This window comes from Ceratotherium simum, chromosome 13 (assembly GCF_057802395.1).
Source record: "Ceratotherium simum simum isolate JZ-2026a chromosome 13, ASM5780239v1, whole genome shotgun sequence".
Lineage (NCBI taxonomy): Eukaryota > Metazoa > Chordata > Mammalia > Perissodactyla > Rhinocerotidae > Ceratotherium > Ceratotherium simum.
The window spans coordinates 61,144,206-61,216,294 of record NC_141912.1 but is presented as its reverse complement, the minus strand read 5'-3'; the positions used below and the strand labels follow the sequence as shown (position 1 = coordinate 61,216,294).

The 72,089-nt window shown below is 35.4% G+C and overlaps 1 long non-coding RNA gene across 1 annotated transcript; it reads left to right on the top strand.

Moving 5' to 3' along the window:
* The first annotated feature begins 16,650 nt into the window (after window positions 1-16,650).
* Window positions 16,651-50,567, top strand: LOC147915742 (uncharacterized). The gene is made up of 3 exons (XR_015553905.1): window positions 16,651-16,806; window positions 28,356-28,419; window positions 50,255-50,567. It is a non-coding gene; the product is annotated as an uncharacterized LOC147915742 (long non-coding RNA).
* The last annotated feature ends 21,522 nt before the right edge of the window (window positions 50,568-72,089 follow it).

Genomic DNA, 72,089 nt, shown 5'->3' with positions numbered 1-72,089 from the left:
AAGGAGCTGCCAGATGCCATCATCACTTGGACAGTGCCCTATAAACAGCTCTCAATTGACCAACAAAGAGCTGTTTGGTTTGTGGATGGCAGTTCTAAGGTAAATGGACAACAAGCTGTTGGGAAGGCTGCCACTCTGATCAAAGAAGGTAAAAACAAATCAGCTTGGTGGGCTGAATTGCATGCTTCTTGACATGATATTTTGGTTTTTGCCAACTCATGGGAAGTGGCCAATGGCCTGGCCATATGGTCAGGCAGAGGGCAATGGAAACTTGGCCTGTTAAAGAGATCCACATGGAGCACAGGCCTATAGAAATCACTACGGGAATTTGAAGGATGTATTAAGGTAGGACACATCAATGTCCATCATCAGAAGGACCCCCTTCCAGTATTGCAGGGTGATTGGAATGATACAAATTATAGTTACCATATAAGTAGTTCCCAAAGTTATGTGCCAAAAATGTGAGAGTTTTATAGTAATATTCCATTTCTGAATTTACTCTCAATGTTGAAGAAAGATAAAATTATCATGTTTAAACATTAATTTTCTTCCAAATTTATGTTATACCTCTACATTAATTTGACTTATTTTAGTTGGGTGACAATAGAACTTGAATCATTATTAAAGTTTCCTTTATTTAAAAAAAAATATGTTGTTGGAATAGAGATGCATTTTATTTTAGAAGTGCCATAATCACAATTAAGTTATATACATAGCTGAGGTTTTATCACCATTTATTTATTCAACAAATTCTCTTTAAGGGATAGTTATGCATCAGTTATTTTGCTAAGATATAGGGAGATAGCAAACAATAAAGCAGGCAAATTCCCTGTTCTTGTAGAATTTTGCTTCCAGTAAAAAAGAAAAGATAATGAATAACATAAATTCTGATGTTGGTTAGAGCTGTGAAGGAAATAACTAGAAGGAGAAGATAAAAATAGAGAGCAATTGAAAGAGGCCATGATTGAAAAAGATGACTGATTTATTTGTGGGCAATTGACTATAGAGATATAAAAATAGAGACAGGGAGACTAGTCAGAGGGCTAATAAAATAATTCAGATATGACTCTCAAGGCAACTTCTGTAAGAAAGTGAGGTTTAGGAAAACTAAGCAATTTCATATTACGTGCCAGGCACTGGTGATTTTTCATTACATAACACAAAAGTTCCTATTCTCATAGGGCTTACATTCTACTGGGAGAGAGAGACAATAAAAAAATAAGCAAATTAAGATGTAAATTTGGATGAAGAAAGTGACAAAGAAAAATATAAAGGAAGAAAATTGTGCCAGAGGTTGGAGAAAGGTCATGATTGGAATGGTGTGGTCAAGGAAGTCCACATTCATAGTATTTGAGTAAAGACATAAGGCGATGAGGTGATGAGTCCTGCAGATATCTAAAAGGAGGGCATTGCACATGGAGGAAACAGTCAGTGCAGGGACCTGGAGGCAGAAGTAGACCTTGGATTTGAGAAGCAGTGAGCAACGTGGGAGCCTAGAGAAGAGTGAAGCGAGAGTAACGGATGTAGTCAGAAAAGCCAGAAGAGATAGACTGGTTGTTTTAAATTCTCGGGTTTTACACTTAGAGACAGAGTGTGCAACGGGAGAGGTTTGAGTAGAGGAGTCAGTTGTGTCTGTTATAATAGGACCATTGTAGCTACTGATTTGTGGCTAAACTATAGAGGAAAGAGCAAGAACAGGAGGCTTTGGCAATAATGTTGTCACAGGACAGAGTTGTCTTGGATCACAGTGGTGTCCATGGAAATAATAATAAGTGCTTTGATTCTGGAATTTAAAAGAATAAATAAAGTTGACCATATTTCCTGACTAACTAGGTATAGGCATTAAGATAAATTTTTGTTTTAATTCCACAGTTTTTGAGTACCTACAATATGTTAAGCATTTTTCTATGTCTTGCAGATGCATCAGTGAATAAAAGAGACAAAATTTCTGCCCTGCTGGAGCTTATATTCTAGAAGAAGAGGATCAATTTTGACTCAAGAGATGTTTTTCCTGAGCAACAGAATAGGGGGAAGCTCCACTAAGCAAAACTGGGGAGATTGGAGGCAGAGACCATTAGGAGGGGAAGCTTGGGGTTTTGTTTTCAGAGGTGCTGATTCTGAGATGCTGTGAGATGTGGAGGAGACAGTTCAGTATAAAAGCTAGAAGCCTGAGTTCAGGAGAGGAGACTGACAGAAGATTTACATTTGTGGTTCATTAGCCATAGGTGACAAGTGAGGCTTTGAGACAGGATAAAAATACCAAAGAAGTGGGTATTGATAGAGAAAAGAGGATAGTTGACTGAGCCATGGGAAACTCCAATGTCAAAGGTCTGAGAAATGAGGATACCCCAGTAAAGAAAGGAAAGAAAGACCAGTGGCAGCAGAAAGAACAGGAGAGTGTTGGTTCCTAGTAGCCGAGGGAAGAAAGTTTTTCAAGCAGATGAAAGTCATCAAGTGTATCAAATGCATCTACGAAATTAGGTAAGATGAAGACCGAATATGGAGTGAATGGGTTTCAGAGAAAATAGGAAGAGAGGAATTATAGATAGTGGGAATGAACCCTTCCTTCAAATAGTTTTGTGGTCAAATATATGAAGTTAATTGAAGGGGAAGTAGAGGTAAGACAGTCCTTGGCTTATCTTTATTTTATACCTTTTTTTAAAGAAGAAATGTCAGCATATTTTCATGGAAATGATCCAGTGAAAAGGGAAAACATGATGATGCACAAGAAAGACGAGAGAATTGCTGTCAATAACATATTGTCTGTTGTCAGTTTTACTTGACTGTTTCTCATAGCCATCCTCTCTCTCCCTAAGAATACTGTTTTAATTAACGGCCTTGTCATTTCTTACATGGATTGCTAAGAAAGGCTCTTAAATGGTTTGATTGATTCCTAGCTTTGCCCTCCTATGCACTCTCTATAGTGCTGCCCTGTTCTTTGTGAAATGTACGTCAGTTCAGGTTTCTTCCTGGTTTATAGTCCTTCACCACCTCCCTAAATAATTTATTGCCTTCAGGAGAATGTTCTCAGCTTGTCTGCAGAGGCTCTTCACACTGTCCAGTGCACATTTCTCCCCTTTCAGGTCTTGCTACCCAATCCCACCACACTCCACCTCATCCTCACCATCAATATCTCCTGTCTTACAGTCAACAAATCATTAGCAATTACCTGTGTTTTTTCCCTTCCTCAATGTATTTTATCATGCTATTTCTTTCAACCAAAATATTATTTCTCTCACTTTTTTGGTTATGCTAACTCAGCTTCAGTTTTTCAGGATAGCTAAAGAACAGGCAGCTTTCTCAGTCCTTTAGTATTAGTTTCGCTCTTCTGTGCGGTTATAGTACCGAGTGCAAATTTCTGTTATAACGTATATTGCAATATAATGAAACTTCTCCTTGAAGTTTGGCATCCCTTAATACATTATGCATTCCTTGATGAAAATGGCTATGTCTTCCATCTAGTTAATATCAGCATCTGGCACATATAAGAGCTTAATAATTGTTTGACGAATGGATGAATGAGAAGAGCTAAAAACGACTAAAGAAATCATTCCAGAATGAATGGTAACCTCTGGCTACTCTGAAACTTCAGTGATATAAGACAGAACAGGAGAGCTGGGACTCTGAGACAGAATTCAAGGTTAGTTAGAATACAACATTTTTGACCAAACTCTGTGCATAACATCATATCAAAATATGATGGTGGCACTTGTAGATTAATGAAAAGAAATACAATTTTATCATGATAACATTCTTGAAGTTTAATATATTTAAAATATAAAACAACACATATGTATATACAGACATACATATATAATTTTCAGCATTCCGTTTGTATCTGTTTTCCTAAAGAGTTATGGTCGATAGAAGAAAAAGACAATAGAAATATCAGAACTGTAATATGTACCTTAAAATGTAATTACACAGTAGAAAGCACCATACCTCAGATTACCAATGTTGTGGTAGTAAAGTGGGATAAAGTATGATTTTTTATTTAAAATGAGAAAAAGTTTTTCAGACAGATGAATAATTTGGTGTCACTCAGAACCGTTATTTTTTCAGCAAAATGTTGATTTCTGTTTATGCAGCTTATTTTCTGTTTCTTTTTAATTTTTCCCTAATGCCAGTGTTTTAGGTTGCAGACTAAAAGGTTTAAAATTTATAAAAGAAAATAAATCACTTGTTCACTGTAAGCATCATTAAACCATGAAATATTCATTATCAGAGTTCTGGTTCACTGGGAGCTGATAGCCCTTAATATTCATGGGCCTTCTTAGAATTACACCAAGGTTTAGCATAGGTGATAAGAGATTGTTGGGTTTTTTTATACTGTTATTATTGTTATATGTAATACATATATAATAGCCGTTATTATTTTTTTTAACTTTAGGAGACATTGTTTACTTCAGTGGCATCAAGCTCACATAGAAATTTCTGATGGTGTAGGGAGCTGCATGTCATAACTTTAGAGCACTGTTAACTTGTTTCTTGATCCTCTCATTGTTGTTGAAGGTGGTCTCATGTCTCAACACATCATGTAACTACCTATCTTGCCCAGAATGAACTGGTTTCAAAGGAATAATAACCAAATTTTAGAAAATAAGTTAGGTGGAACTAGACTGGTGCACTGCCTCCCAGGGAAAAGAGGGCTGAAATGACGAGAAAAAGAAATGAAAAACAGAGAAAACTAGAATGTGGGATGAAAGGTGTAAATTTAAAAAAAATAAACAGCATTTGAGGATGGATTTTTTTTTCAGAATGACCCAGGCCCAGGTGTTCTGTGACTCTCTTATGTAATGGGTTATATCTCAGGTGTGAAGATCCATACAGCTTGAAATGGCTTGGGTGAGGTTAAAAGAGCTTTCAACTTTTTAAGAGCAAATTTGTAATAAAGATGGATTTTTAAACAAATATTTAAACAATACATTTCTTTGTAAAATACACAAAATTTTAAGGGATATAAGAAGAGAAATTTACACATTAGTATTTTGATATTTAATGCAGTCGAACTATTGTATTAATTCAGATGAGAAATAAAAATACAAAAGCAAAAGTATTCAACTCTTGACTTTTAAAATATTAAAATAATTAAAAGACTATAATCAATACTCTCTAATATTAAGTAAAAGTTATCTTTTTCAATATAATTCTATCTCTTCAGAAGAATATATCAGAAACAAATATCTATTTTCCAATTTGGTGTATGGCATTGACCGAGGGCAACTGCTCATCCAATGTTGTAGCCCCATCTTTGATCTGAAACAACTGGGAGAAATTAGCACGTGGAAATCCGTGAGTATGTGGGAGATCAAACAAGAGCTGTATTAGTAGTGATCTGCCCCTCTTCCCTGGTTAGAAGATATGTCAAGGTAATCCCTCAGTCCACAGCTCACAATAGACAGAAATAGGGAAAGAGATTTGTGTAGGATCCTTGAACGCCCCCCAGTTATCCCTGGATGATGAGTGCAGCACTGGACTTAACACCCCTTGTCCTCGATAGCATCAGTAAGCATCATTATCAGTTAATTCTGCACATCCGTGAGAGCTACTCAGAAGTAATATGCCACAAATTTATCTTTCTCCTTCAGAAGGATTAATCTCCTTGAAATAAAACCTGCTGTGACCCATGGCAAAAGATGTTTTCTATAGTAAAATAACCCAAAACCATAGCTCTTATGCAGTTGCAACCACTCGGGAAAAGGCCAGTGCCCTTTGCTCATCTGTCAGAGGAAAAATAAAAATGTTAAAATTACTTGTATCAACAAAAAGAGTGCATTTGATTTACTGCCTGTAATATGTGTGGCTGAGAGGTTGGGCACAGTCTCACTTATGCTGTGCTTGAGATGTTTCCCAAGTAGTGCTTCTGAACGGAAAGTCAGGCAGGAAGGCTGCTGAAGGAGGAAGGAACAGTCATCAGAGTTCTTATGTACATCCACTGTGCCTATCCGTGTAAGGTGAAGATAGTAATCAGAGAGCAAACTAGTGTGTAAATCTCCTTGCTATTTGCTCATCTGTTTATCTCTCTATCTATCACATCTCTCTCTATCTATCTGTCTGTCTATCTATCTATCTATCTATCTCCCACCTATCTATCATCATCTATCTCCAGCTCTCTTTTCTCCCATCCACAGGTCTCTTCTTTTCCACTTTTCTCTTTACATTTCCTCTATACTGCAACGTTGTTAAGAGCACAGACTCTGACCAGATGGTCTAGGATTGAACCTAAGCTCCTACCTTAAAGGATGTGTTTCCTTGTGTAGATTACATAACTTCACTGCCCTCGGTGCTCTCTTCTTTAAGTTAGTATTTGTTAAGAGGTTTAAGTAAACGTATTAGGTGCTTAGAGTTTGGTAAGTGTTATAGAAGTGTTTGGTATTCTTACTAAACTCCATTACTCATTGACACATAACAGATTATTAACTTCTCTTGTTCTTTTGTAGCAGAATTACCACAATAAAATTCAACCTTTATATATGGAGTAAATAATATTAGGATTATCATTAATTTTTGAGGACTACAATATGCAAGTAAGTTGATATATCACTAATGACCTATTTAATGATGTTAATTCTAGACGTGGATGAATTTGTTTTCATAAATGACTTTAAACATTCATTACAAAATTTAGAAAAGTACTTTTTAAGTGCCATTAGTAGGCTTTAGGAGCTGTGCGGGATCCACAGTCCTTTTCTTTCTACCCAGTTCAGTCTGTGGATTCCCAAACCTTGATTTTGCTCTGGGGAGTTAATCACCTTTATTCATCCAGTACAAGATTAGGAAGGCTAAGAAGAAGGCATACTAAAGAGAAAGGACAAATATGGAAGTAGATAGAATACCAGGTTATGTTCTAAATTGTAGCTATCAGTGATTGAATGTGATTAGCTCTATCTTTGTCATTCTTTGGTTACCACCTTATGTAACACATTCGGGTTTTTTTTCCCTACCCACAGTTGTTTTGCTTATATATCTTGTCTTTCATGAAACATGACAGTATCCCAGATGTGTTGCAAACATATAAATAAGCGATAATGATAATGATTATAATAAAATGAACTTTCTAAAGGATAAATACAGTAAAGGGATAACTTATTATGCTACTACCTCAAAATTTACTTTTACAAATTCTATTGGCTAAGTCTAAGATAGGAGCTGTTAGAGAAATTTTGGTCTTCATCTAAGATTTTATTATTGTTATAGTTCTTGTTAAAAACAAATCAAATGACTTTAAATGTCTTTTACTGAGTGAAATAAACAATTGTTTTAATTTATTCTGAAATGTATGGCTTCTTGCAAGCAGTAACCATATATTAATAACATTTCTATATTTCACGTGTTACAGTTACTCTATCTACTCTACATGGACACTAAAGTCTTCTATGAGAATTCCAGTGTTTGCTTAACAGTGTCTGATATTTTCACAGTAAGCATCTTTCCTGCAAGCATTTTCACTGCAAACATTTTTGCTGCATAACTAATTGGCTGTAAGGCAATTTTGCTGGAAAAGATAAAATAACTGGCTAACAGTTTGGTTTCAACTGGTTGACAGTTTGGTTTCATTCCTCCATTGACACAGTACTCCCATTTTTATATTATATAAATCTTAGCTCCACATTTCCCATAGATCTTCGGAACATCTATCAACAGACATGTGACAACATGTCAAGAACAAATAACAGTGTAGAAGGCGTTTCACAACAAGATACACCGCTCAGTTACAAATGTACATCCTAGTATTTGGAAACTGATACCTCTCTTAATGAAGGAAGAAATTTTAGCAAAAAGAAAAAAATGCAATGAATACCACCAGGAGACAAATCAACAAGCAAAAAAAAAAAATGTATAATACTATGAATGAAAGACTTTGAAGACAAGTGCTTAGGTACAATCCACAAAATAAAATCAATTATTTGCGCATAATTATCATGTCTACACACATTTTAAGTACATTTAAATATTTTGTATTTTGAACAAAGTCTTTTAAATTTTGTTATTCATTTTTCATGTTTCATCATGTCCTTTTTAATGTCCCTGTTTTATTTTTCCTTATTTTTGTCTTTTACAGCAAAATTGCCTTACGGCCAATTAGTAATGCAACAAAAATGCTTGCAGCAAAGAGGTCTATAGCAAAAGCATCTGGAACCTATCTAACAGTAACATACAGGTTGGGATAGGTCAAATAAAGTTCTGGGTACTGGACATGGAAGCAAATGATAGCCTAACACTTTCGTGTTCTTGTGTCCTGTGTTATATTTTCTCTTCTTCCTTCTGTATTTCCGCAGAGATGAGCAGTGTTCTTCAGAATCAGGGAAAAGCATCAAGGAAAATGTCAACAAAATTAAAGAAAAATATGATCAAGTCATGTAATATTATTCAAAATTCGTTGCACAATCCGATGACTGGGCATAGATTCTATTTTGTTTTTATTTCAGAGTCACATAATATATTTGATCAGAGCTAAAAGTGAGAATGGTTATTGAAATATTATCTAAAGCTGTTTTTCTTCTTTACAATGATTTGTACTTTAAAAATTGTGACATTTTCATCAAAGTGAATAAGAAATTTTAGATAATCAATTCTTCTTTAGCATACTAAAGATAGATTTTTTTTTTTTGCTGAAGTGAAATAGTTTTATTATATAAAACTTCAAAATATTTATATTTTCCCAGGGGAAAAACTGACTCACCCTCTGAAAATGACATCATTGTTTTCATATAAAACTTACAAGGATGAAATTTTAGGTATGCCCTTTATAAGATATTCTTTCTTGACTACACAATGGGAATTTGAAACTGCAATTGATTTTTTGTTGAAATGAAAGTCAAAATAGGCAATGATAACCACCAATGAGTTGATTTTTGTTTCTTTCGTTGAAAAGCCCATTGTAAAATTAATAGAGTTAACTTTTGACATATATGTAGTCAGACTTTGCTCCTTAAAAACACATTTTGGCAGAATATTGTATAATAAGATAAGTTCTAGGTGCTTGTCAACATTTTTTTAATTCGTATTCATCTCAAAATTATAATTCTATAGCAAGCATATTTTTAATACATATTTTAAAATGGTACTGAGTGAAAACTGATAGCATATCAGTTTAGCATACTTGCGTATTAGCATTTACTTAGCATATCTGATTTTATTAAAATATTATCTGATAATTAAATCATAATAACATAATTTTTGAATAAAATTTCCTTTATTTTAGAATCTTCAACACAATGACTGACACATTGTAGGCTCACAAATATTTGTTTCCTGAATGATAATTTAATAAGCTATGGATCCCCACATATATTTTAAATATACAGTAACATTAATCTGTAGCCTCATTAATTAGAAAAATAAGAAATCAAAAGAAAAAAACTAAAAGCATTCTCCATGAAATTTTAGTTGATATATTATCATACGCATGGACAGAAAAAAAAAAAAACAACACCAAAAGCCTTCAGCTAAATCTTTATTAAATCATTGCAACTTGAGAATAACTCTAAAATAACTGTTTTGCAGTGAGCAAAGAATTTAAAGAAATTTAAAGAATTTAGAGGAAATTCAGTCAGAGTACACTTTCTTCTGAAAATTGTTTGCTATTTAATTTCTCAGAAGATATAGGGAAATTGAGATTGTATTAGGTGTGAGACAGGATATAGAGGCAGCAAGACTAGGGTCTCCGTTTGGTAGACATTGCTTAGATCATTTGAGGTTAACACAAAAGTTATGGATGAACAATTAGGGGCTGATATGAGTTGAATATCTGTGTCCCCCTCAAATTCATATGTTGAAACTCTAATCCCCAATACCATGGTATTTGTAGGTGGGGCCTTTGGGAGGTACTTAGTTTATGAGATGGAGCCCTCAGGATGGGATTAGTGCCCTTATAGAAGAGAGCTTGCTTCTTCTCCCTCTGCTCTCCTCCATGTGAGAAAAAACAAAAAGAGGGCCATCTGCAGATCAAGAAGTGGGCTCTTAGCGGACACCAGATCTGCCAGCACCTTGATCTTGGACTTCCTAGTCTCCAGAACTGGGAGACATAAACTTCTATTATTAAGCCACCCTGTCTATGGTAATTTTGTGATAGCAGACCAAACTAAGATGGGGCTAAGGTCTTCCAAGGCATAATGGGAAATTTTCAGTCCTCCAAGGTCTTTCTCAGTATTGGTTTCATCCAGCATTGGCTTCAGGGCTGACATGCTTAAGCACAGTCAGAGTGCAGACTTTCATTGCTATATGATATTTCTGAGTCTGAAAAACCAATGAGGTCCATAAACTTAGGAAATAATTGTCTTGAATGAGATCATTATTTTGTCGTGTGAATTTGCTTTTTTTATTGACTTTAATCATTTGGTGAGTTAGCTGGTGTGTAGAAGCAGAACAGAATACAATATAGGACCAGAATGCCAAGGCTAGCAAGAAGTTGATTTGCTAAAAGGCTTTAAAATGCTTCCCTTAGCCACTTACCTATATTATGTACTCCTAACAAGGAACACCAACTCCAATCCTCATCTGAATTTCCTAAACCGGATGACCCAGAAGTTGACACAGTGGTCAGTTTTCCAAGCATAATTATATTTCCCATCTCAGTCTTTATTCTATTTGTCAGATGTTGATAAAACACCAACGATTAGACCTTGAAAACAAAATCACAAGAATTAAAGGTAAAAAAACTGAAAGTTTCTATCCTCGATAATTAATAATCTAGAAATATAAACTATAGAAAATTAAAAAGATACCTAAAAGAAGGAGGAGATAGAGACAAATAAACTGTGTGACAGATACTGGCATTGAAGCATCTTTGTCTGGGAATCTTAGGTGGAAGCTGTCTACATACAGAAATCCACTGCTTAACTTGAAGTTCTTGGGAAAGTTGTTTCCTTCATGATGCATCTGTTCCAAGAGAATCTCGAGAGATTCTCAGTATTAAATTTGTGAGCAGTGAAGAAATCACGCGATTGGATCATGTTTCTATAATTGTGAAGTGTGAATTCAGGAATCTATGTCTTGTAACCTAACTACTGGTTAGTAGGTGAGAGTTCCTGATATAGTTCATTCCAGTAAGGTTCACCAGCAGTTTTACATTAGTGTCATGGCCATAAGTCAGTTCTAAGGGCTGATGGCACACGAGAGTTTCTGTACTTAAGCATGAAGCAAGCTGCCTACATCTTAGTGAAAAATTTGCATATACTGCATTAATATTTTATATTAACTCTCCAAACAAACTTGCAAGTTTGATTTCATGGAATTATTTATTCTTTCAGTTTTCACTGATGACCTACAGTGATAAGCGCAATTCATTTCTGCACGGTGAATAGTGTCTTACAAATGTTACTGATCATAGTTTCTATCAATGGGCAACTCTCTTACTTGATAAATCAGTTGGTATAAAGAAGTTGGAAACACAAATTCTAGAATATTTTTTTAAGTTTCTTTGCTTTGCTTGGTTGTTTGTTTCTTTTTCTACTATTTATGCAGTTGCCTTTTGATAGGGAAAATCTTCTAGCCATTCAGAATATAGACAGATAATAGCAAGAACATATTCACATCTATTTAAGAGGTAATTGTAAATAATCCATCTGCAAGTGTTTAAATAGATTTTAAGGCTTCAGTTCTTACCCATGTCCCACTTTTAAAGTTTGGCCAGGGTTATGAGTTTGGCATATGGGACCTGGGCCAGAAACATCCTCAGCAATATTGAGTAAAGTAGCCCTGGAAATGTGAGTTTAAATTTGATGTCAATTAATCTCTGCTGTAGAAATAAAACTGAACAGTCCTTGGCCATAAATTATGATAGCCAAAATTATTAGAATGCAAGTGGGTGGAATACCCTCCTGAGGCCTAATATAGTCAGTGTGTAAGGACTGAGTTAGCGATCACCCAGCGAGGGGATTAGCAACTCTTCAGTGACATTTGATTTATACCATGAAGTGTACAATTATCTCTTGTTAATCGACAAATGTATTAAAATCCAGAAACAAAAACAATTTGTAGACAGTTATTGAACTTGCAGACAATTAATTGTTACTGTAATATAAGTATGTATCTTTAATTTAGAAATAGGCAATTTTTATATGTATATATATGTATGTATTACACATATGCTCATAAATATATGTATGTTATTTAAATGTAGTGAAACTGTGGAGACTGAAATTTTAATGTCTTTTTTTATCATTTTTATCTTTTTTTAATAAGCAAAGAATAGTCAAAATAGTTATAAGTTAAATATAATTTGGTGAATGCCCCAAAACCTAATTATTTTTATTATCCTTCCTTCTATAAAATGAAGCAGCAAATTACTGTGTTAACTGGCAGCCATTCCAAGAAACACAAAGATGGTTTTAGCAAAGAAGACGTTTTAATTTTGTTATTCAGAATTGGGAACTTTACTTTTTTTAGCTTTTTTTTGAGATAATTTTAGACTTACAGTAAAGTAACAAAAACTGAACAGAGTTTCCATAATGTTCCCATTTAGCATCTTACATAGCAAGAGAATAATTACTAAAATTAGAAAATTAACCATGGTACAATATGTAGAAATAAACAAGAAAATTTATTCAGATTTGACTGTCTTTTCCACAGATTTCCTATTTCTATTCCAAGGGAGTGAATTTGAGAAAAGCAAAATTAAAAGGAGTTGATAGAAAAGATAAGAAAAATAATAATAATTATTTTTCAAAGTAAAAACATATTTATTAAAAACCCATGACAATCAGGAACAACTACTAATAGAAATATAACTTTAAAAAAAAGGAAACTTTTATTACCTTGGCAAGAAATAATTTGCTTATCCCACAGAAAGTATCCCAGATTCCAGTTTTACTATCTTTACATTTTTGATGTAATACCTTATTAAAAAAATTATAAAAGTTAATCTTTAAAAATAAATCAATTGATAGAGTCAATTTTTTCAAAATGTAACATTTTATTTTTATTTTATATGTATTTTAGTATTCATAAGCTTCATAATCTTAATAAAATTTATGAGTATGTTGTTAGGTATACATAAATATATAGCCAAATAGATGGAAATCAAACTTTTACTTTTACCTTTAAAATATTATTAGTTTTCTAGCCATATTTACCAAAACTGCATGTTTTATATAGGAATTCCTATCTAAATAAACTGATTACTGATTTCCTTAGGAAACTAAATCCATCATTTCATGCATATTTATATACCTCAAACATTATACCTTGAATACTTTCAATCACTTTTACAAATTTTATGGTAGCAAAAATAAATATGTATATATATATATATAAAATCACCCAAAGGCATTTACATGTTCCATTAATCTTTTTTTTTTTGTTTGTTTATTGCAGTAACATTGGTTTATGACATTGTAAAAATTTCAGGTGTACATCATTGTACTTCTATTTCTGCATAGATTACGTCATGTTCACCACCAAAATACTAATTACAACCCATCACCACACACATGTACCGAATTATCCCTTTCACCCTCCTCCCTCCCCCCTTCCCCTCTGGTAACCACCAATCCAATCTCTGTCCCTATGTGTTTGTTTATTGTTGTTATTATCTACTACTTAATGAAGGAAATCATACGGTATTTGACCTTCTCCCTCTGACTTATTTCACTTTGCATTATACCCTCAATGTCCATCCATGTTGTCACAAATGGCTGGATTTCGTCGTTTCTTATGGCTGAGTAGTATTCCATTGTGTATATATACCACAGCTTCTTTATCCATTCGTCCCTTGATGGGCACTTAGGTTGCTTCCAAGTCTTGGCTGTTGTGAATAATGCTGCAATGAACACAGGGGTGCATGTACCTTTACAAATTGGTGTTTTCAAGTTCTTTGGATAAATACCCAACAGTGGAATAGCTGGATCATATGGTAGTTCTATCGTTGATTTTTTGAGGAATCTCCATACTGTTTTCCATAGTGGCTGCACCAGTTTGCACTCCCACCAGCAGTGTATGAGAGTTCCCTTCTCTCCACATCCTCTCCAACACATGTTGTTTCCTGTCTTGTTAATTATAGCCATTCTGACGGGTGTCAGGTGATATCTCATTGTAGTTTTGATTTGCATTTCCCTCATAGTTAATGATTTTGAACATCTTTTCATGCGCCTGTTGGCCATCTGTATATCTTCTTTGGAGAAATGTCTGTTCAGGTCTTTTGCCCATTTTTTAATTGGGGTGGTAGTTTTTTTGTTGTTGAGATGCATGAGTTCTTTATATATTTTGGAGATTAAGCCCTTATCAAAAGTATGGTTTGCAAATATCTTTTCCCAATTGTTAGGTTGTCTTTTCGTTTTGTTGATGGTTTCCTTTGCTGTGCAGAAGGTTTTTAGTTTGATGTAGTCCCATTTGTTTATTTTTACTATTGTTTCTCTTGCCCAGTCAGACGTGGTCTTTAAAAAGATGTTGCTAAGACCAATGTCAAAGAGCGTACTGCCTATTTTGTCTGATATGAGTACTGCTACCCCAGCTTTCTTTTCATTGCCATTTGCGTGGAGTATCTTTTTCCATCCCTTCACTTTCAGTTTGTGAGTGTCTTTAGGTCTGAAGTGTGTCTCTTGTATGCAGCATATATATGGGTCTTGTTTTTTTATCCAGTCAGCCACCCTATGCCTTTTAATTGGAGCATTTAGTCCATTGACGTTTAAAGTAGCTATTGATAAGTATGTACTTACTGCCATTTTTTAACTTTTTTTTTTCCTCAGTGTTTTAGTAGTCCTTCTCTGTTCCTTACTTCTTCTATACAGAATTGATGGTCACTTTAGTTTGACCTCTGTCTGAAAGCTGTACTCTTTAACTCCCCTCCTCCCTCCTTTTATGTTTTTGATATCATATCCAACCTTTTTTTTGTGCATTTGTATCCATTACGTTCTAATCGTGGAAATAGATAATTTTTCCTATTTGTGGTCTTCTCTTTTCCCCTTAAATCAGTCCCTTTAACATTTCTTGTAACACTGGTTTCTTGGTGACAAACTCCTTTAATTTTTGCTTATCTGGGAAAATTTTGATCTCTCCTTCCATTTTGAACGATAACCTTGCTGGGTAGAGTATTCTTGGCTGTAAGTTTTTTCCTTTTAGCACTTTAAATATATCGTGCCATTCTCTTCTAGCCTGTAAGGTTTCTGCTGAGAAGTCAGCTGATAGCCTTATGGGGTTTCCTTTGTATGTAACTTGACATTCTCTTGCGGCTTTTAGGATTCTCTCTTTATCTTTAATTCTGGACATTTTGATTATGATATGTCTTGGTGTGGGCCTCTTTGGGTTTATCTTGTTTGGGGCTCTCTGTGCTTCCTGTACCTGGATGTCTGCTTCCTTCCTTAGGTTAGGGAAGTTTTCATCTATTATTTCTTGTAATATATTCTCTGCCCCCTTGTCTCACTCTTCTCCTTCCGGGACACCTATAACACGGATGTTAGTGCGCTTGATGCTGTCCCAGAGGTCCCTTAGACTGTCCTCACTCTTTTTAATTATTTTCTCTTTTACCTGTTCACCTTGGGTAATTTCTTCTAGTTTTTCGTCCAGCTCACAGATCCCTTCTTCTGTATCCTCTACTCTGCTTTTGAGTCCCTCTAATGAATTTTTCATTTCCAGTATTGTATTCTTCATTTCTGATTGGTTCTTTTTTATATCTTCCATTTCTTTGTTGACATTCTCACTGAGTTCATTTATTCTTCTCCCCAGATCAGTGAGCATCCTTAACACTCTTAGTTTGAACTCTCTGTCGGGTAGGTGGCTCATTTCTGTTTCACTTAGTTCCTTTTCTGGGGTTTTGTCCTGTTCCCTTACTTGGAATGTATTCTTTTGCCTCCTCATTTTGCCTCTTTCCCTGTGCTTGTGTCTACGTATTAGGTAGGTCAGCTACATCTCCTGCTCTTGGATAGGTGACCTTATGTAAGTGATGCCTTAGGAGGCTTCCAGTGTGCTTCCCTCAGTTCTCAACGTTCCAGGGATGACCCCTATGTGGGCTACGTGTATCCTTCTGTTGTGGCCTGTTTGCTCTCCCTGTAGGTGCCCAGGGAGGCTGAGTTATGCTCCTGGCCAGCTGTTGTAATGCTCAGCTGCTTGTAGTTGTTGTGGGCCCTTCAGTCTCTTTATCAGGTGTGGGGAGCCCCAGCACAGTTGGCTGCAAGTTCTAATACCACATCTGTGTTGCAGTATTTCTTTTAAGTGAGTAGGCCCCCAGCGTGGCAGGTTGTTAGTCTCAGGGCCTTACAATTGCTGTAAGCCTCTAACCTATTAGGTCTCTTGTCAGCTCTCTGAGGATTGCAGCTGGGTGGGGATGGCCTCAGGCACAGGAGCAACCAATAGTTTCAGGCTTTGGAAGGTCGGGCAAACCTCCTACGTGGATCTTTGAGAAGCACAAGTCTTCTGCAGCTGACAAACCCTGCCGCCCACAGGTCCACACACACAGTCAACATAGTCCTGCCCTGTGTGAGTGCCCCGACCTCCCCAATTGGACCCAGTCTCTCCATGGTGGGAGCCCCACACTCTCCACCAGCTCCTTGTGCACACCCTGCCCCGCTCAAGTCGGCTCAGTTGCCAGGCTGCAGAGAATCCAGTCACCAATCTATGCAGGCCCACAAGTTGCCTGAGGGCTTGTTGTTGGGTGGGGCCAGTCTCTAGGGTGGGCTGCCTGCCCTGGCTGAGCTGGATTAAATCGGTGCTGTAGCAGGTCGGGCAGACCCTGGGCTAGCAGGCCCCAGGGAGAACTCCAATGGCATCTGTGTCAGCAGGCCCACACCAGGCCACAACAATGGCCGCCGCCAATGTCCCAGTCCCTGGAGAGGTCTCACCCCTCACCGAGATGCACTCAGGGCCTATTAGGTGAGTCTCTTGTCACCGAAGCACTGTGCACCTTTCTTTCTGGTGATTTTAGGATGCTTTCTGAAACGGGTGCGTTTACGTGCGGGCCCTTTAAGAGCCAGTTTTAGTTTCTTTGTGAACCGGGTTTTCTGGGGGTGCTCCCCAATGCTTTAGTAGCAGGCACAGTCAGATATTATGCCGCTGGTCTCGGTTGTGCTGGGTCCACAAAATGCCCCCAGCGGGGGTGTTCTTGGCTCAGGGCCCTGCGTCTCCAGGGAGGCTGCGAACCTGTGAGCTGCTCCCGGCGGCCGTGAAGCTGGCGGCTTGTGAGGGCGGCGTTTTTCCTCTCCGGAAGGGAGTCTCTGCCTCTTCCACCTGAGTTAGGATTGTCCGTTGTTGCAGGAGTTCCTCTCATCCAGTTTTCAGTTCTGTCTCAGGGGTCATTTTTCCACGAGTAGTTGTAAATTGGCTGTGTCCACGGGAGGAGGTGAGTTCCGAGTCTGCTTACACCACCATCTTCTACATGTTCCATTAATCTTAACATGTTTGATAACAATAAGAATAAGGGTAAGTTAAAAAACCCAATGGTATTTTATTTTTTGAGGGGTAAGGGAAATACTATCAAGCTTATTCTAAAATTCATATGGAATAAAAAACAAACAGAAATAGCCAGGAAAATGCAGGAAAAGAAAAGTAATGGGGGAGGGTAGAATCTAAATCTACTAGACAATAAAATATGTTATAAAACTTTATTAATTAAAAAAATGTGGCACTGGAAAATGAATAGACAACGATACACAATGATATATGGAGAAATTGACCCCAATAGATATGGCAGTATACAATATGATAAGAGTAGCATATCAAATTGCCAAGAAAAAATGAAGTATCCAATGAATTGAGATTGGATATCTTAATAGCCATTGAGAAAAAAATAATTTAGATCTTCATCTCATACCTAAAATCAGGAATAATTCCAAATAAATTACAAATTTAATTGCAAGAAAATGAAACCATGATGTATTAGAGGAAAGAAGAAATAAAGCCCTTTCTAACTATGACTCAAAACCTAGAAGTCATGAAAGTAAAATTAGTAAATTTCACCATTTATCTAAAATATAAAATTTATAAATGTATAATAAATATATATAAACATATAAATATATTGTATTATATGTAAAATTTATTTATAAAAATAAAAATAAATTCTGTATGGGGTAAAAATAAGCAAAATCTGAAGACCAATGACAAACTAGGAAAAAAATTGTAACTCACATCTCCAAGTGCCAACCTCCATAATATATAAAGAACTCCAAGGAAAAAAAAATTTCATTTTAGTCATCTCCTCATCAATTTGGGGTTAAAAGTGTTTAACACTTGAGAATTATATAGGACAGTACTGACTAATACGTTGGAATATGAAGAGGTGTGCGAGTTCACTGATTCTATATCAAAAATCTCATATTTCAGAGGAGAATTAGAGAATTACCTACCCAAGGTTAACAAGGCAGCAAAGCAAGTTGTGACTTTAACACATGACTTGTTACTGGCAGCCTAGTGATCTTTATACTTCTTAATATTGTTATGTTAATGATATCAACATTATCTTTGCAATTACCTTGTTAAAGAATTTAAATTGAATTGTAGACTTGACAATGACTGTAAACTAAAAGATTGCACCTCAGTCGACTTTTTTCCTCCAGTGCTTACCGCAGTAACTGCTGCATATCAGGCACTCTAGACACTTCCCCAGTGCCATCCTTTGGGCATTACTGGAGGGTGGAATGCTTTGCATAATCACTGCTTCCTATGAATGGAGAAGGTATGGTGACATTACCTGTTCATTGCATCTTGTGAAATTTCGGAGCTTTCTATTACTAGAAAATTGTAGAATGTAACACAGTTTAAATAGTTAATATGTAAAACAGTGTTCTCTAATGTTGTCTATATTTTATTTATTGAGAAATGAAAAGAATAAAAAGGAAATTTAAAAAGTAATGTAATAAAAGTAAATGGGAAATATGTGAAATTAAAATTTATAATTTTTATCAAGTAATACATTTTAGAATGTCTTTAAAATTATCTGGATGGGTGTTTGGCTTTGGATATCAGTGGAAGTTCAGGTACTAATGCTCTTTTGAAATTCGTGTACTTTTAGATGGTCTGTCCATCTTAAGCCAAGAATACACTATTTAGAAAGAATGCTGTTTTATTAAAATACGTTAAAATATATTTCTCTTGAATAACTTGAATATAACTGTCATTTTTCTTAACGTTTTTGAAACTGGAATATTTTTCTACATATTACAATTTGCTATCAGAAAAATCAATATGTGGTAAAATCTCTTGTACTAAGGAACTCACCCATCAAGAGAAACTGTACCATGAAAAAGGAAAAAGAGTATTTATAGAACCTAAACAAAATTAATGGTAAAATTTTTAAAATGCTCTGTATGATTGTTATAGCTACAAAGTCTCTAAATTATAAAAACTGAAGCTTGCATGTTGTAGAAGTGAATAACAAGCAGAAAATATAAGAAAAACATGAAGTAATGAAAGCAGAAAAAGTTTAAAAAGGGACAAAATATTTTATAAAAGAAACACATATCTCCCACTATTTTATAACTAGTTTTGTATGTTCTAGCATTAGGTAATTTTGAAGAGATGTATGATTAGATTCCACATTTTGTGTATATTCTCATATTTATGTGAGTGTATATTTTACACACACACAAACAGCTGCTTCAGCTGGACATCTTCTGGGCAGCGTCCAGCAAAATATGCTATAAATGTAGAAAGAAAATATTCTTTAATCAAATATGTTTTGAAAATATCAGGTTAGACAAAACTAAACAAATTTGTTTGTTTGTTACTTAATTTACTTATTTAGTTACAAAGAAATGTGCGTATTTGATGCTAAAAGGGCAGTGCCAGAGTTGCTTCTGCGTTTTTTGTGTGTATTTTATTAACCTTTTATCTTGAGATAATTGTAAATTCACATTTTTTGTAAGAAATAATACAGATAACATCCATATTACCTGCATACAGTTTCCCCTGATGGTAGCATCCTACATAAGCTTCACATAACATCACACCAGGAAATTGATGTAATAGGTTTATTTTCAAAGACACCTCAGAGACTCTAAAATTTCAGTGATTCTTGTGAGGCTCCGGGAAAGGGGCCGTAGTAGGCAAAATGCCCAATCTTACCTGCCTATGTACCCTTTCATTATTACATTATTTTTTTTCCTTTTGTAATCCATGTCATGAGATCTGTACTCTGTGGAACATGCTCTAGAAAAAGGTCCCTAGAAATAGAGTAATGAGGTTGTATTGCTAAACTCATGTCCCACAGCTGGCCAAATCTGAGTGACAGTTTGAGCTTTCTGGATTAGAGTGTAGGAGGTTGTCTAGACACAAAGAGAGGTTGCTTATACACAAAAGAAATAAACAAAATGTACAAGAAGTAAGTAATATGTTAGTTTACAGGGAAATACCTGATTATGATGAGTAAAGAAATATTTAATTATATCTTATGTATACATACTTGTGTATGTATGTGTATATTCAAAAAAGTGAGGAATGTGCTTATTTTAAGAATAAGAAAATTCTCTGAGACAAAAAATTTTTTTGAACCTATTACAATATCAATATAATATCCTTTGATGAATAGAATCAAAAAGATAGTTTTAACAATTGCAGAGAAAGAGGTGAAATGATTATCCTTTTTCTATAAAAAATTCTATCTTCTTTTTTATCCTCAGGTATGGAATAATTATTTGACAGTTTGCCAGAATAGATTGTGTTTAGTAATCTCAATGACGTCAGAATCTTATCTACCTCTAAGGGACTCTATAAAAAGAAAAAAAGAGACCTTGAGGAAAACAAATTTCAGAATTAGTGAAGCATAGGTCATTTCTACACTGAGAAATCCAGTGACAAATTTATTGACCCACTGCTAAATGTATAAACAAGTAAATAGTGCTGGTCACATATTTCCATAGTACAGAGCAGATAATTCAGAGATGTCTTCCATCAGAAAAAGTCTATGTGAATCTTCTGATAATTTGAGAACAACCCTTCTATATTAAGGTCCTGCCTTGCAAGCATCTTTTTTCATAACACTTTTATTGATATATAATTCACATACTGTAAAATTCACCTATTTAAATTGCACAGTTCAGTGCTTTTTTGCAACTGCCACCATTATCTAATTTTAGAATATTTTGTCACTCTCAAAAGAAACTGTGTACCCATTGGCAGTCACTCACTATTCCTTCCTCAAATCCTGGCAAATACTAATCTACTTCCTGTCTCTATGGATTTGCTATTCTGGACAATTCATATAATGGAATCATATGTATTGTATGATTCTGTGACTGGCTTTTTTTACTTATTATACTGTTTTCAAGTTTCATTCACGTAGTAGCATGTATCAGTACTTTATTCCTTCTTATGTTAAGTAATATCCTATTGCATGGATATAACACATTGTATTTACCCATGCATTAGTTGGTGGACTTTTGGGTCGTTTCCACTTTTTGGCTCTTATATATCATTACAAGATTTTTAATGCATCTTTGTCTAGCAATTTTTTCCTAATGCTTCAAATTTGAAACTCTAGATTTCACACACACACACATACACACACACACACACACCCACAAAATTCCTATAAAGTAGACTGTGAGGGGAGGTGCTGGTGTGGTATGGTGCTTGGCTGGTGGGAGTAGATTCTGGTGCTCCAATACCTGTGATTTAAAATTTGCGTGGTACCTCCAAGTTTGATTTCCTTTTGAATTATTGCATAACTTTGTATGTTAGACAAGCTCGTTTATTTAATTGCATACACATCTCTAGAGGTCAATAGATCATCAGGGACAAGTAAAGTCTAACTCACATTGGAGAAGAAGATGCCATCCAAATATGGAAGTGCCTTCATCTTTCTTATAGGCTGTAAGTGCCGTAATTTGTAAAGTATGCTTTGATGGCTTTTTGGTACGATGTAGAATAGTACAAGAGCTCCAATACCTCTTAGTTCCATTCCCTTTGTTGGCCTAGGTCAGTTCAAGGTTGACCATGCAAAAAAGGCAGAAGGAAGGGACTTCAATATGATCACAAATTCTTCCAGTTACATTTAAAAAAAGCATTCAAGTCTAATCACATGGGGATTTTTGAGATTAAATGATCGTGGAGTACATTTATTCAATCTCTACCCAATAATTAAACCTACACTGTTATGTCTCTAATGATATATTCATTCACTTCTTTAATCTTTGTTTTATTTTGCTAGATCAATGTATACTCACCCGATCTAGGCCGTAAGTTCACAACACAAACAAGTTTCTTGCCTTCACCAAATGTACACTATGTGGGGAAAAATTAATCAAGTAAATAACCAAATTGCTGGTTTTGGTAAGTACTTTTAAGAAATGGAGAGTGGCCATGACCAGGAAAGGCACATGGAGGAGGAGACTTTTAGGTGATCTCTGAAGGATGAACAAGAACCAGCAACAGGCAGATCCAGGGGAAAGAACACCCGGCAGAGGGTAATTCCAATGACCCTTCATGAGGATGAGCGAGGCGTGTTGACGCTACAGGAAAAGTTCAATGTGGTTCAAATGTAGAAGGAAAGGGTAGAGTGGCACAGAATAAAGAGAAGAGATGAGTGAGGATCCTGCAGGGTCTTGTAGGGAGTGTGGGTTTCCTTCCAAGTGCATTTGAAAGCACTGAAGTGTTGTAAAGAGGGGATAAAATGACCCAACAACTTTGTAAAAGGCCATTCTTGCTGCCAGGTAATGCATAGTTTAGATGATAGGATGTGTTTAGTGGCTTTTAGAGTCTTCCAAGCAGCAGATAATAACGGTTAAGGCTGGGGACGTATCAGTGGAGATGAAGCCTTCACTCGAGTACTCCTGGAAACAGTGCCTCCACAGTTTCCTTTTCATTTTAAAGGGTTTGGATTGTTAAAAGTCTTTCCTGGAGAATGAGTCAGTTTTTGCTTCATAATAAGCACTTTCAAAATCTCAGTGACAATGGCAAACCTTTATTTTTGTCTTACTGGTATGCAGGTCAGCCGTGACTTTGCTAGATTTTGATGGACTTGGCCAAAGACTTAGGCCAGGGGCCAGGTTTGCTCACTGTGCATTCACAGTTTCTTTGGAACAGTGGCTATTCAAGAAATGTTCTTCTCATGGCAGTAGAGAAAGGTGCCAGAGGCCAAGTAAACCATGCTAGTGTGTTTGAATCTCTCCTTGAAACCAGCATCCTGTCCCTTCAAACCACATATTTTCCAAAGCAAGCAAAAAGACCTACTAACATCAATGTGGCAGGGAAATATACCAACTACTTGCAGTGGAAGGGCTGCATGGACACATGGCTAGGGGTGTGGATGTCTAATTCTAACAGAAAGACAGTAAAGAATTGGGAACCATACCCCAACCTACCACACGTAGTAGCTATAACTTTTACCTAGCTCCTAAATCTCTCTGCAGCCACACAAAAAGACCTATTTCGTTAATTTAATAGATGTTCAAAGATTAAAAGTCAGCTACTTATATATAAATCCTTACATATTTTCCAAGAAAAAGTATTTTGTTCCTTTAACCTTCCTTCTGGTGTTAGAGAATTATGAACATACTTGATGGTCTGGCCCCCGTTGTCCTTCCAGGTCTTACCTCCGGCAATGCCCAAGCTTTCGTCCAGTTCTTCAGTTACACAGCAGATTCACGACTCCCCAAATACATCATGAGCTTTCAACTTGCCATGCATTTATTCTAGCTATTTCTTTTAGCTAAAATATTCCCCCTCCACCGTGTCATCCTGATAAAATCTTTTTTCTTTCCTCCATACCACATTGAAATGTCAAATCTACTGTGAGGCCTCCCCTGATCCTGCAGGCAGGATTAATAGCTGCTTCATCTGTGTGTCATTGTATTCTTTTAATGCCATTTGTAATTTAGTTATTGGAAGTAGAATGTTTATTCCTCTCTCGGCTTCTCAACTGCCCAAAATATAGAAATTTCTTCCCATTTAGGGCATGAGGGAGGATGCATCACTCAATACACTATCATTTAGCAGTCATTGAAGGAAATAGAAACAACTCTAGTATTTCAGACAGAAAATGGCTTAACAGAGAGAATTAGATGCTTAAAAAATATTGGAAGTGCTGGAGGAGCCAGACTGATTAGGTCCCCAGATGCAATTCCCAGAACTAACCTGCCAGGGGCTCTACCACCCCTGCCACATGAGGACGGCTGGGAATTACAAAGATGCCACTGGATCCCATAGTTTAAGAATGCTCTGCTCTAGCTGGGGTTCAGGGATTGGGAAGGGTGGGCGAGGCAAGAGGTTATCAGCTGTTCCTTCAACACCCACACACTGGAGCTGGGATACAGCAAAGCTGCTGTAGAAACTTCCACATCTCCGCAACCTGGCTTGCGAGCAAAAAACTGCAAAAAACAGCAGGAATATTGCTCTCATCTAACTTCACCTTTCAGACCTTGCATCAGTGAATTTAATTGTGAAAGCCAATTTACATTCATATACCTAATCACAAGGGAGTCAGAAAAATATAGTTTTTAGCTGTGGAAATTCATGCTGAGTGCCAAATACACCATATATCTGATAGTTTATTCCACCTCTTAGTCTCCCCTCATTTTAAGAGGAACAGGCTGTGATCTGATAGATGAGCCAGGTCAAATCTGACAAATGTTGGTCACATGTATCTGTCTGTGTAGACTTAAGTTATTAAAACAGTCAGAAAATAAGACATTCTTCTTTTGGGCTCTTGAGTTGTCTTCACTTAGCAAGATGTGAGGCAGCAGCAGCCCAGCTAAACATTTTCTCTGTATACACGCCTCTTCCTTTGACCCAACTCCAAGTGATGGTTCAGAGGAGAGTGTTGAGAAGCCCAATCTTATTTTCCTCAAATCTAAGCAGTTTTTTTAATCCCAGCATTATGGGGAGAAAAATACAAAGACAAATCAAAACAAAAACAAACAAACAAAACAACATACTCAAAGGGGAATGGAGTAGGATTACATCATCATTCCCTAATTCTAGCATTTATACGTTTGGAAGTCAGTCCCCAGGGCAAGACCATGGGCTCCTCACAGTAAAGAGAATCCTCAGTGCCTAGAACCTTCTAGGCTTTCAAATATTTTGATTAAATTTAAACCAATATCATGCTCATTTAACATTCTTTAATTTCACGTAGTAAAGGGACAACATAATAATGTCAATGACCTAGTTGTTGACAAGCAGACAGATATAGGTCCAAACTTGGCTTTAGCTCTTACTGAGTCTGTGACCATGATCCATTGTCTCAACTTCCTATATCTCTGGTTTTTTTTACCTATAAATAAGATATAGTCTTACCTACCTTGTAGGGCATGTGAAAAATGTAAATGGAATGATGTTTATGAGAAAATGTGGTAATAAACAGATAATCAATGTAAGTTAGTTAGGTTTTTTTCCTTCCCATCCTTGTCTCTTCTCTCCTTAAAATTCTTGTCACTATCTTCAGGACAAGATCAGTGCTCTAAATTTCCTTGAGAATGTGATGCCCAGTATGGGTCATGATGCTCCAGGTGTGGTTTGTCTAACACATCTGTAGAGGAGAGACCACCACCATAATTCTAATTAGGTATACCTAACACATCATTCGATTTTTTGAAAAACAATTTATGCTATTGATTTACAGTGCATTTAATCAATTCCTTAGGTTCTGTTCATACCATCTGTTTTAGGAACATGTCTACAGTCCTACTGTACTCAAAGCAAAGAATATACATGGATCTCTATAATGTTTCATCGATTAAATTTGACCTATTGTCTCTGTCTGTCCAGATTTTCTTTTATATTGGTTCTCTTCTTCTATATACTTGTGACATTTTAAAACTTTACATCATTCATAATCCTTTTGCACACCATGACTGTCCTGATCAAGGTGTGTATAAAAATTATTGGTTAGGAAAAGCCTGAGGCAGGGACCTGGATTGCCCACTAGAGACCACTTTCCAGATTGACATCAGATTTATGGGTTGTGATTACCTAGATCATCAAATTATCAACTCCCCTGAATTATGTTCATTTCCCTCACATCCCTCAACCTATTTCACAAGGATGTCATGATATATTTTGCTAGATAATTTGAAGAAATAAAAATGCAGCTGACATTATAAAATACAGCTATCATCCTGTTTAGAAGAAAGAAAAAAAACTATAACATTTCCATCAACAGAATATTTATTTGAATTTGTTACTCACATTTCTTGCTTTCTCTCATACGTAGAGCACAGATCTTTATGAGCCAGCTATAGTGGTATAGCAATCAGAGTTAGCCCTTTGGTATATATTGTGCTCCTAGAACTGAATTATTTAGCTGTTGCCTTTTGAGCAAAGTGCAATTCTTGGGCTTTTTGGTGTAACTCAGGCTATTAATAATTAGACGGAGCCACTTTTGTCATTTGTTATCATTACTTGAAAATTGTTCAGCTATATTAAACTTTGAAGGGCTAGAACTCTATGCTTGGATTTTTAAAGTTAAAACAAAATATTTACCCAAGGTAGCTTGTTATCAATAATCATTCCTGTACAACGCTATGAAGAACGTCAGTAATAACTTAAAGCAAAACATGAACTTCCTAATCATTTTAAAATTAACCTAATTTTCTACTGTAAACCTGAGTTGAGATCACTGATTAGATTCAGACATCATGATGTATACCTGGTGAACTTAGGGAACAAGTTGACCATGAGGCATCTATTTGAGGAAATTGATTGTAAGAGTTTAAAGTTCTGTCTGCTGGAGGAAGTAAAGAGAAAGGCAGAGATTGTCACATTTGTTTTATCCCATGCCCAGCCCCAAGACTCGTAACTGAGCCTCATGGAGAAAGAGCTCTGGGCAGAAGTTGAAGGAGATTTTGTCACTCGGCACCCATTTGATCGCTCTGCCGCTCTGTTGCCGTATGATGTAATATGATGATTGGCCCACTTTTGAACAGGCCCAGAAGAGCTTTAACGTGTTGAGCATACCAAAAATGTGGTGGCAATCTGGAACTTCTAGAGGTGCCAGCATTATGTGCCTGTTTATAAAACCAACAAAAGTTTCAATTAAAGGGTTGAAGACTTTACAAGCAGCAGATTGAAATCAGGGACTGGAGTAAGTGATTAAGACCATGTTATATGCTGTGTACATGTACACACTACGCTGTAACTGTATCCTAAGTGTTCTCTGTGTGTACACAAGAGACAACGTTTGAGAATGTTCAGAAATAGCTACCTAAGATTTTGAGGGGAGCTGGAGATAGTATATGAGTAGCTGCAGACAGAAACCAGCAACATTTTGAGTATCACTGCCAACATGATCTATTATTTATTCTCAGGCCATCAAGTGTGAGGGAAACCAGGCTTCAATCATAAATTATTATTTACCTTAAGACAAAGTTACTATATGATTCCTTTTCCTTTTAGGTTATATCTTCTGGTCCATCCTCTATTACCTCTAAAATACTTAATGCATTTTAAATAAATGTAAAGCAGGCTGACACTCATTTTTGATCTTCTTCAGGACAGGGGTCATGTTTTATTCACTTTGTTTCAGCCCTTGGCGTATTGTGGAATATAGTATCTGTTCAGTAACACTTTTCTATTGTAAATATTGAATGTATGACAATGTTTTTGAAATCTTAAGCCATTGTGCTTTGGTTAAGTTTCAATAAGTAACTTTATCACAATAAGCTAGTACATCTTTTCTCCGAGTGTACTTGGGGATAGGCTACTTTTAGGATATTAAATAGAGAACTTAATCCATAGGCAACAAAAGAGCAGAAATCCAAGATTTTCACATGACAGAATCATCATATTTTAGAGATAATAAATGTGTGTAGTCAAAACTCGGAAACAAGGCAATGGAAACTGGCTTGCCAATAATACACAGCTCAAGTTGGAACTTTGAGATTTACAATTCATAAACAGTTTTCCATTGTGTCAAAATAAATGTGAGTCTATTATGCTGAAGTAAAAATTTAGACAAAAATTATTAGAGACAAGCCAAAGCAGAAGGCCTCAGCTTTTATTAATAGGCTTTTAAAATTGATGGATATATTAGTAGAAAAATATATCGCCTCCAATTGTGAATGTTGTGGTATTCTGGTCAATTCCTATGATCGTTTTCCTAGATGTCTAGAAATAGATCATTCCTTGTGTTCATACATGTATTTCTCCATCGATACCCTCATTGCCTTTCTCTTTTTGTTGCCAAAATAAAACAAACAGGTAAAACTTCTTCTAGGGCCGGCCCCGTGGTGTAGCCGTTAAGTGCGCGTGCTCCCAGGGCCGGGGTTCGGATCCCAGGCGTGCACCGATGTACCGCTTGTCAAGCCATGCTGCAGCGGCGTCCCATATAAAGTAGAGGAAGATGGGCATGGATGTTAGCCCAGGGCCAGTCTTGCTCAGCAAAAAGAGGAGGATTGGCATCGGATGTTAGCTCAGGGCTGATCTTCCTCACACACACACACACACACACACACTTCTTCTAATTCCTTATTTTTTTTCTTTTCCTTCAGTTTCTTATGAAGTCACACAGGGTGTCATTTTGCTGCACAGTATTTTCCCAACTGGGAAAACATGGTAAGTGTAGACTACATGACAAAAAATAATAAATGTTTTGCCCCCTTTCAGAATCTTAAGGTTTCTTCTTCCCCTGATCTCTCTGCAATTTTGCAGCACAAGTGACTCACCAAAAGATCACTAATATCCCAGATAGGTGATGGCTTCTCAAAGTAACTTCTGCTTAGAATAACCCTTTTAAAACATCTTTTTCCATAATATCAAACCATTTAAAATCCATCTCAATCATAACAATAGCATTTAAATAACATTTCAATAAATTCAATTAAATTTCTTGATTGAAAAAATGTAGGAAAAAAGGTTTCCAGAAGCTAACCTCTCAAGCCAGAGAAGTCTCTGAAGAACTTAAAAGTCTGATAGTGAGTCTAGTTAATGAAATATGCTATCAGTGTGACAACAATGAGAATAAAGAATTGGAAGAGAAAAAAGACATTGGAAGTCAGGGCAGCAATTGAGAATATGTGTGGGGTCCAATTCATGGGTTTGTAAATACTTTATATGTGTGTAGATGATGTGTTCAAACCGTCAGTTCATCTTTTCATATGTAATTTCATTCTCTGAGGAAGATATACAACTTTAAATTAGCCCAAATTTATCTAATTGAATTTTAATATTGTTATACAGCATATCTGGGAGACACAGTGTTTAAGAGTAAAAGAAAACATCCTCCAAAGTATTATAAATTATGCAATTTTTAAAATCAAGATTGTAAAACCAATAGAAAAATACGATGCTAATATATTCAAGAAGATGCCGTTATGAATGCTGTTTGCAATAGTAAAGAAACATATTGATACCTTAAGTTGTTACTTAATTAGGCAGGAGCTAATTAATGGTGAAAACAATAAAATAACCAAACTGATTTTTTTCTCTCCTTTAAAAAATTATACATTAAATTTTGTATACATTTCTAAGTAAAAAAGCTTTTATTTTTGTATAACATGCATGCCTATAAGAAATATTTTTTAAATGCTTCACATGCTTAAGTTTGATTCATATGAGACCTGACTTATTCAAATTGATCCAATGCAGTTGTTTAATGTATATATTAAAAGATCACCACTTTTTAATTAGTTGAAGCAATATTCAGACTATATGGGATAAGATTTAAATATGAAAAAGACACTGTTTATATGACACTGAAGGCTAATACCAGAAATTGTAGTTTAAAGTCCAACTTCTAAAAATGTACTAAGAGGTGGAAGGAAAAAAATCATATAAGTATTTGAATCAGGTGTAAGCCTTCAGACAAATGGTCCTTGATGTTTTAATTCCATTATGCTTTACCAATATTATCTCGGAAGTGTACTATGCTTCAAATGTGACACAGACAAATTTGGAAATGAATTTGAAGAAAGGAAAAATAAAAGACTTCTCTGCCTGGAAATCCAATAAGTTAAATGTTTTCCAAACTTGTCATAACTGCCAATGATTTATGACTTACAGAGTTTACTCAATGAAAAACTAAAAATAATGAATGTTCTTAAGAAATAATAATGAAGAAGATAACAAGAGATGTGCAACAGCAGCAATTTTCATCCAATTTAAAAGTTTTTCTTTCAAAAACTAGGCTTTCGGGGCCACAGATCCTGACTCAGGACCTTGCCAGACTCCCTGGGCCGTGGTGTTCTGCTCAATGCTACTGAGAACATTGTCACAGATCAACGAAGCTGGCCACTAGCTAGAGTGGTAAAGAGAGACTGTAATCAGTAATTCTCTATTGCAAGAGGGAACAGAGTCCAGCATGAACTGAACTCAACTTTGGTTTGTACAGAGGTGACAGGGAGTTAAGGGGAGAAGAGGGACTAGGGAGCAGGTGAGCAGGGGCTCAGTGGAGTCAGGGAAGTGAAAAGTTACAGAAAGTGGGAGGGTGGGGTGGTTCACATGAAACCCATATGGGTTTGTCAACTGGTGTTTGCAGACTTGAGGCTTCTATCCTCCCACAGAGACTGGGAGATAGGCATTGGCTGGAACAAACAGTGAATTCTATTGGCAGCCTTGAGTTTTCTCAGGCAGACACTTTAAGGGGGGCTGGGGTCATCCTAGGGATGTGGCTGTTAGAAACTATGTTAGTGTTTTGTTCAAGACCTTATAGGCCAACTGTAAGGCCTAGGCAAGAAGAGAGTTCAGAGGACCCTGGCTAGAGTTTGGTCAAGGAGAGAATCTTTGTCACCCTCCAAGAAGGTCACCTGGCAACAAATAACATTGTGTCAGCCATAGCAGAGATGGCTTTGTGCACGTGTGACCTGTGGTTAATGCCCTGCTGTGCCACTCTGAAATTCTTAATAACTTTTTAAGGGTGGGGGCCCGTATTTTCATTTCACACGGGCTCCAAAAATTCTGTAGCCATCCTCAGACCATGGAGTGGAAGTTTGGGTCTCCACCGCAGAGGCTCACTGAGTTCTGTTACTGCCTCCGGAGGTCACATGCTGTAGCTCTGCTTCCCCTTCAGGGCTTCTCTGCTGCGGTGGAGGTATCCTTTGATAATGGGGGACCAGAGAGTGGAACGGTGGGTAAATTATTCTCCCTTCCTGATTGCGGAGGGAATGATGTCAGAGATAGTGTTCCACATGAATCCAGTACTCTTCTCCTGTGGCAGCCAAGTAGGAGTGTTTTCTGGTGAAGCTAAGGCTTGCTAACACACTTCCTTGTGTTGGTTTTCCCTCTTCTCCTGCCTTAATCTTTTTTCTCCTCACTCTAAGATTGGACCATGCCCCCTGACCCATGCAATAAAGCAATAGTACATATATTTGGCCTCAAGATAGTTTTTTAAGATATCCAAACTAAGATATTCAGGAACAGTGAAAATGTCCAAATAATATTTTCTACTTCTTAAGTGAAATATTTAGGCATTAATAAAAATAGTTGAAGAATGATAAAGGAATAACTTCTAATCACTACTACTACTTGGTTTGGTAATAAACCAAATATTTCTCTCCAGGTTAACTGGGACCACTCAGTTTCTGTAAACATCAGCTCCTTGCAAAGATGTTCCTTTTGGACTTACTATCTCTGATACTTCCAAACATTTAAATACATTTAACAAAAGATCAACATTAATTCAATTTCAAAATTTTAAGATACTTTCCATAGGATATGTAATATTTGATTAATATTTTTAAGATATTAAATAATTTATCAATTTAAACGTGTAAAATAGTTAATGGGGCAAAGTCAGTTTATGTTAATTTCAAAAGTGTAGGTTATCTTATGCAAAAGACATAAAGTGAAATGCATCTTTCCAAAAAAAAAATAATAGAGAAACTTCCATTTGGACCAATATGTGTTAGAAATAAAAATCATTTTAAAATTTGCACTAAATTACTTAAATATATGTACATATTGTGGTTAGTCTTGATTCCTTTGGTGCCCAAGGCTATGTCAATATGAAAGAATATTTTACAAAAGAATTTGTTTTGGCCAAAAGCGAGTGGGTGGGGAAAATGAAATGAATAAAATGATGTGATGAACTGGCTGCACCACCGATCCAGCTTCGGTGCCTGAGAAACAGCCAACTAGAGCACAATGCTTTAGTATTTTAGCTCCACTCTCATCCTCTTGCTCAAGATCCTTCTTGCCATATCAGTTCCAATTTCTAAATGTACAATTCACCCTTGATTCCACAGAATTTGGGATGGAAATTACAGAATGACAATCTTTAAAAAAATTATCTTACATTACCTTTTGCATTGTCAATGCTTCCAATATAAAGGTTGCTAAATGTCCTTCCCTTTTACCTCATTTGAAAGACACATTCCTACTTTTTTTCTACTCAGCGTTGTGGTGCCGAGAAATTCTGGTGTGTATTTACTTATTTAAGAGTAATGGATTTGATTTATATTTTTTGTGAAGTAAGTAGTAACTTTGAAAGGGACCTGGATTCAAAATAAGAAAAATGGGCTCTAACATCAGTCAACACTAGCAGAGTCCACCGTGGACAAGCCCCTCAACTTCCATGGACTTTGGTTTCTAATTTAAACCATGAAGATCTTACTGTTGATACATTTTTGTAATTGCTACTATCAACATCCCTGATAAACAGAGCAAATATTTTCTTTAATAAAAGATATATTTTTAAGTGAATAGAATTTTTTAAACAAAAAGAAACTAACAAAAAAACTCATTTCATTTGGGGTTACTCAAATTTAATACTCAAATACTCTAGCTAGAAGCTTCTGCTTAATACATAGTTTTTCAATTAAATATATATTTTGATATATGTATTTTGATAGAATAGATTATACAGAGAACTGGAGGGTTACCTAAGTATTGAAGGGTTAGAAGTGAAGGATTTCAGAAGTTGCCTCCAATGGTCTACAGTATGGTACCTACAGTATTAAGAAAGATGATTCTCAGCATAATACTTAAAAGCTACAAGTAAAACTCCAGGTCTGCATGCATATGGTTCCAATTGGTGGAATCTAGCCAGAACCCTGATTTCAAGTGGATTCCAGGAAATTGAATTTCTAGACTCTGGCTCCTGAGGTGCAGGACAGAACTCAGAAGGAGAAAAGAAATATCCAGCACAGGGGGCCGTCCCCGTGACATAGTGGTTAAGTCCAGCGTGCCCCACTTTGGGGGCACCGGTTCACGGGTTTGGATCCCAGGTGCGCACCTACACCACTCGTCTAGCCGTGCTGTGGCAGCAACCCACATACAAAGTGGAGGAAGACTGGCACATATGTTAGCCCAGGGCTAATATTCCTCAAGCAAAAAAATAGGAAGATTGGCAAGAGAGGTTAGCTCAGAGAAAATCTTCCTCACCAAAAAAGAAAAAATATCCAGCACAGTCCATACCTTTGGATACTCATTGTTCATGTGTTCCTCTCTGTGCATATTTATCTTCCAAGATAAATATGCCACTCTGCCTAACATTATGCATCTATCCTTCTTCCAAATAAAGACTTTCTCAACTTCTCACCCAAAATGGAAGACTCAAAGTTCAATATCCATATATATTCATCTCTGAGTGATAGTCTGCTCTTCTAACTACTTCACATTTTCCTTTGATATCCTGTAATTTAAGGCCTAAATCAGTATCACCACCACCAATGTGCCTTATATACCATTGTGGGGAAAAAGTAGAGAAAAAAATGTTTAACATATAAAAGTATATACATAACAAAGAAAGAAAAATATTCATAGCCACTATAGCTTTTGTTTCTTCAACCAGACAAGAACCTGCAGCGTTTAAGTGAAATGTTCTTCCACTATCTATACCATATTTCCTTTGGTTTCAGTCAACATCTCAGCTACATATGGTTCTTGAGCTCATGTGATGACAAAATTTCATTCCAGAAAGATCTGAGCCATAAGTTATCTTTCTCATATTGTGTTGCTATGATCGTTCATTAGCATTTATCTTCAAACACAGAAGTATTGATAGGCAACCCAGGAACTCCTCTGAGCTCCAGAAATGCTCCACCCTACTATTATGTTGTAGCACTATAGAGGGGAAATACATATCCATATTCCAAAAAAGTGCTTGCTCTGTGATGAGAAGATTCCTATGTAATCAACCTATTACCAAGTGATGGTTAGTTTGCCATAGAATGGTGTCACAGCAGAGGCACATTATCAGTCTCTTCTGTTCACAGGTTGGGAATATAGCACTGGAGGTAGCCTGGCCAGACACGGTAAAGAGAAAGCTGTTTGTTGAGCCCATGCATAACATTCATCTCCAAATTCCAATATCATTTAGTCCGTGTGTCCATTGGCCAAGCACAGGGTTGATGGAAAAGGCTGACTGACATTCCCTGAATGGGTCATCTTGTCCACCTGATTATTGTAACCTTCCTTTGCCGTGGATGCCCCTTTGTGAGCGTTCACGTGGGTCACAGATATCCTCACATGCTGTGCCTTTCTCTTCTCCAGACTTCTTTTTCACTAATCCTCTAATCTTGCTTTTCCTTGGTAGCCATGATTCTCACCAAGAGGTTCTAGTGCAAGAACAACTTGATATCTCATAGCGTTGCCTTCTATAGGAACTTTGGACCTGGCAATTACAGGAGATGATTTAAATAACTATTTTGCCATTGCATACGATAGACTTCCAGTGTTGTATTTTCTATTAGCAGTGTGATCATTACATTCTTTAAACCTAACCATCTTTGAACTAATTCCCAATCTAATACTGTACCAGTTGGTCAGAAAACAGAAGGCTCTTAAGCTATTTAAATTAGGAGGAGGTTTAACTCAGGGAGCTATAGGCTTACACAGAAGATTGAAGGCTAGGAGGCAAATATGATGGAAGCTGCTTTCAGGGAATCTCTGATAATAAGGGAAGCCATCTCCAAGTTTCTCACATGCCCAGAAGTACTAAAGTGGTACTTACATGGTGCTCAAAAATGGCTTGAAATCACTGCCAAAAAATAATGGTTTCTCCTTATCCTCTACCTTCCAGATATAACATATATGAGATATGAGTAATATATGAGTAGCTTTTATTGGAGGACATCAAGAAAAATCCTGCTGGCAATGAAGCCTGGGAAATGTAGTTTCCAGATTGTACTTCCCTGGGGTACAGAGGAGAACATAGAATGGCAGGGATGGATCCAAATATTAACAAAGTTCATCTGACAACCATGGTAAATCTAACTCACTATCTCAACAGCCTCAAAATGCATTTATTAGGACCTTTTGAAAAATGTTTACTTTAAAATTGTTTTTTATATTAAACTGCTAATTTATTGATGCCTAAATCAAATATTTAAAAATATATTTAAAAAATAAATCATGATGAGACTATGCTAAAATCATCTCCATGAAAATTAATATTTTCATTTCTTTATTAAATTCTATGCATCCTCAGAGAAACTCTTTTTAGTTTCTTCTGTGCATTATACACCCAGAATACGTTGCCAACTAAGAAATTACATTTACTCTTCTTATTTATTTTTATTGTACCATATAATAAGATATTTAAATATAGCATACTCCTTGTTTTAGAAAAAGCTGAATAGAGAATAGAATTGAGAATAGAATAATGTTACCTTCCTGTGATGTGATATAATTTTAAGTTGATTAAGACAATATATCCAGCATTATTTCACTATTAGTGATACTAGGTTTTATGATGTGCTTAAAGAGATGTTTATCTGATCTCTCAACTTTAGTGATGTATTTTCCCTTTGTAATTAATAAATAATTTGTGATATGATTCTTTGAGAACCTATGACTGTCAAGTTCCCAAGCAACTCTTTATCCAGTGGTTTTAGCATCAATTGATGATTCTTGACTGAGTCAAGAATATTACATTGGTGGGTGCAACTTGGCTGTGACTTCTTTTATAATTTCTTCTACACGTATAACTTGGCTTCCCTCTGTCAAAAAGAGTTTTTTAAATTCTATCCCATAACGTTATTTTAAGTAGCTCTATGGTGTCACGAGCTACTTTTTAACTTAATTGTCAATATTCATTACCATCATTATGGCTTTTGATTTCAAAATTGTACCAAATGTGAGGATATATGTCAGTTCTTATGTCCTTCTGGATTGTTCCTGTTTGTGAGCATTTCTTTGCTTTATGAAGCAATAAGGTGTCCAGGCTCATCTCAAACTTAACCTGCCCCAGATATATGGCCATTTCATAGGGAGTGGTGTTTAAAAGCCAAATTCTGGCCATTGATACACTCTTGGCAATTGGAATTTAGTGCCTTTTAATTTCTTTCAGTGGATAGAGTTGAAATATATATATGTTTAATTAGGAAATAAATCTGATAATTCCATTAAAAACCAATATCATAGGCATCTTGTTCACCATTCTTTATTTCATACTGATGTCTCTTCATTATATCTTGCCCTTTGAAGTGATACAATGGAAAATAAGATATATTTTTAGTATCTTTACCTATACTTGAATCTAGTCAGTAGAACACAATCTAGACATGTGACCTGAACTCTTCATGATATCATTAGTAATAATCCCCTTGCCCTCAAATAAAACAATGAGTTTGTTCTATATTAAATGAATCTAAAGAGCTCTGATATCTAATGCATTGGAGGAAACTTGAGAGAATCATGTATTGTAAAAGAAAAAATAAACAAACATACTTGACTATGATAGAAAAGGAAATTTGAATATGATGTCTATAGCATAAAATATTTCTGTATCTTTGTAGTGATGATGGTGTAAGGTTAAATAGAAGAATATCCGTGTTCTTGATATTTCATAATACACATGCTTAAGTAATTGGGAGTAAAATGTCATAATGTCTGCAACTTTCATTCAAATTGTTCAGCAAACACGCATACACACATACTCCTATAAGAAGAAGTACAGCAAATAGAGCAAAAGTTAACAATTGCTGAACACAAGTTGAAGTTATGCTGCTGATCTTTGTTCTATTCTTTGAACCCTTTGTAGGTGTTAATATTTTCAAAATAAAATGTTGGAGAAAAAAATATTGTCATATCTTTATGTACCAATATAAAGAGATACTCAAGATATATCATTTAGTGAAAGATGCATGCTGTAGAATGGTGTGTACAATATGCCATTATTGGTTTAGCAACTCAAAATATGTCAATAATTATATGTTTTTCCATATGTTTTAGATATAGTCCCTGCCTTCAAAGAACAAATACACAAACTGAGGAAAAAATAAATATATCAAAATCACAAGGCAGCACATTTATTTAGAATAGACTTAGTAACACAGCTGATAGATTTAAGGAAAAAAAAATTATTTCCTTGCACTATTTGGTTGAAAACAGTAAGCAAAGCTTTAATTTTAGAATTTAGTGCTTGGGGCAATATAGCACTATCTATTAACAAAGAGTTATTTATTATATTCTAAATCTAGAATAATAAAAATGATAAAAGCAAAATCATATGAGTTAGGTATTGTGATATAACAGAAAATATCTATAGGTCTCTGCCCCCAGTTCCTGGCACAGAGCTCCTAAAACCCTTGTCATTTCCTAAGTGATAAGACCACTAGGAGTATTTTTTGTTCTAATACTTAGTCTTTGACCTCCAGCTCTTGCAATTTCCTGGGTGATAGGAGTGTTTTGTGTTTCAATGAGGCAACTCTGGATGGGCTCCTGGATGAGGGTTGGTCACTGGAAAGACCAAGTCATGATTAGAACCTCAATGTTTTCAGCTCCACCACCCATTCTCCTTAGAAGGGAGAAGGGCTGAAATAGTGTTAATGATCCATCACACCTATATGAGGAAGCCTCCATAAAGTCCCAATAGTATGGAATTCAGAGAGCTAGATTGGTGAACAGGTGGAGGTGTGGGGAGATTGGTGCTCCCAGGGAGGGTATGGAAGTTCCGTGCCCATTCCCACATTCCTTGTCTTACACATTTTTTCCACCTGATTGTTCATCTGTATCCTTTATCATATCCTTTTATAATAAATTGGTCAATAGTAAGTAAACAGTTTTCCTGAGTTTTGTCAACCACTCTAGCAAATTAATTGAACCCAAGGAGAGGGTTGTGGGAACCTCAGATTTGTAGCCCATTGGTCAGAAGCACAGGTGACATCCTGGACTTGTGATTGGTGTCTGAAGATGGGGTGGGGACAGTCTTGTGTGATCTGTGGGATCTGATGCTATCTTTGGGTAGATAGCATCAGAATTGAGTTACAATTGTAGGACACCCAGCTGGTGTCAGAGAATTGCTTGTTGTGGGGAAAAACTCCCATTCATTTGGTGACCAGAGTGTCAGATATGAAGTATTCTGTGTGACTAGTAAAGGAGACTTATAGGAGGTAGACAGAACTGAATTTTTCGCTTTGCAAGTATTCTACGCACACTCATTTTTCAGATGAGGAAACTGAGGCACATAAAAGTGAAGCAACTTGTTCAAAATCACACAGCTAATAAATGGCTGAGGCAGGATCCAGTTCAGAGTTTACCTACGAAGTTAGTTCTAAACTAACTAAATGGCAACTTTAACTATTTGTTTTACAACCAACTCACAAACTATATAAGATTCAATACATTGCATTTAAAATATTTGTGGAATAGAAGTTTTAAATCGTTAAGAAGCCAGTGAATGAGCTCAGTCATCACAATTGGCACATGAAACTGAAACAAGACATTTGAAGATCTTAGGTGTCTATTGGGAAAAAAAACAATGTTGTCAGTGTTTCTAATGTAAATGTCACATTTACTGTGAGTTCAATAGGTCTCTTATTGCTTCTATAGTTGAAATTACATGAAAGTGAAGAACAAGATATTTATCACATAAAAACCTGCTTCGCTTACGATGTTGTATCCTTAAATCATAATATTAAACAACTTTATTAATCACTTAAACTACTAATTAGTTAATTAATTTCCAAAATTACATAAGAAAACTTAAAATCTGAAGAGAACTGTATATACAGCCCTTAAAAAAAGGGAGTTTTCAAAACAAACCCACATGATATAAACAAATTCTAGAGTGTACATCTTAAATGTTTATTTACAAATTATGACAGTTGCTAATTGTTTACTCAAAGTCCAACCTTCCTTTCTTCCTGTGTACACAGTCACCCACGTAGAGACCGCATCTACAAGTCTCTCTTGCGTTTAGATATGTTCATGTTAACTCATTTCTACCTTTGTTCTGTGGACCAGGAATACCCAGCTAGCCGTTGGTTGCGCCCAGGGCAAAGGTTTCCCTGAAATGAATCTTGAGTCTGTACTTTCAATAGTCTGCAATATTCTACCTTACATAAACCATGAAACGAGCTGCTAAAGACCTGTTTCTTAATCTATTGTATGGAGTCATGACAAATGCAACCTCAATTCTATTCCATAGATGTGCTGGGAGAAAATTCCATGGATTATGAATAAATATTAGGAATCTCATGAGATATTCCAGAGCTGTGAACATTAGTTAAAAGATCCGGCAAAGAAAATCCTATTAGAATAGAATATACAGCCATCAACTTAAAATCACCCAAAGAGATAAAGAAAAAAATATATTTAAGAGTTCATGAAATAAATATGTGAAAATGCAAAAAAGAACAAATCTGAAATTTCAAGAATAAAAATATGGGCATGATTTTTATATAAGGTGAATAATTTCTCTAAAATTGTAGAGTGGATGAAACTATAGAGAGACTAACAGTAAGACAGGACTGTGGAAAATTTATCAAACTTTTATAGATAAAAAGAGACAGAATATTTGAAAGTTAGTAAAAATAAATCATAACTAGAGGGTCTCCAACATATGTGTAATTGGTTTTCAGAAAGAGAGCAAATGGAGAATCTTGCCATAAAAACTCTGAGATGAATAGCATTTATGGATCTCTTTAATTTCCCAAAGCATTATTAATCGTATTAACTTCACAATGTATCTTGAATGACAGACACCTCACTGGGTACTAAAGGTACCTGGTACTATGATCAGATAATCTCATTACCAACTCCTGCAGTTCTGATACCAGAGAAGCTCTTCTGAACTAACCAAATCCTCTTTATCCATAATTAAACTATGTAAAATGCGATTTTAAGTTGAAATATTTTGGTGTAGTTAGAAAAATGTATGTTTATCTTCAGGTCATTGTTGCACATCTCAATCAAGACATTTGACTAAGAAGTTACAACTCTTATGTTGTGTTGATTTTTTTCCCAAACTTTAAAGCATAGCATTCCTTATCTCCTCCTGCCCCTAATTCTTGCCCTCAGGAATGCAGACTTGTACTGGGATACATGCAAAGCATGTGAATTTTACCACTTATAGTCCTAAATACTTGGAAGACACCGGCAATTTGGGTTTATGTTGTGGGCGTTCCAGAGATCTGGACTAGGTGGAATCCTTTCAAATTATCTCAGAAAACTCAAAATCACAAGCATCATTAGAATGTGTCCTCAGTGGATTGTGTCTGGCTCTTGTGAATGAAATCGTGGTTTACAATCTATTATTCTTGTTTGGGAATTGAAAAGTAACTGCACTTAACCTAAAAAATTAGCTGAAAGAATAGTTTCAAATACGTAAAAATATAGTTTTCATTACACTCTCATTACATCACTTACTACAAAATATTTAACTTGTAAACTGCCATGTGGTCTTTACTCTCAAGATTTTAAGAGCTATCTTTCTTGAATTTTTTGTATATGCATTAATCAATTACCTAATAGATTTTGAGGTGCTGGAAAATATACTTACGTTTCATCACAGGCCAGTGCTCAGCCTCCCATATATGTGTGCCAGAGCATGTCATAAAATAATATGCTCTCTGGAAAACTCAAGGGCCCCTTGGAATCCCTGTCACTGTCTCCCCATCTGAGGTTCTAGCCCTGTCATACTCACTGCTCTCTGCGCACCAGCTTTATGGAACCTCTATCCATCTGCTGCCACATCCGCCCCTGCTGGGGCCAGCAGGGGTCTATGCACTGTGCTCAGACATCAAGCATTTCCTCACAAGCATACAAGACCGATTCCACAATGCGTGGAGCAGCTGCTTTTGCTGTCTTTCTGTTTGTTTTTCTGTTAGTCTTTCTTTTGGAGTGATTGTGATAACCTCGAGGTAAAGCCTTCACCATGTGGACCGTGCTCTGTGACTTCATGGAAAACATTTGAGTTTTTGACAAGAAGCATATGGCCGGGCCCTGCTGGGCTTCACTGGTTTTTCTTTCTAGGCCTTGCTTGTTTGGCACCCTGTTTCTTTGGCCTCATGTACTTGTTCAACTTTTAATCTCAAATAGAAGGATTGAGTAGATAACACTCTACTCATTAAGCACAAGTGTATAGTAAATAAAATCGAGTTTCTCTTATATTCATGATACCTTTTCAATTAATGAGTGTAATCAGGTAATTCATAAACCTGCTTCCAAATTGAATGCTATGTTTATTGTCTGTGAGTATGAAACACCGTGTGTTTTGCCTTTGGGGAAAAAAACAAGCAAACTCAGAAACATATCAAGAATAAGAACATTTTGGAAGAAAGAATAGACTGAAAAAATTTATGTGTCAAATTTGTTGACATTCTTATAAAGAAAAGGGTGACATGAAACAGATTACTAAGGTCAACAAGAAGATTCTTGACAGATTAACGAGCTCTGATTGATTTAACTCCAGACTTTCTAATGTGACAGGTAAATTTCATAATTCTTACTGTAGATGTCAGAAGACTTATGATTTAAATATTCTTCTGCTTAATTTCCTTTGAATTTTCAGAGTTATTTATTTGTCAACGTCTAATAAATTTCTGTGCTAGAACCAACATTTTTTTTTCTATTGGAACTACATCGAAATTTACCAACCACCAACACTAACTCTCTTTTTCTTTTGTAACACGTAAATTGAGATATAAGGAAGTCTGTATTCCTGAAATAGACTCATGAGATTATATAAAATGAAATTATTTTCTCTTCCTATCCCCACTACTGCTACCAAATGTTTCCAGTTTCAAGAAATGTGACACACTCTGAATTTCCTTGACTATTAGATGTTAGGTAGATCTTCATATTTGGCAGGTATGTCTGGTAATCACAGGCAAAATATGGCAGCACATTCCAAAAATGTTACTAAAATGTTTTTACAAGTTTTATTGGCTAATTATGCAATCAGAAAATTCACGGCTCATTAGATAAAAAAGTGAAGCAAACTGAGAAATATACAAAGGGTAGGATGGCAAGTAAGGACAATGCTCTCATCACTGTTGGGTCTTTGTGCACAAAGTGTTTGTGTGGGTAACCTTTCACTAATGAGGAAAATTTGCCCCAAGAATTTATTTACTTTTTAAAGCATACACACTTTCTGAAAAAAATGATTTGTCATACTTCATTAAAATTATGCACTGTTAATGTATCTTGCAACACGCAACAATGAATATTGCGCTTGGCAGAGTTCACAATTAATTAACAAAAATTTCCACTCCCTTCCTAATTGTGTTGGTACTTAGCAATTTTTACTGACATTGGAGGAATTTTCCAGTACCCAAGATTTTTTAAAATCAAGGGAAAGTCTAACTCGGAAAAGAAAATAAGCTAAAAATCAGAATATATTTCGTACTTTTATTTCTATTCTTATTTCTAACTTTTACTGTGGAAGGAAAACAAATGATTGGAAAACTAAGGGCTTATTCATATCTGTTCACTGGAAAAGCTCAAAGCAAATTCTGAGTAAATGTACTAGTATCCATGTCCTTCAACGTAATAACAGCTTTAGGAGAGTGATTCAGAGCACCCGAGGGAGGTAAACCAAAGATCCTGTTGACTTTATTTATGGCACAGTAGAGAATGACCACAGATGGGAAAAGAGAAACATTCCTTTCCTGCGCAGTAAAGAAAGAAAAAGCCAGAGAATTTATTAATCTTTCACAAGACCAACAGCTAGCACTTAAATTTGGCCAACATGGATCCCATAAGACATAAACTACTCACTTAACAAAAGTGCATACATGCACACTCACAGGTGCACACACACAAACACACACATACACACCCCCCAAAAACTGAGTAAGACCAAAAGTTTCCCGTTTATACATAAACCTCCATGTTTTGATAAAGTTCATTTTTGTTGAATTAACAGACTTTGAATAAATGACTACATTTATAAGGATTGAAAGTAAGATGCTTATGGTACAAAAGGACAAGATTTCTTTTTAGAAATATCATGTGTAATAATTTCATATCTCTGATCCAAATACAGACATGATCAACAATTTTTTATAAATTTTTGTTTAAATCAACTTATGTCTTACCCTGTGTTCCCAAGGCACCAAGTTTATAAAGATTCTGTGACACTTTTAGACATTGCCATCCGTGAGAATATTATTACTATACACTTGCTGCAAATGAGCCAAAAATGCAGCCTGGAATTTTCTCTACTCAGTCATTCTATTTGAGATTAAATGTTGAACAAGAGCACGAGGCCAAAGAAACAGGGTATCAGTATGGTGAGGTTTTGGTCTTAATGAAGTTGTGAAGCGACTGGGAAAACCCACTGATCGTATTCCTTGCTCTCCAGTCTTACCTGACATAGCCATTCTTCTGCCTTATATATCCTCTCAGACCAGGCAGCCCTCAACTGACTTGGGGTCATTTCAGGGACATAAGACTCTATTCTGAGTCTGAGACATTCAGTGCCTAGAACACATTTTTCTTGGGTGTTAAATTAGCCAGTTCCCTTTGGGAACTTGGCATCTCCCAAGACTCTGCCTAGACACGCTGCCTAGGCTTCTGGTGTTTATGGGATTCACTGTCATCTGTCTTCCCAGTTCAAGAGCTCTCTAAAGAACATTAACACTTCAGATCACCTTACAAATCAAGGTGCCTAGCCTTTTGTGTGCCATACACCAGTCTAACATTCTGATGATGCCTATGGACCCATCCTCAGAGTAACGTCACAAATGCATTAAAAAAAAAAACAAAAAGAAGACCATTATCAAAATATTTTAAACAAGTTTGTGATATGATAATATCTGAGTACATTCATTAACATTAACAAATGTGATGGATATAGAGGTGGGTCTTACAACCAGAGTGATTTGAACTAGTAATAATCATCAAGGTTATTCTGAGGTATCTGTATCAAGTGTGATGTGATATAAAATATCTGTAATTTCTTGTGGTAACAGAGTTCCAGGTATCGTTAGTACTGTTGGGATTTGTTTTTACATTCTTAATTGAAAAATATGCTAAATTGTAGTTAGGGCTAATTGAGAATAAATGATGAGATTTTTTACATTCATGTTCACAGAACCCCTAAGTTCTCATCTGTGGGCCCCAAGATAAGAATTTCCTCTTCTATGATTTAGCCTTTTACAAATTGCACGACGTACCAGAAACCTTTTGTTGCTTCATTTTGCCATTCTGAAAATATTACTTGAGGCAAAGTATCACAAAGCTGGCTTTCTAATTAATGAGTAAAAGAGAATTTCAATGAAGACAAAAGCAATTTAATATTTCACTATATAATATTGCCATATATATTTTCATTGGCTTAAGATCCAATTCACCTTTATCCCCTCAAAAATATTCCTTCTGGGGGTCTGCCCAGTGGCATAGTGGTTAAGTTTGCTTCAGCGGCGTGGGGTTCATGGGTTCAGATCCCAGGCACGGACCTACACACTGCTCATCAAGCCATACTGTGGTGGCATCCCACATATAAAATAGTGGAAGATTGGCACAGATGTTAGCTCAGGGTGAATCTTCCTCATCAAAAAAAATAAATGAATAATAAATAAATAATCTTTCTTTTGTATAGTACTCAATTTGGAAATGTGCCAGACACACTAGAGAAAATATATATCTTTAGAAATGTACAAGGAAATAAGCAATGTTAAGCAATCCTCACTCAGTGCCCCACAGTTGCATAAACCGCCAGAAGGCCCCTGGCACCCCAAGTTCTCAAAGTGCCTGTTTATCACATGGTGTCACACACGGTTTTGTCAGCTGCACTATGTCCTCTGCTGTCAGAATCCTTGTCACCTGTTCCATGTTATTCTCTCTGCACCCTAGGTCTTTCTGACAACACAGAAATACCAACAGGGGTAGACTTTCACTCCCGTTAGCGTTTGGCATTAGCAGGGCCCAGGTATGGAATCAGGGAGGCCTTCCTTTTTAGTCTTATCTTCTTAGTTACACCTCAACTGCTTGCAGATTTAGGCAAGGTCCTAAGATTTATTGCATGTTCCTACAATAGCACTGGCCTTGGGAATTCAGTTAGTGGCTAGCATTGTAAGCATGGTAACAGCTTGGAATGTTCATAACCCTCATTCCCATCTGGGTGTTCTACTTCTCTCTTAACAATCGATTAGGCTCTATTTCTTCTCCGTAGAACCAGTCCACACTTAGCTACCTGGAGGGGCACAGAGTTGTCACTATCCGGTTCTAAACTTGTAGAGTTCCCAGTGACAGGTCTCTGCATCCATTCTTCTATCCTAGATGAAATGTTATTCTAATTTTCTGTTTAAATTAGCACCCCATGGGAGCCTGTATAATTTCTTCTGAAATATAGATAGTTGGGTTTGTTTTGAAGTGAGATGAAATGGGTGCTGTGAACTGCAGTAAGAAAGAGAGAATGAAGATGTCAGAACTAAAAATACTCAAGCCAAGGTTACTTTTCTCCACCAAATATAAATGTGAAGAAATAGAGAATTGATGTTGGGGATATTTTTTAGTGAGTCAGATTTGAGTCATTTCTTGTTATATTCATTGGCTTGAAATCATCACAACATCAACATTGGAGGAATTTTTAAAAGAACATTTTAAGTGCTTTTTCCAATAGATAATGGAAAGTTTTTCCAAAGATAAATGTAGAACCAAGGAACATGCATGATAATTAACTGCCTCTGAATGAAGAAAATGAATTTGAATGAAGAAGTACTAAATGTGAAAAAATAAAATAAATGGAGAGTCAGAGTACTGATTGTTCTACACAAAGTAAGCCAAGTGAATACCTGTCTTAAATTAAAATCATTTTCTTTTTATTGTCTATAGAATATTTCTCTTTTTCACCCTCTAGACTTTTATTAGTTTTAATTTACTCAAGTATAAAGGAACTTCCTTCTACATACAAATGTCATTTACTCTACTCCAAATGGAGAAGAGGAGATGCTCGGGCCTATCACAGATGTGTCTGATGGCTGATTTAAATAGTGTCACCGTGATGTATGTGAAATGCTACCACCTACCCTGCCAATGGGGCATAAAACGGTCTGCACATTTTGCTTCATAAAAGCAGACATGATGGATGTAGACAATCTCATTTTCAAAATGTGCCTTTGAATTTTTTTAATATCAAAAAAAATGGAAATAGAATGAAGGGAAGTGCAACAGAGCACTATTTGCAGGCAAATGCAGGATGTTCTGAGGTGATTATGATTCAGCGGCCGTAAAGCAGGGTGTCCAAGAAACTGTCACAACTAATAGCAGAATCATATGGAAATAGTTCCCTAGAGGTCAAAGACGTGTCCTCTGCCTCTGAGTTGTTTATTCCACTGGGCTTGCAACTGTTCCAGTATATGACCACATGAAGTCAAAAAATGAAATTTTAAAAATGCTACATTTTGTAGCTATTTAAATTGCTAGAAATAAGGACACTTTCAATGATGGCAATGATACTGTAACACCTTTTTGGAAATGCAGTATTTCTGCTTAGGTAGAAATGACCAGAGCTAACACAAGGATATTAAGAACAATTTCATCAACAGTCAAAGCAATCTGTAAGATAAAGAAAACTACAGAGAGCTATCAATGTGAGGGGAAAATGACACACTTCATGAGTCTCACACCGATTCCATTGATTTAAGTTGAGAGGAAACAAAATAGAATGGAATGAAATTTCCATCAGTAGTTTTTTAATAAGTTCTGGAATCACATAACAAGCATTAAATAATAGATGGCTACAATACCTCTGAAATGGACATTCATAGTAGCAGAGCAGTGTTAAAAATATTTTAATGATATTAAAGTAAATAATTTTCATCAGTAATATTCACCAGCAAAATTCCATCAAATGTGATGATCTTCAAACTATAGGTGTGATATTTTGCAAGTAAATCTGAGAGAGGCGCTGTGTAGGAAGTAAGCACGTATTGGAGACATGATGTATAGAATCCGAGGAACATCCTATTTCTTTTCGTTCTTTTCTCCTTTCCTTCCCTCCTTTCTCCTTTTCATTTTTCTTTCTTTCCTTCTTCCTCATTGCTTCCTTCTTTTTTTCTTTTAAATTCAGAATTCAATGATCACTTTTATTAGGCAAGGCTCAGTATTCTGGACTAGCGATTCAGAGTAACATAAGATCTAGTCCCTACCTTTGATTCACTCCATATTTTGGCGGAGAAAGACAGCGAGTATTTATAAAATTCTGTGTGCTATATCATAGCTCTCTGCAGGCAGCTGTGGGACACAAGAAATGGAAGAACGATGGAGTCTGAAGGGTTCAAAGAGTGATTATTTAAGGTAATGATTAGACACGGGTTCAAGATACCTCCGGGTAGGCGGAGATCTGAGGTAAGACTACACTATGCAGAGAGCTACAAGGAGTTCAGCATGCTGAAAGTATTGTGTGAATAGGGACTGATGATCAACAAGGATGAGATGGGAGAGAGAGGCGGCACAGTATCTGGAAGAGAATTGGAACTTTGAAGAGTTTTAGAGAGGGCAGTACATCCATTGACTGAATTAAGTAAATGCGGCCATTAGAAACTGAATTTAGTCAAAATGATTATGGGTCCCCGTTAGATCCTTCCCCGTTCTTTTCCTTCCTAAAATGTGGTTATTTGTTTTGTCTTCATCTGCTTAGTAAATGTAGACTGTAAACAAAAAAATGGAAATATATCCATATTATGATTGCTGTATCACTAATGCCCCGTCATAGTGCCCATCACAGGAGAGGTGCTCAGTAATTATTTAGTAAAGGAATAAACAGATTAGTTTAGTCTGAGCCTATGAGGAAGTTATAGTTATTATCATTAGATCTATTGTATCTGAAGTTTTGACTTATGTGGATGATAAGAATAATGTGGAAGGAGCAATTATAAAGATATCCCCTCGAGACTCTCTCCCCCTGGTTATTCAGTCAAACACTAATCTAGATAAATCTGTGACAGGCCTTTGCAGATATAATTAAGGCAACGAATCAGCTGACTTGAAGATAGGGAGATTATTCTGGGTTATCCAGGGAAACTAAATGTAATCACATGGGTCCTTAGAAGCAAAAGAAGAAGGTGGAACGTTCATCAGAGAGAGGTGGCCGAAGGAGAAGTCTGAGAGATTCAAATCCTTCCTTGAGGGAGCCCACATGGAAAGCATGAGAAGGAACACAAGCATTCTCCAGGAGCAAAGGCAGACCCTGGCTGACAGCCTGAGAGGAAACGAAGCCCTCAGTCCTACGATTACAACAAACTGAATCGAGCCATCAACCTGAATGAGCTTGGAAGGAGATTCATCTCCAGAGCCTCCAGAAAAGAACACAGCCTGGCGAACATCTTGATTTTGGTCTTGTGAAATCTGGAATAGAGGAGCCGGCTAAGCCACGCTCTGCCCAGGCTTGTGACTCACAGAAACTGTGAGATAATACATGAGTGTTGCTTGAAGCTGCTAAATTTGTGGTATTTTGTTCCAGCAGCAATAGAAAACGAAATCAAGCAGTTATTCTTTCCTTTAAAAAATGCTATGGGAAAGCAGACTTTGAAAGAAGTCTCAGATATTCAAATTTACTTTATTTCAACACATTAAATAGGGGTCTAATATATTTCTGACATGATGCTCTTGTCCTCTTATTCTTATATTATCCTATCATAATTAAATTCAGACTACTTTATACCAGCATGTTTTTTAAGGTACAGGCATTGTATCCTCCCCATATTCTAAATGTGCTTATATTAATTTTTTAATCAAATGCTGTATACCTTGTTTTCTAAAAATTAATAAGGAGCACATATGCATGATGAAACAGACAAATGAGAAACAAACAAGCAGAATAAAGAATATGGAGTAACGGGTCAGTCTTTCTCCTTCAGCTGATCCCCGAGTCCCTCATCCCCAACAGAGTCAACCAGTATAAGCATTTCTCATTATCATCCTAGAAATCATTTGTGTGTGTACATGTAGGTGTGCAAATGTGTGTGTATAATTCATATGTACACACATTTCTTTATTATACAAGTGAAGGCTGCTCTGTACCATGTTATCTCCACATAATAAGAAATCTTGAAATTTTTTCTTACCATTTCCTGAAGGTTTGTTTTATCGTTTCAGGGCTACACAGTATTCCATTTTTAAGCATATATCATAATTTCTTTAATCCCTATTGATGATCATTAGTTGTTTGTCACTACAAACAGTGCTACATTGGATATTTAAATGTTATATAGATATAATATTTCACATTTTTCTTTATCTTTTTAATAGACTTTATTTTTCAGAGTAGTTTTAGCTTCAGGCAAAATTTAGCACCAAGTACAGAGATTTCCCATATACCCACTGCCCACCTCATGCACAGTCTCCTCCACTATCAACATCCCCTAACATAGTGGTACATTTGTCACAACTGATGAACCTACATTGACGCATTATTATTACCCAAAGTCCATAGTTTACATTACAGTTCGCTCTTAATGTTGTACATTCCATGGATATGGACAAATGTACGATGACATGTATGCTTTATTGTTGTATCATACAGAGTACTTTCTCTGCCCTAAAAATCTTCTCTGCTCCTTTTGTTCATCCTATATTAAATTTTAGATCATCCACAGAATGAAAAATAGCACAGAATGCTGAAGTATGCTCTGGGGAGGGGTTTGTGAAATCCTTTGTACGGGTTCTACAGTAGGTGAGGTGAAATCTCACTTTCCATTCACCAGATTCAGATTGTTCCAGAGCAAAGTGACAGTCCAGACACTCACTTTGATTCCTTACTTAGCAGAGAGACAGTGGAGAGAAACGGCTATGCAGAATTGACACTGGGACCCTTGATTTCTCCATAGTCTGACAGAACCAGGTTAGATGCCATGGTCCACAATGATTAGGAAAGTATGTAAAACTGCTGTCTCCTGGAAAACACCACTGAAGACAGAAAAAATATTTATTTAGAGACTTTTATTTAATGTAAATGATTGAAAAAGGAGATGGAAGAAGACTGAAAGGAGTAAAGGATGAAAAGAGGTGAATTTTGTAAGCGGCAAATGGTAGGAGAAAGGTGGAAACTAAATAAGGAAGTACAGAGGAAGATGGTGAGAACTGGATAAGAAAATCAAAGTCAGGGTAAGAGTCTTAGACTTGAAAAAGAAGCAACAGCAAAACGTTGGATAGATTTTGATATTCAGACAGCATTAAAATAGTTTTAACTTATACTTTTCATAAAAGTTATGGTTTGAATTCAATATCTTCTATAATTTGGCTGTAGCAGTTCTGAAGTTTTTAATTTCCATTTCATTTACAGGTTTTTAAAGTTGGCTGCAAAAATCTGTTCCTAAACAAAACTCAGACCTACCAAAAGAATTCAACATATTTTATGTACTCTCAAGACAGTTTTATCTCTCCTCAGGAAACAAAAAAGTACAGCATTGTCAACCTCCTACTCCTACGCATGGTTAAGATGGGAAAAGGTTTTGATGTCAAGCATTATGTATGCCATTTGCCCTTCAGAAAATAAACATTTAACCAGATCAAGATACTGATGTTTATGAAAAGCCTCATATATGCTGATATTTTTAGATGTTTTTTACTATGTATTCATAAATAATGGATCTATAACATGCAAATATACTCCTGAAGCATATATCTAACATGCTTGGAAGGAGATGCTGTGCTTTTAAAGCATGTGCTGTGAATTTTATTAACAAAACAGAAGATGTGGCTAGCTATATATGATCTTCTTTATAGAGGGCACTTACTGGAGATATTTTATTCTTAATTTATATTCATAAAAAATTGACAGTTTGTGCACAAGAAATACTTTAGTGAGTTATCCTATGTTATTGTTGGACTAAAACTAAAATTGATAACTTCGTTTTTAAGACACAATAATAAAATATAGAAAGATAGATGATAGATAAATAATACATAGATAAAAATATATAGATTTAAGTTTTGGTTAATATATACAGTATATGCTTCAGATTAAACAAAATATATTACAGTTGATCATGATTAATAAAGTGAATTCAAATAGATATTTTGATTCAACAGTGATTTATTAAAACAAGTATGGTTATTAAATTGTACATGCCTTTACAACAAGGACTTTTTATACTTATACCCTGGCAAATCTTCTAAAGTATAGTGGAAATTCAATAAATAAATTTTTAAAAATTTAAATAATAAACTATATTCTAATATTCTAATAGTTAATTCTCCAAATTATGCTAATGTATAAACCAATTATTATTAAAGACTGCAATAGAGCCTAAATGGCTGGTAACTGAATGTTCATTGAATAGATAAACAGATAATGATGAAATATCACATACCACTAACTCAAGGTATCCTTAATGCATACAGGTTCAATATAGTTTTATTATTTCTTATTATATAGAATATATATAAATTTTAAAGAAGAATAAATAAATTAATTAAATAAATAAATTTCACATTTTCATTAATGTTTTACACTTCACTTCGTGAAATGAGACAATATTTTATAGGTACATTTAAATCACCAATTTGAGCTAACTATAGTTACTACATGTCTTGGCTTATATGTAATTAAATGCATAGATTCAAAAAGTGCAGTAAAATACCAGAAAATTAGGGATCTTTTTCAGCTAATTTTCATTGATTTTAAAGTATTCTCATCTCCTCTTCTTTGGTTATCTAAGCAAGGGAGTATTTACTCCTCCAAATAGGTGAGGAGTCTGAAAGACCTCGACCATAGGGGAGTTCTTCCATCCTGCTGGCTTATGTGCTAGTATTTCCCAAGTGTAGTTTTGTATCCTCTTTGGTAAATGAAATAAATTTTCATTTTATATGGACAAATATATCCATTATGAATGATTATGTATACATTTTAATATGATTTAAAATCTATAACCGAATTGACCAAATATTGAAAAGCTGTGATTTAGTCATTCAAAGCAAAATAATGGCCCTGTGATGATTGAACAAAGGTATTTTCCTTTATTTTTTTGTGATTTTTTTAACCTTTTCATAATCAAGTCCAGTTCAAATGTAACCAGTAGTATATTTGAAAGATTATTTTTTACTACAAAAAATATACATGAGTATAATCAATGTAAAATCAAAAAAAAATTTGGAAAGAGGAAGAAAAGTGATAGTCTACCAAAAACCAAATTCTATTAACATTGTGGTTATATGTCCTTCCTGTTTATATATTTCTCATGCTTTTCAATAAGATTGAGGTCATACCATTTTTTACAATACATATGATTATTTTGAGTTCACATAATGGAAACATAGAGGTATTTTTTTCAATGATATCAAAATTAATAAAATATTTTTATTTAGAACATTAGTAGAGATTCCTAAAAGTAGAATATCTCAAACTATAATTATGATACACTAAAGTTTCTCATGTGGCCATCTCCAATTAAGTAGATTTGCATATTTTAAGGTTTTCTAATTTGAATATTGAAAACCATATCTTATTGCATCTTCAAAATGATTTTTCTATTTGAGTGACATGAATAATTTCCTATGGATTTTAACCAGTGGTTTATTTATGTGACTTGCTCACATCGTTTTTGCCAAATTATGTTTGAAAAAAAATGGACAAAGGAACTGAATAGACATGAAAAGTGCTCAACATCACTAATCTTCAGGGAAATGTCAATCAAAACTAAACTGGGATATCACTTCACACTTGTTAGGATTGCTATTATCAAAACAAACACAAAAGACAAGTGTTGGCAAGGATGTGGAGAAAAGGGAACCCTTGTGTACTGTTGCTGGGAATGTAAATTGGTGCAGCCACTATGGAAACCAGTGTGGAGGTTCCTCAAAAAAATTAAAATTAGAACCACTATATGATCCAGCAATTCCTCTTCTGGGTGTATATATTTTAGATTATTTTTATTTATACTATATTCTATAATTTTCCAGGGAACATGCATTAACTGAAGAAAAATACTGTATCACACAGATGTAAAATGAATAATTAAAAAACAACCATCCATAACATCACACTCAAGACAAAACTTATTTTTTAGTGAGGACTTAGACTAATTTCAATTGTTAGTGCGATATGCCCATATCATTATGCTCATTTTTAAAAATTTATTTAGAGATACTTGTTACATAATAAGTAATTAGTTTAAATTAAATTCATGGACATTTTTGGTTATATTAATTTTTATAATTATTTGGAGTTAATAAAATAATTAACATCTTACTAAATTTGAGTTATTTCATGGAAAAATGTTATTTAATGTTTCTCATCAACCTTAATTATGAGTATTGTTTTCTAAAGTACCTCAGCAATATTGTTTTCTTAATTCTTAGATATATAATAATTTTGTTGTTTTATACTTCTCTTTTCCCTATAAATTCTAGCTCATTATTATCACCACACAGAAATACTATTGATTTTGTATATTTATTTTGTAACCAACCACTTTACTGAACTTTCTTACTAGCTGCAATATATTTGGTTTCTCTACTAGAAAATCATCCCATTACCAAAAATGATAAAATTATCTCTTCCTTTCCATTATTTTATAACTCACAAGTGTATTTCTTAACTTATTGCACTATCTAGAACTTCTATAAAATTGTGAAATAATATCATTAAGAATAGGTATATTAATATAATCATTATACCTAATGCTGATTACATCTAGGTGTTCAACAGAAATACTGTCCTCGAGTTTGATTTTTAAATAATCTTTATCATGTTAAAGATATATATTTTAACTATTAATTTTCTTTTAAAACTTACCCTTTTTCAAATCAGGAGAAAATATAAAACTTTATTAGAAACATTTTCATCTGTTACAAATGACCAATTGGTTTTGTTCATTTAACTAATACATGTAAGATATTATGTTATTAGATTCCCCAGCCCTTATTTCTGGGGTAAAATATGTCATCTCTGTTGGATTAATCCTGGTGTCTTATACTTGATGTTATTGCTCATGTGTTATTATGTTGTTATTTTTCACATGTGATTTTATAATATTTTGAATTTTGCTCATCTACGTTCATAGAGATTTTTCTTATAAATGTATTTCCTTGTGTTCTTCATATGCCATGACATATAGGTGTCATGCAATTTTTAAAATAGAGCACTCAAATCACTTATATCATTGAGGTTTCTAAATATTTTAGTATAGGATTTATCTAGTGTTTTATACTATCATTTTCTGTTCATATCTATATAATATGTATATCATTACTAATTTAGGCTTTATGATTTTTCTGTTATATATTTTTTCACCATTTATGAATTGGTGTATATCTATTAGTGCTAAGAATGATAGTGTTCTCTAATTTGTATTCACATGATAGCTTGCATCCTGTTTTTAATTAAATGTTAATTTTTGTGAAGTTTTATAATGTTTGTTAGAAAAAATAATTTTAGTAAATTTATCTATCCTTAAATCTATCCTTAGTATAGTATACCTATGCATTCATAAAGTCTTTTATGTTTGAATTTTTCTGGGGTTTTACTATTTATTAGGATAGGTAATTCTAGAAGAAACAATAGTTTATATAAGTCTACTGTGAATTTATGATTTTTCTTTTCAATGGAAGTATACATATGGCTCAATTATAACAATGAACACTATTAAGGGTCTTGATATACACTCCAAATTGACTTCCAAATGAGTTAAATAAATGTTATTTCACACTAGCAAAGCATTAGAATTTCCCTTAAATCATTTCATCACATTTTACTACTATTTACAAAAGTTTTTTCAAGTTGAAGAATTGAAAAAGGAGACAAAATTGCCAAGGAGACAATTATTTTGTTCTAATTAGTATTATTTGAATTATAAATGAGATTAAAAATAGTTTATTAGGATTTTTTTTTAGTGGGTATATTAAGTACTTTTTTTCCTAGTAACTTTATTGAGATCATAATGGTTTATGAAATTGTGTAATTTTGAGTGTACATTATTGTTTATCAATTTCTGAGTAGACTTCATCATGGTCACCCCAAGTTGTCTAATTATTGTCTATCACTGTACATATGTGTCCCTTTACCTGTTTCATCCACCCTCCACCCTCCTTCCCCTCTGGAAACCACTAATCTGTTCTCTTTATCCATGTATTTGTTATATTCCGCATTTGAGTGAAATCATGCAGTATTTGTCTTTCTATGTCTGGCTTATTTCACTAAACATCATACCCTCAAGATTCATCCATGCTGTTGCAAATGGGACAATTTTGTCCTTTTTTATGGCTGAGTAGTATTCCATTGTGTGTGTGTGTGTGTGTGTGTGTGTGTGTGTGTGTGTGTATAGCACATCTTTTTTATCCAATCATCATTTTATTAGCACATGGATTGCTTCCACATCTTGGCTACTGTGAATTATGCTGCAATGAACATAGGGATACATAAATCTCTTTGGATCATTCATTTCAAGTTCTTTGGATAAATGCCCAGTAATGGGATAGTGGGATCGTATGGTACTTCTATTTTTAAATTTTTGAGAAATCTCCATATTGTTTTCCATAGTGGCTGCACCAGTTTGCATCCCACTGGCAGTGTATGAGGATTCCCTTTTCTCCACATCTTCTCCAACATTTGTTGTTTTTTGTCTTGGTAATTATAGCCATTCTGACTGGTGTAAGGTGATATCTCATTGTTGTTTTGATTTGTATTTCTCTAATAATTAGTGATGTTGAACATCATTTCATGTGTCTGTTGGCCATATTTATATGTTCTTTGGAAAAATGCCTGTTCATATCCTTTGCCCATTTTTTGATTGGGTTGTTTGTTTTTTTGTTGTTGAGTTGTATGAGTTCTTTATATATTTTGGAGATCAATCCCTGGTCAGATAAGTGATTTGCAAATATTTTCTCCCAGTTGGTGGGTTTTCTTTTTGTTTTCATGGTTTCTTTTGCTTTGCAGAAGATTTTTAGTCTGATGTAGTCCCATTTGTTAACTTTTTCTTTTGTTTCCCTTGCCTGATCAGACATGGTATTTGAAAAGATGCTGCTAAGATCAATGTCAAATAGCATACTGCCTATATTTTCTTCTAGGAGTTTTATAGTTTCAGACTTTACATTCAAGTCTTTAATCCATTTTGAGCTAATTTTTGTGTATGGTGCAAGATAATGGTGTACTTTCATTTTTTTGCATGTGGCTGTCCAGTTTTCCCAACACCATTTGTTGAAGAGACTTTCCTTTCTCCAATGTGTGTTCTTGGCTCCTTTGTCCAAGATTAACTGTCCATAGATGTGTGGTTTTATTTCTGGGCTTTCAATTCTGTTCCATTGATCTCTGTGTCTGTTTTTGTGCCAGTGCATGCTTTTGATTACTATAGCTTTGTAGTATATTTTGAAGTCAGGGATTGTGATGCCTCCAGCTTTGTTCTTTTTTCTCAGGATTGCTTTGGCTATTCTGGGTCTTTTGTTGTTCCATATAAATTTTAGGATTCTTTGTTCAATTTCTGTGGAGAATGTCATTGAGATTCTAATTGGTATTGCGTTGAATCTGTACATTGCTTTAGGTAGTATGGATATTTTAACTATGTTGATTCTTCTGACCCATGAGCATGGAATATTTTTCCATTTCTTTGTGTCTTCCTCAATTTCTTTCAATAATGTCTTATAGTTTTCAGTGTATAAGTCTTTCACCTCGTTGGTTAAGTTTATCCCTAGATACTTTACTCTTTTTTCTGTGATCGTAAATGGGATTGTACTCTTGATTTCTCTTTTTGCTAGTTCATTGTTAGTGTATAGAAATGCAACTGATTTTTGTAAGTTGATTTTGTACCCTGAAACTTTGCTTTACTTGTTGATTATTTCTAATAATTTTCTGGTGGATTCTTTAGTCTTTCTATGTGTAGGATCATGTCATCTGCAAACAGCGAGAGTTTCCCTTCTTCCTTTCCAATTTGGATTCCTTCTATTTCTTCTTCTTGCCTCATTTCTCTGTCCAAAACCTCCAGTACTGTGTTGAATAGGAGTGGTAAGAGTGGACACCCTTGTCTTGTTCCTGTTCTCAGAGGGATGGCTTTCAGTTTTTCACCATTAAGTATGACGTTGGCTGTGGGTTTGTCATATGTGGCCTTTATTATGGTGAGGTAATTTCCTTCTATACCCATTTTATTGAGAGTTTTTATCATAAATGGATATTGCATCTTGTGAAATGCTTTCTCTGCATTTATTGAGATGATCATGTGTTTCTTATTCCTCATTTTGCTTATGTTGTGTATCACATTGATTGATTTGTGGATGTTGAACCATCCCTCTGCTCCTGGAACAAATCCCACTTGATCATGGTGTATGATCCTTTAAATGAATTGTTGCATTCAGTTTGCCAATATTTTGTTGAGGATTTTTGCATCTATGTTCATATGTGCAGCAATATTGGCCTGTAATTTTCCTTCTTTGTGTCCTTGTCTGGTTTTTGTATCAGGGTAATGTCAGCCTCACAGAATGTGTTAGGAAGCATTCCATCTTCTTCAATTTTTTGGAATAGTTTGAGAAGGATAGCTATTAAATCTTTGAATTTGTGGTAAAATTCTCCAGAGAAGCCATCTTGTCCTGGACATTTGTTTTTTGGGAGGTTTTTGATCACTGTTTCAATCTCTTTACTTGTGATTGGTCTATTCAGATTCTCTATTTCTTCTCGATTCAGTTTTGGGAGGTTGTATAAGTCTAAGAATTTATCCACTTCTTCTAGGTTATCCAATTTGTTGGCATATAGTTTTCCATAATATCCTCTCATAATCCTTTGTATTTCTGTAGAATCTGTTGTAATGTCTCCTCTTTCATTTCTAATTTTCTTTATTTGAGTCTTCTCTCTTTTTTTCTTGGTGAGTCTGGCTAAGGGTTTGTCAATTTTGTTTATCTTCTCAAAGAACCAGCTCTTAGTTTCATTAATCCTTTCTACTGTTTTTTTAGTCTCTATTTCATTTATTTCTGCTCTGATTTTTATTATTTCCCTCCTTCTGCTGATTTTGGGCTTTGTTTGTTCTTCTTTTACTAGTTCTGTTAAGCACAGTTTAAGGTTACTTATTTGAAATTTTTCTTGTATGTTGAGGTGGGCCTGTATCGCTATGAATTTCCCTCTTATGACCTCTTTTGTTGCATCCCATAGGAGTTGGTATGTTGTATTTTCATTTTCATTTGTCTCCAGGTATTTTTTAATTTCTCTTTTGATTTCTTCATTGATCCAATGGTTGTTCAGTAGCCTGTTGTTTAGTCTCCACATATTTCTGACTTTCCCAGTTTTTATCTTGTAGATGATTTCTAGTTTCATAGCACTGTGGTCTGAAAAGGTGCTTGGGATGATTTAAATCTTCTTAAATTTATTAAGGCTTGCCTTGTTTCCCAGCATATGGTCTATCTTTGAGAATGATCCATGTGCACTTGAGAAGAATGTACCTTCTGCTGTTTTTGGCCAGAGTACTCTGTATATATCTTTTAAGTCCATCTAATCAAGTGATTCATTTAAATCTACTATTTTTTTGTTGACTTTTTGTCTGGAGGATCTGTCCATTGATGTAAATGGGGTGTTGAGGTCCCCTACTATTATTGTGTTGCTGTTAATTTCCACCTTTAGGTCTGTTAATAGTTGCTTTATGTACTTTGGTGCTCCTATGCACCAATGTTGGGTGCCTGTATATTCATAAGTGTTATGTCCTCTTGGTGGAATGTCCCTTTTATCATTATATACTGCTCCTATTTGTCTTTCATTGTCTTTTTTAATTTGAAGTCTGCCTTGTCTGATATAAGTATGGCAGCACCTGCTTTCTTTTGTTTGCCATTAGCTTGGAATATCATCTTCCATTCCTTCACTCAGAGCCTACATTTGTCTTTAGAGCTGAGATGTGTTTCCTGGAGGCAACATATTGTTGGATCTTTTTTTTAAATCCATTCAGTTACTCCAGGTCTTTTGACTGGAGAATTCAATCCATTTACATTTAGAGTGATTATTGATATATAAGGGCTTAATACTGCCATTTTGTCTCTTATTTTCAGGTTGATCTATGTTCCTATTGTTTCTCTTCCTTTGTATTTCTGACTGTCATTTCATTTTCGTGGTTTTCTGAGGAGGTTTTCTCTTTTTTTGGGAGTTGTGCTCTGATTTTGTGAAAATCTGCTCTGATTTTTTGTTTAATGGTTGCTATGAGGTTTGTATAAAAGATCTAGTAGAATAAATAGTCCATTTTATGATAGACTGTTATGTCCATTAACCTAAGCAGGTTCCCTCCCTTTCCTCTTCCCCCTCTGAGTTATTGCTGTTAACAATTATTCTGTTCTTAATGCTGTGAGTTTGTGACTAAGTTGAAGAGTTTGTAGTTACTTTTGATGCTTTCCTTCCCTTTATCTTTAGGTTATAGCTGAGTATTTGCTTCCCTCTTCTGATAAAGCACTGCAGTTTTCTGATTTTGTCTGTCTAATTATCTCTTTGCTCAAACTTTTGTAGGCCTTTGCATTTTTGCTTGTGGTGTGAATACGTCTTTAATTATTTCTTATAGGGGAGCTCTAGTGGCAGTGAACTCCCTCAGCTTTTGTTTATCTGTGAAAGCTTTTATTTCCACATCATATCTGAAGGAATATTTTACTAGATAGAGTATTCTTGGCTGAAAGTTTTTGTCTTTCAGTATTTTGAATATATCATTCCATTCTCTCCTAGCCTTAGAGTTTCTGCTGAGAAATCCACTGAAAGCCTAATGAGGGTTCCTTTGTATGTTATTTTCTTTTGTCTAGCTGCCCTTAATATTTTTTCTTTGTCATTGACTTTTGTCAGTTTTACTATGATGATGCCTTGGGGAATGTCTTTTAGAGTTGATATAATTAGGCATTCTGTTAGCTTCATGTATTTGTAAATCTGGTTCCTTCCCCAGGTTTGGGAAGTTCTCAGCTATTATTTGTTTGAACAAGCTCTCTGCTCCTTTCTCCTTCTCTTCTCCCTCTGGAATATCTATAATCCTTATGCTGCATTTCCTAATTGAGTCAGATATTTCTCGAAGAATGCCTTCATTTTTTAAAAATCTTATTTCTGTCTCCTCCTCGACCTGTAGCATTTCTATATTTTATCCCTAAATCACTAATTCTTTCCTCTATAACATCACTCTGTTCTTTAAAGATTCTAGATTATTTTTTATTTCATTGATTATCTTTTTCATACCCAGAATTTCTGCTTGATTTTTTGTTTTATAGTTTCGATCTCTTTGGTGAAGAGGTTCATTTTATTCCTGAGCTCACTGAACTATTTTTCTGTGTTCTCTTGTAACTCGTGGAGTTTCTTTATGACAACCATTTTGATTGTCTGTCATTTAGATTGTAAATGTTCAGGGTTGGTGTCTGGAGAATTGTCATTTTCCTTCTGGTCTTAACTGTTGCTGTGGTTTCTCAAGGTTCTGGTGAACTAATCCTTTGTCAGGTCATTTGTGGTAGTATTAGGTCACAGATTCCACCTGCTAACTCTAGGGGGAGCAGGAGCAGAGTTTCTGGTCACACCTTGTCTCCTGGGAGCTGTGTGGCTACTGCGAGAGATTGCACCAGCCTGGAGAGCATTCAGGCACTTGTGTGGACTGTGCTTTGTGGGCAGGGCTTCCTTGTAAGCACTGAGCTAGGGCCACTCCTTGGGGCCACAGGGATATGGTGGGCTCCCTCCCTCACTGGGAAAGTGATCACCAGCAGGCTAAGGCCTGCCACTGCCTCTCCCTACATTCACCTGAGGGCATATCCACTTTGAGGGCACTTGCACCAGGCTGGAAAGTGATCCCGTGTGTGCACAGGGCTGTGGGGGCGGAGTGTAGGGAGTGCTCACCTATCTCCACCAGTTCCTAGAGGGTCAGTCAATCTACCCTCAGATGTATAGCTGTGTGTGTCTCTCAGGCGTCCTGTTGTGCTATGTAGGCTTCTTCTGTTGGTCATGAATGTCCATTTAGTTGTAGTTCAAAACGGGGACAGACAAAGGGAACAGCTCACTCCACCACGTTGCTGACATCACTCTAGGGTTTTTCTACTTATGCCTTTTTAATTTTCATTTCACGCCTTTAACTGTCCTTTTGTTGGTGGTATATGCACAGTGTACCTTCTTTAGGAACTATCCCATTCTCTCTAGTATGGCACCCATAGAAACTTCAATGTAGATAGGTGCCCCAGTTCTGCAGACATAGTATGTACACCACTCTGTGCAGTGGAAAGAGTAGGGACCTGTTATGCAACAGAGTTAATAAAAACCGAACCCCATAATTAACATAACGATGATAATATCAGGACTTCCCAAGGGTTACTAAGCCCAAAGGATGTACAATTTTGTCCTTTTGATGGCCATGTTTCAAGGTCAAATGGTGAAAGCTCAATGCACCATGAGAAAGTCAGGGCAACACAGAGAAGGAAACAAAGCTGAGAGAGGGGAAAAGAGTCGGGAGAGAAGGCAGGGTGGAAAAGAGAAGAGGGAGAGATAGAGCTTGACTCCATTATTTAAGCTTTGTATTCTTCTGTGTATGAGGCTACACCCCCTGCTGGAGTTGCAGTTAGATGAACCAATAAAGAATAAAGTCTCCTGTCTTGAACGACTTCGACCAGAGTGCCATTATATGTGTAAGCACAAGTGTGTGGAAACCTACAGAAATTGGTAGCAGAAGCAGAATATTGTAAGAGCAAACTCTAAATTGTAGGACCAGCATATCCAAGTTCTGGAAAGTAGCAGAAATGATTTCCCTCTCTGACTGGGATTCTGATAATACGTTTTATGCAGCAGCACACAAGCTGGTCCAATCCCTACATTTTGCATCTTTAAATTTAGATGATACTGAAGTTTTGGGGGGAAATGAGAGAGTGAAAGGTTTAGATTTGAGGATATGCATTTTTATGTATTTTTTATGATTTTAATCTAAGTTGGTCAGTAGGAAAGCAGAGAGGAAAGCATGCAGGTGGGATAAAAGTCCCTTCTGCCTTCACCCAGCAATAAAAATTGGCTGGGAGTCAAATAATCATGAATTTCGTAGAAATGAAAAACCTGAATTCTCTATGCAAAACTGCGTCCATTACAAATGAAGGCAGTTTACAGAGAAGCTGAGCGTGAGAGAGGACTGAGTAGCCATTGGAACCAGAGAAATGGAAGGTGCCTGGTCTCTCAGAGGCCCCATGAACTCCAGCTACAGCACATACTTGGATATAACCTGGAGGAAAATATTTTATATTGCCCTCAGCCACTTACAAAGATGGAAGCCATAATTATGAGGGCTAGAGATTTGAGTGTTACCCTGAAGTTAAATTAGAAATTTACAGGACAAGGTCAACATTCAAATATTATATCAGGATAAGATTACTTGCTTAGTTTATCAGTCCATAGAGTTGCTAGTAATCATGTATTCTGTCAATCAACATAATCACATAATACAGCTGTGCTGCAGTGCTCGGTCATAGCCATGTAGGACAGTAAATGGACATGGTTGACATGCTCAATGGGTACAGTTTAGGGCAAATAGACTAATAAAGGACTCACTTCACTTTCTAGAAAATTCTTTCTATTCTTGACAAGGACAATGTCAAGAAAATGTATTTGCTTTCTTTTTTCCTTTTCAAGTGAGAATTGTTATTTTGGTGATCCTAGTTTCATTCAGGCATTTTATACTGGATGGGTTAACTCCTGTTAAGAGAAGTAACAACTGAGTACTTAAGAGGAATGAGCACCACCAGAAAATGAGAATTTGATGCAATACCTAGATATGACTTTGAAGTGTATATTTTTGGAGAGAGGTAAATTTTCATCTTTTTCTTTCTTTTTTAATAAGGAACAGTGGCATTGCGACAGGCATAGTAATTTTTTAAATTGTATTTAAGGGAAAAAGGAAGGATTTTCTTTGAGACCAGGATCTCCTCAACTCTATGTGACCCTACCAGAATTTTCAGCCACATAAAACCATCCTCTGTACACAAAAATTAGGGATGAACATGTAAGTAATGTTTTTCCGACTGTAATACTCCATGCCCCTGGTAAGAGTGACTGTTCATAGCAGTGATCGTGGGACATAGGAGAATCTTTCACTGGAATATATAGAAATTAGAGTTCAAAAGGGATTGTTCTGCTGAGGATTGTAAAATTGGATCTTACATCTAATGCATTCTCCTCATATTTTATTGGAGCATTCATTTCATTATTATTGATTTCACATGAACTTTCTGTTCTCTAGCAGAAAACTGCATTTATTTTGTTGTATTTTTTTTTTGTCCTATCACTCAAGAGTTATTTTGGAAAGTTTTATAAAATATTGAAATTTTTGAAATTTTATTTTAGTTTTTATCTGAAATTTTATAATTAATATAATCATATTCATATAATTTTATATACAATTGCAACATATCATACAAATTATGGTAAACATATATATAAATTTCTGCTTTTGATAGGTGAATGTTTCTTGAAAATAAAGTAAAATTTATGTGTGCTCTTAAGTAAGTACAATGTTCCGTCCTTTAGGAAAAAAAACATTTATATTAGCAAGTAATATTTTTTCAAATTAAATAAAAACTCACTTCCCACTCTCCTTATCTCAGTGCTGACATACTAGTCCAAATTCCCAGCATCTCTTGCCTGGACAACAATGATTCCTTAACTGGTCTCCCTTTCATCCACACTTGCCCTCCTACAGTATTTTTCCAGAGTTATTTTTCTTAAAGTCTTCCACTGACTGCATACTTAGCAAACAATTCCATCCAATAACCTCCCCTGATATGGCTCCATTGACCTCTCTGACCTCACATTTTACCACTCTCCACACTCACTGCTCACTGCTCCCCTGCTCCCACCTTGCACTTTGTTTCCTTTACCTGAAGTACTACACCCTCCACCGCCTCACAAAGCCCTGCATTGCTACCAGGAAGCGTCCTCCCATCATTCAGGTCAAATATCATTTCCAGAAAGAAACCCCCTCTGACCTACTGATCTAACCCTTTCCCCCAATGTCATACCCCATAATTAGTTCAATCTGTAATTGTTGGGTCCTTGTTACACAAAACTTTCTCCCATCCAGAACTGCTAAGAAGGTGCCACCTGTTGCTACTCATTTGGCTAGAATTCACATTCATTAAAATTCTCAATAATTCTCATCCAATCCATGCAGACTTCCTTGACTTTGTCTCACACACACACACACACACACACACACACATTAGGTTACCTGCAGACTGGATTACCTGTTTACTGACTCTGATCACTATATACCATACTTATAAGGAACTTATGTTTTGTTATAATTCATCAGCTTATGTGCTTATATGATTATATGCTGTTCATTCTTTTATTTTACCAATGAATAATGTTTGAACCTGGTGGTTGGCTGGAAGGATGAATGCACAGTTCTATTTAACAAAAGCTAATGAACACTCTTCTCGGTGCTGATAGTATAAATAATAACATAATAAGCCCTTTCTCTTATTGAGGTTCTAGTTTGGTGTCATGTTTTTCATTCTCATTAATCAGGTAATTCAATCCCTTACCTCCTTATTTACTATTTAATTCATCTTTTATACACTGATGAACATTTACTAATTCACCCACAGCAAATACTTTTTTGATGATTTTAGTTGTTTAAAAATGTGCTATACACAGACCTTACACCCTTCACAAAATTAACTCAAAACATATCACAGACCTAACAGTAAAGTGCAAAACATTAAAACTCCTAGAAGATTACTTAAGAGAAAGAAAGTTCTCCTTAGAACCTAAGAGAAAGCCTAGATGATCTTTGATATGGCAATGACTTAGATACAACACCAAAAGCATAACCTTAAACTGTAGCAAGTTCACTAAATAGATGACTGAGAGCTCTTTTAGAGGACACCCTAATCTCAGAGCACGCAAGCGTATTTTGGAAACTAAACATTAATGCTACATTCAAAATTCTAAATAACATCAAGTTTCTGTGAAGATAAAGCAGAACATCTGATTTAGCATGTTGGCAGGAAATATGGTGTATTTATTGTTGTATACAAAGGAAGCTTCTGGATGCTCAGTTCAATTTTACAACCTCAGAACCAAAACAGTTATTTAAGTAATCATATCCAGGGAACTGAGGCTTAGAGAGAACAGCTTATTTGCCTTAGTTTACAATGCTAATAAGACAATTGGCTAGCTGCATATTTTTTGTTTGCGTAATAGCAACATACTTTTGTTTGTTTTTCAAATGAAATCTACCAGGGACAAAGAGGCAGATGTTGCTTCATTTTATTTCACTAAAAGGCATGTTAAATGCCATAAAATGTCAGAATCATAATTAATAAAAATATTATTTATTTATATTACTCTATGTCATAGGATTTAGCTATTTGTCATCTGGGATTTTGCAAAGAGGCACTAATAGGATATCCTATGAGGTAAAAGAGCAACGTGCTTTGTTATCTGTGCCTGTTAACTCTCTGGAGAAAAATTCTTATTCTATTGCAATTTAGTCGTGTTTTAAAATATATAACATTATCTTCTCTACTGCACTTGGAACATCAGATAAAAAGTTTCTACCTGCAGGAAGCCTATTTTTGGTTTAATTACAAATAAACATTAAAGTGCATCCTTCTTAATCAACAAATAATGTATCTGAAAAGGGGAGTGTCTCATCATTCTTTGACCCTATAGAAAAATTACCACCATATAATTTTTGCAGTTTGGACCTTATTCCTTATGAGTATCTGTGCCCCTGCATGAAGAGTGTCAAGTGCTAGAATAGTTCAGACGGATATAATCGGCAGGCTCCATCTGAGGCAAAGGCATATCTACTACACTAACATTTGGTCTTCCGTGTACCTCAGATCATGCACAAATGTTTTCTTTGCTTATGACAATAAGCAGCCGATTTAATCTTAGAACTATAACAGCAGCAAACCCTTTATATTAGAAAAATGTAAATATTAGGTAATACAGTTGTTGGAGAAAAATTATCAAAAGTTGGACTTTAGCAACTATCTGGGAGAATTTTTTTTTTAAGCATACTGTTTCGATAAAAATTGGAAATCTGGGGACCTGGATCAGATTCAGTCTAAATCATGAATTTTTGTTAACTAATTTGTGTAACCTCTGAATTACAAGAAATAGAAAACAGGATAGAAGCAGTTCCTGCTTTCAAGAATTCCGATATATAGTAAGGGAAATATGTCAAGTCCACAAATGATGGTAACTAAACCTGTGACAGAGAGATTTTCAACTAAAAACCTATTCACATTGAAATTCTATTAAATTGGCAGCCACCGGGAACGTTTTTTATGAATGAAGTGACGTTTGAAAAGGAGCCAGTGAGCAAGAATAAGCGAGAGAAGGAGAAAGAGGAAGACAAGGAGGGAGGTGAAAGAGAGAGAGGGAGCTGGGGAACAAAGCTCTGCAGGGAGCATTCCAACACTGCAAGATGAGCGAGCGGAAATGAAAAGAGGAAGGTAAAGGGACCACGCGCTACAGAGTAAGCTGCAGGGAAGGCCCTGCTAATCGTGAAGAGCATGGCTGTCACTCAACCCACTTATTTCACTCACATGTGCTAAAATATCTTGCTAACTAAACCCACAAGAGATTCAATGAGACTACACCGTCCATCCCTGAATTTCTGCGAATAAATCCAATAGCTCTAAATATTTAACCTGCTTGGAAAACACATTATTGTCCCTTTTCAAGTTCTTTTTAGGAAATCAAATTAAGTCATAAATATTATCGGTATCAAAATTGTTAAATAATGTATCGAATTTAATAAATAATGGTGCTCAAAAGTGCCATTAGGTGACATGAAAACCAGAGACACGGGCCTCGCTGAAAGGTAAACCTCTGGACTGAAATGCTCTTGTTGGCATATCATGGGTATCCTGTCTCTTGGGAGGTGCAAGAATTGTCCTTTATAATTCTAATTTTTTGGCTCTTTATTAGGGTTTAAGTTTTTTTGTCTTCCCTAAATACTCATTCCTTGTATCGTTACTGCAGAAATGTAATTATTAGATACCAACTGATCTTGCTTTTATTGAACCCCTATTTTACTATAATATATTTTATATACAAAAATATAATAAACTGAGAAAATATCAAGAAATGTAGGGGAAAGTGTTTATACAGTACAATATTGAAAATAAAATAGTGATTCTTTTGAAGTTACTTGTCCAGCACCCCAACTGAATGACTCTCTGTCGTCATGCCTCATACCTGACCTCATGTATTCACTCATCTGAATTTTGTACTCATTTTCCCCTTCTTTCCAATGTGGTTTATATGTCATTATTTACATATTTCTTTTAACAATGCATTATGAATTTTTTAATACCTTGGAAATGCATATGTGTAATCATAATGTGTATGTTCTCATGCAACTTCTTTTCCTATGCAATTTCATGTTTTGTGAATTTTGCTATGTTGATGTTTGTAACTGTATTTGATTCATTTGCATCTCTACAAGTATCCCTTCAAAATATACCACAGCTTATGTATACATTATTCTATCAAGACATGTAATAGTTATTTTAAAAATTTTATATTTTTCTATTAAAATGTATGCAGCTATGAATATTCTTGTACACGTTTCCTGTACATCTGAGGATACTTGGAAAAGAATTTTTCTAGGGCATTTGTCCAGAAATGGAATTGTGGGATTATATACATATAATTTATATTTAATATTTTCTTGGTTTTATGCATTACAAAGAGCTTCTCTCAGCGTCTGATTTATTAATTTTTTTTTCCTGAGGAAGATTAGCCCTGAGCTAACATCTATTGCCAGTCTTCCTCATTTTTTTTTTTTTTTGCTTGAGGAAGATTAGCCCTGAGCTAACATCTGTGCCAGTCTTCCTATACTTTATATGTAGGTCACCACCACAGCATGGCCGATGAGTGGCATAGGTCTGTGCCCTGGATCCCAACCCATGAACCTGGGCTGCCAAAGCAGAGCACAACAAATTTAACCACTACACCACAGAGCTGGCCCCTTATTGTTAATTTTTTATGGTCTCCTTTGATGAAAAGAAGTTTTACATTCTAATATAATAAAATTTAGTATTTTTTTTTTTTTAGTTTTGGATTTTCTGTATTTTTAAAGAAATGCTTCCTTAATATTAGGTCATGAAGATATACTTCTATATTTTCTTCTAATCATTGAAAATTTAATTGTCACTATTTGATTTTGTAACATTCATCAGATTGATTGTTTTCTATTACAAGGAAATTTTATTTTTTAAACAGGGATTGTCAATGAAATCATTATTTAATTAATACATGCGTGCTTTTCTCATAGATTTCAGTTTTAATTCAGTCATATCACGTTTCTATATACAGTGATCTTCATCATTGCAGTTTCTCTATTTAGAAATTTTCCTACTTGCAAAAATTAATTTCTAACCCCAATATCAACACTCTTGGTGCTTTCCTGATCATCCACGGACATATCCAGTGCAGCAAAAAAAATTTGAGTTGCCCAGTGCACACATTCCCAGCTGAGGTTGAACAAGTTGACACTGCTTTCTTGTTTCAGCTCTCCTACGGTCAATGAGGGCCCCTTTCGAGGTCTATTTAGTACTACGTTTTTCAAATTTCGGGGCTTTTTAAATGGTAATTCATTGTTTAATGTGGCCCCCCAAGCACAATGCTGAAGTGCTGTCTAGTGTTCCTAAGAGCAAGAAGGCTGTGATGTGCCTGATGGAGAAAATATGTGTTAGATAAGCTTTGCTCAGGCGTGAGTTGTGGTTGTGCTGGCCATGAGTTCAATGTTAATGAATCAACACTATGTGCTGAATAAGGTGTCTTTAAACAGAAGCACACGTAAAATAAGGTTATGTATTGATCAGTTGATGAAACTTGGTGACCAGAGGCTCCCAGGAACCTAACCCTCTAATTCTCCCAGGAACAGCAGTTTGGCATTTGCTAATTCAGTGTTCACAGAGACTTTATTAGAACATAATTACTGTGAATAATGAGAATCAACTTTATGTTTGGGTCTTTTTCTGTGCTCTCTATTGTCATATCTTGATCAATTTGCCTATTCTTGTACCAATTTTACACTTGGCTTATGATTTCTTTGAAATAGATCTAGATATTCATAGGGCAGGTCTCCCTCTATGTTCTTCTTATTCTTCAGTACTGTCTTGTCTATTTGTGGTCCTTTGTATTTCTATATAAATTTTATATTCTGCTTGTCAAGTCCAAGGCATCCAATTGATGGCATGACATTGAACATATAGACTTATTTGGGGAAAACTTGTATCTTTATGATACTGAGCCTTCCAGTTAACGATCATGATTTATCTCTTTATTTATTTTTGCCTCTTTTAATACACACTCCATGAAATTCTCTACGTACACATCTTTCACACTTTTGATACATTTAATCTAAGATAATTTATTGTTTTGGTTTTAATTTTAAATTATATCATTTTACAAAAACATGTTTTTAGTTTTGTTAGTGTTTAGGATAACAATTGATTTTTGAATGTTGATCCTACAGTTTTTCTAAACTCTATTCTTTTTTTCTAATATTTTGACCCTAGATTTTTTTGGCTTATCTACAGATACAAATATATCATCTCTGGATGATGAGAGTTTTCTTTGTTTTACTTTTTTTTTTTAATTTTCCAATCCTTACACCTTTTTCTTTTCTTTTCTTACTGTATTGGCTTATATAACAATGATATAGTGATAATTACCATGCTTGCCTAGTTCCTAATATTTGTGAAATATTTCTAATATTTACTTTATTTATGAAACTAATTGTAGATTATTTTTGTAGATACATTTAATCAACTTCAGAAAGTTATCTTCAATACTTAATTTAAGACTTTTATCATGAATGGTTGTTGAATTTTATCAAAGGTTTTTTGTTTCTGCATTTAAGTGAATTAAATAGTTTACTCCTTTCTTCTCTAAACACTATAAAATCTGTTTTTACTTCACTATACATTCACATATGTAGCTTTATGAATGCCTTTTTCTCTAGCTCGTTTTTGATTTATATTTTTGTTCTGAGTATTTTTTAATATTTTGCATAAATATGGACATATGAGGATGATATTTTTCTTATCATGTTTTTTATTCATATTTATCATCAATTCTGAAAAATCATCATACATTTCTTATCGAGTGGTGAATTTTGATCCAGTCTTTTTATTCTTTCTCTCTCTCTTTTTTCTCCCCTGGTACTTTGACTAGATACATGCTAAACCTTAATAGTCTGTCTTCGATATCCCCTATCTTCTTTTATATTTTCTATTTCCTGTCGTTCTGTAATATATTCCAGATAATTTCCTTAGTAATTTCTTGCAGTTTTCTATGTTTTTATCCATCTGGGTAAATATGATATAAGTCAATATCCAAGTTTTGTTTTTAATTAGTTTTTTAATTATTAGCATTTTTATTTCTAGAAGTCAGTTTTGGTTATATTTCATATTGGTTTTATTTTTTTTCTTTCTATTTCAACATTGAGTGCACAATCATTTTATATTTCATATCTATTACTTTCACTGTCCTCAATATTTAAATTTGTTACTTCTTATTACAGTGGATTTGTGTTCACGTGTCTTGCTTTTCTGTGTATACGGTAATATTTATTAGGAGCTTGTATTGGACTGAGCTTACGTTTGAGAGCCTTTAAGTGTCCGTGTTACAAATGCTTGTCTCCAGACGTGAGTGCATCTTCCAAACACTAAGGATAATAAGAAGAAACCATTTTAAATTAAATAGTCTTATATAATAATAATGATCTTCTTTCCTTCAGTTTCCAATAACATGTTCTTCATTTACTTCTGAGCCCTCACCTGAAGTGCCTTTATTGCTCACATTTTAATGACTGTATATATTCGTTAAGAAAACATAGGTTTTATCTACCATGCTCTTGTGTCCTGTAATTGTATGGAAAGGAAAATTTATATGCAATATTTAGCTGATGAGATTTCCAAGGAAACTGTTGAAGGTGCAGCCTGTTTTCTTCTTGCTGCTTATAGTAAAATGTGAAAAGAAAGATAAATTGAGGGAAAATTTGATAAGTAAAAAGGAAGTAGTACTTGATAATTGGGCAATTATCAACCTATATAAAATAAAAAAGATGCTAAAATTAGGATATGCACTGTTAGGAAAGCACTCTTCTGAGAACAGTCCAAGTGTGTGACCAGAGAACATCTTCCTAGTGTTGAAGACACTAGGCATGGGACTCATAGATCCACTCAGCCATCTCGACAGGAGTCAGGAACAGAAATGGGATTACCCAGGAAATATCTGTGGAGAACTGTCTCCTCTAATGACATGAATCCCCATGATGACATGGGAGATTTCAAGATTTTTGAGAATATTATACTAACAGAAATATGGAAAGCTTGGACTGAGACTGAAGGGGACAAAAGAAAGAAGGCTGTTGAAGTCCCACAGTTCTCCAGGCAGAAATGGGCTAATAAAGCTATTCAGCTGCAAACATGTACTAACCTTTAAGGAAAAGGAAGGATCACTCCAAAGGCAGAGCCATGAGAGAGAGGGTGTACTTGTGGCCAGAAGTTGTAGTCTTGAGCCACAGAGAATTATTATTCCCTGGTCTTCAGATGTAATGAAATTTGCCTTGTTGGATTTTGAAATTGCTTTGGAACCAGCACCCCTTTATTTCTTCTATTTCCTCTCTCTTAAAATGGGAATGTCGGGGCCGGCCCGGTGGGGTAGCAGTTAAATGCACACTCCGCTTTGGCCTGGGGTACACAGGTTTGGATCCCAGATGTGCACTGATGCACCACTTATCAAGCCATGCTGCAGCAGCATCCATATAAAGTAGAGGAAGATGGGCATGGAAGTTAGCCCAGGGCCAATCTTCCTCAGCAAAGAGGAGGATTGACATCAGATGTTAGCTCAGGCCTAATCTTCCTCACCAAAAAAAAATCAATAAATGGGAATGTCTATAATTGATAGACTATGCCTGTCTCACCATGGTATTTTAGCAACGGACAACTTGTTTCCTAGTTTCACAGGTCCACAGATAAAGAGGAATTTTGCCCCAGAATGGACCATACCTAGAGTATCTACCACATGTAATTTAGACAATTTAGATGATGAGATTTGGGACTTTTGAGATGATGATACTTAGATGAGAATTTGGACTTGAGTTGACACTGTAATAGGTTGAGACTCTTGGCGATGTTGGGATGAGGTGAATGTATTATTCATGGAAGATAGACATGGATTTTAGGGTCCAAGCTGG